Genomic DNA, 72,089 nt, shown 5'->3' with positions numbered 1-72,089 from the left:
AAGAAGAAATAGGAAGTAAAGGATCCGCCGAAGTGTCTGTTCCATAAGGAGAAGTGATCATTCAGCGACCAAATTAGTACTGTAAGTCAATCCAGGGAGGACGTTTATCACTTGAGTATAATCGATAGATGAACGGTATATGAACGGACATTTGGGATATACACCTTAGTGCTAAGAAGCTCCAGATACCTCCAAATAGACGAAGTGTACCGAAACAGACAGATATATGACGAGACAAGTCCTACGTAAGATTTATTTCTTTATATCAAGTCATAATAAATAAGGATTTGCACTATACTTTAAATTTGTGCTCTGCGATGTACACTAATTCACTACGACACGAAAACTCAACTCGAATGTTATTTACACATGAGGATTGAATGTCAAGACAATTTTGGGGATTACGACGATAGTCGAGCTGTTTTTCATTTTAATTTTCGACATCGACGTGATTTGTACAACTTAGAACATCTTGATACCTTGTGCAATATTTGAAACAGACAATTTTTAATTAATACTGAATATTTCAAAGTTGTAAAGAGATATTTCTTATGAATAGCAAAATTTATTGTTGTAGGTTGAGACCCTTTTAAACGTCTGAACGTCTGAAAGTAGAATATATTTATACAATACCTTCAAGGTAAGTAAAACTTTAGTTGAAAAATACATAGCAACATATGCACGGTAAGAATATTTTCATAACAGAGCAAAGTGGCTGTGCGGTTTGGATCACGTAGCTATCAGCTTGCTTTCGAGAGATAGTGGGTTCAAATCCCACTGGTGGCAGTCCTAAGGATGGTTTTCCGTGGTTTCCCATTTTAACACCAGGCAAATGCTCGAATTAAGGCCACGGTCGCTTCCTTCCCAGTCCTATTACTTTCCTATCCCATTGTCACCGTAAGACCTATCTGTGTTGGTGAGAATTAAAAGCAAATTGTTTATATATAGACATGTAATAGCCTTGTTTAGAATTTGTTTAGAAATTACGGATACTGAAGGCAACGTAAACTAGTTTAATGTATTTCAAATATTTAATTACAACGAAATGGTTACTGATATAAGTGTCTGTGAAACGGGAAAAACGCCTCTTTGTATTTCAAAAATAGAATACTATTTTGGTCTGAAAATTTTGGTCTTTGTAAAGGTTATTAGTACAAAATAGTAAGTTGACAAATGCTCCAGAATTTTTCTATAGAGAACATATATCTTTAATTTTATTTGTTTTCACTAACGAATAACCACGAAGTTAAATAAGTAATAATAATGAAGATGAGGAAAGTAATGGCACACTACCTCACTCCTCATCTTGCCTAGTACGCCTCTTTTTGGTACTGCCATTGGTTTTTGTGGTTTCCCTATAACTGCATAACCTTTGGTGATGCTATTTGAGGATCCAGCCAGCCTCTGGTCTGATGACGTAACAGACAGACAATGATGAAGAGTTCATAAATTTTAAAAAAATATCATATATAAAGTTTTCAGAAAGTCGTGCTTTAACGTACATCTGTAAATAGTAGAACAAGTTCCATTGTCCCTCGTTAATTCAAGATTTTTTATTTATTTATTTATTTATTTATTTATTTATTTATTTATTTATTCTTCTTCATTTCGAATCACTCATCTTTGGGGTACGTGAGATCAATCACTCCTTAGATGCTTGTGTTCTTTTCTTCTCCCAATATTTAATGTCTACCTTCGTACCGGAGTGTATCCAGCCAGACAGAAAATTACGAAGGTAAGTGCAGTTTACAGTTCTGGAGGCCGGTCATTTTAAAGTAATTGTAGGCCTGTTCCAATCACCGCTGCTAATGTGAAGGTATTTGAGCAAATCTTATGCGAATATATCTTTAAGGGCATTAAATGTTTTCTAAATATCTCGCAAAATGGCTCTATTCCCAGACGATCTACCGTAACGAATTTAATTGGCGATGGAATTCAGGTGGGTGTAACCGATACTGATTATAGTATGGCGTTTGGCACTGTACCTCACGGCATATTATGACGTAATTTAGCCTCCTGCGAATTTTATAAAGTCAAGTTGAAATTGTTCGTACCATACCTTCCAAAAGTCTGCAATATGTTTCCTACATGGGATATGACACTTGCAACATACTACATTCAAACTGGTGAACCACAAGTTTCAAACATTGGTCCTTTGTTATTTTTGTTGCTTATCAATGGACTTAGATCGTGCATAAATCATTGTAATATAATTTTTCCGAAAATGTCATTTCTAAATTAATTCCATCAGTGCAAGATTTTATGATATTAGAGGAATATCCTGATAGTATATTACAATAGAGTAAATCGTATACACTTCAATATTAAGAAATTCCCCTCTACTATATTTACTGGAAAGCAGCCTGAAGTCAACTTTGAATATCAAATTTCAAACTCACGTCTCCGTGTAGTGAATTCTATCAAGGATTTACGAGTAACTTTTGATTGAAAGTTAACTTTCGCTCTTCATATGAATGATATGGCTGGTGATGCATTCAAAATGTTAGGTTTTGTGAGGTGATGTCCCCAGAACTATCTCAAACAGCATTATGATACTGTTCAACTCATTTCTAAGAAGCAGACAGGACTATTTTGACAGTCGAAGTACAATGTAGCTATTGGAATAGTGCAGAATTACGTTTCTGAGATTTCTTCATTAAAAAATTCACAGGAATTTGCCTAAGGTATAACAACTATTTAAGTATGTTGACATCATTTCGTTGCAAGAGTCTAGCCAGCAGAAGAAAAGAGACAGCTCTCTTGATTAGCTATAAATGTTTCAGTAACCTTGTTCTTACCCCAGTTTATTCCAGAATGTAAATTACAAGTTCCTCTCTATTACCTGCTTCCTAAATTCACATTATTCCACTTAAAACGATGTAAAACTGAACATAAAAAGTATTCAAGTTTGCTAAATTACTTAAAAATGCACTATGGCTCTTGGGTTATGTGAAAAGAATTAAAATGCACATCCTGTTTCCAGTAATTCGACTCAGTCAGGAATGGAATTAATGAAGCCCAATCTAGCGGCGAGGATAGGAATTGTGCCGGCTGCCGCTAGGGAAATGATTAATGAATGGCATAAGGAATGAAAAGATATCGGAGAGTGTTGCTGGAATGAAAGATGACAGGGAAAACCAGAGTACCCGGAGAAAAATCTGTCGCGCCTCCGCTTTGTCCAGCACAAATCTCACATGGAGTGACAGAGATTTGAACCAGGGAACCCAGCGGTGAGAGGCCAGCGCGCTGCCGCCTGAGCCACGGAGGCTAATTCTTGGGTTATGTGTGGCATTGAAAACATTCTTGTATATCAATTACATTAAATCCTCATGCAAGTTTGGAAATTAAATTATAGATACACAGTATGTTCGATGAGGCTGTTTTTTATTGTAGGTTTCATCAATAATACCGGGAGATTGGCCGTGCGGTTAGGGGTGCGCTGCTGTGAGCTTGTGGGTTCGAACCTCACTGTCGGCAGCCCTGAAAATGGTTTTCCGTGCTTTGCCATTTTCACACCCGGCAAATGCTGGGACTGTAACTCAATTAAGGCCACGACCGCTTCCTTTCTGCTCCTAGCCCTTTCCTACCCCATCGTCATCATAATCAATCAATCAATCAATCAATCAATCAATCAATCAATACTGATCTGCACGAAGGTGCGGTGTGAGGTAAAGCGCGTTGTAAAAATAATAATAATAACCTGGCTTTTGTATATCCTAATGTCCAAACAAGACCAGCACTATACCGTCGGAGATATTCATCCCGTTATATAATACTGTTAAATTTTAAATCGATCATACATTGAAGATGTTCTCATAAAATAACGGCGAAAAAGTTATGCATAGGCTAGTGTGCATTTATTTACAAGACCGGTCCTATGAGGAACGTGTTCAATACAACGGGCTCTAACTTAACAATCTTAACTTCAAGAAATTAACCAGAATACTCTGTTTGCCTGTTATTTAGTTTAGCCTTAAGTAAGTCTGTCCGAGAAACTGGATATGTTTGCTGAGGTCAACATCCACTCTTGGGTGTATACAGACACCAAGGATGCTGTACTTCTTTTAACAACGGTCCGTTGTTTGGTGCTGATTAATGCGGACGTCCTGGTCCTTGGAAGTTGGTTATTTCAAGAACTGGCAACTGGAACATGTGTTGACCACTAAGTGAAATCTTCCGGCACGTATATGCTCCTATGTTTAGAGAATCTCCATTCCCTACCTCTTATGCATGATATTATTTCTTGAAACTGAATGCATATACAGGAAGTAAAATGTGAAAGCAGACAGACCATTATATTAATTTAATAATCGTGGTTTAAAACCTCGCCTTTCAGAGCTAATCTGTTAACATTAACAAATTGAATAATTCCACTCATTGAATACAGTGTATAATATAAACAAAATACTGAAACGTAAGGGCTCAAGTAGAAACAATAACACGAGATGAAATGCAATAGAAGGTGCAGAATAAACAAAATAACGCAACAACATACAGAACGCAAGAGCATATTTAAATATACGGCCATTTAACTGGCGTTTACCTCCAGTACAGTAAAATGTTTACAGTTCGTAAACGGGTGCTATTTATGATACATCATGGTTCTTAATTTGTCCGGCTCGTTGGTCGAGTACTGGCCTTCGGTTCAGAGGGCCCCGGGTTCGATTCCCGGCAGGGTCGGGGATTTTAATCACTTCTGATTAATTCTTCTGACTCGGGGACTGGGTGTATGTGTCAGTCCTAACACTCTCCTCATCATATCCAGACAACATACCACACTACCTGCCACCACAGAAACACGCAGTAGCGATTACATCCCTCTATATAGGGTTGACGTCAGGAAGGGCATCCGGCCATGAAACAGCGCCAAATCCACGTGAGTGACGCAGTTCCCACCCGCGACCCCTAGGGAAGGGGAAAAGCGGTAGTGAAATAAGAAGAAGAATTATGGTTCTTAATTTGATGACATTTTTGACCAAAAATCGAATTTTCAATTGTAACCTTAAACATCCTCCAATTCTCTTTGTTTCAAATCCTTTTATGAGTTGTTCCGTAATGACGATTTTAGAGGTGCATCCGGGAGATCGTGGGTTCGAGCCCCACAATCGGCAGTCCTGAAGATGGTTTTCCGTGGTTTCCCATTTTCACACCAGGCAAATACTGGGGCTGTACTTTAAATAAGGCCACGGCCGCTTCCTTCCAACTCCTAGGCCCTTCCTGTCCCATCGTCGCCATAAGACCTATCTGTGTCGGTGCGACGTAAAGCAACTAGCAACAACAACAACAACAACAACAACAACAATTTTAAAGGTCCAAATACCATATTTAAAGGGTAACGGGTCGGCGTATATAGAGCAAGTCCACAGCCTTTTCCCTCACGCTCTCAGACAAAATTACCTTCAAAGTTCTTTCGGACCACCATTTCAATAATACAGCTGGAGTATATTTACTTTTCAGGAGGCCTACGCTGTGCGCAAAAGGAGAAAAATATCTGAGGGAGTAATTTACTGTCCAGGGCAGTTTCGAAGCAAATGTGTTTCTTAAAACATTTTCGCTGTTATCTGTCTTCAAACATTTTCAGCTCTTTGCCATGCGTAAAATGCTTCTTGCGACAGAGTTCCTATAGGATTCACGTGAAATTCTTCAGGGAATGTTTGAAAATTACAGGAATTAAAAATTGTTCTGTATGTTAATATCAGTTGAATATTATCTTCATATTTTTATTTTTGCCTATTGAATGAATAATAAATTTTTTTAAAATATCTCCAGTAGTTTATACCTACTGCAAAACCCGGAGTTTGTTCTTAAAAATAAGAATTGTTTTGTGAATTCTGAAAATAATAGCCAAGAAAAATGAAAATTGCGCCGCAAGGACCATTTTCCATGCAACATATAAAAATAAATTGTCAATAACTGTGCAACCAGTTAACTAATCAACTCCAAATGCTGTGTCGTGCTACGTCTCATTAATGTGTGCTTGTGTTTAAGTTTGATTTTGGTAAGTGGTAAATTGTAGGCTAAAATTCCAGTCATGACTCTCCTTATCTGGTGTAACGCACACAATTCTACAAAATATAACAATTAGACACGGCCAAACTATCAGGGCATATTCCTTACACGTAGAAGAAGAAAATATGTCTGATTAAAATTAGTCCCGAAACATGCTTGAACTCATTTTCTGCAACTCTACATAGTACATTGATAATAGGAAACGCACAGGAATAGAAGATACAACATGAAAATGATATTTCATAAAAACATTGAAAATGCCCCTCCGTCAGTACTGATACACGTATCAATCCGACACATCACCGCTTCCGGGATTTTTGTTCTTTTTTTGCTAGTTGCTTTACGTCGCACCGACACAGACAGGTGTTATGGCGACGATGTGACGGGGAAGGGCTAGGAGTGGGAAAGAAGCGGCCGTGGCCTTAATTAAGGTACAGCCCCAGCATTTGCCTGGTGTGAAAATGGAAAACCACGGAAAACAGTCTTCAGGGCTGCCGACAGTTGGATTCGAACCTACTATCTCCCGAATACTGGATACTGGCCGCACATAAGCGACTGCAGCTATCGAGCTCGGTCTTCCGGGATTTAATACGTGTATCAATAGTAACTGCTTTGAACATTTCATGTAGGCCTAAGGAAGAGTTTCATGTGGTATGCTTGTACGGACTGCTCCTCTGTGTTCCTCAAGATAAATGTACTGTGTAGAGTTGTAGACGATGAGTTCTAACATGGGTATACACCGTTTCTGGACACATAACGTAATTACTTCTTGTACGTAGAGGAATATGTCCTGCAAGTTTGGGTGTACCTTATTGTTACACTCTGTATACAATTCACGATCATGGACACAGATTATAGAAATGCATCGTATTGTATCGTAGTCCGTTTACCCTCCTTTTCCCTCGGACTCAGCGAGGGATCCCACCTCTACCGCCTCAAGGGCACGGTCCTGGAGCTTCAGACTTTCGGTCGGGGGATACAACTGGGCAGGTGGACCAGTATCTCGCCCAGGCGGCCTCGCCTGCTATGCTGAACAGGGGCCTTGTGAGGGGATGGGAAGACTGGAAGGGATAGACAAGGAAGAGGGAAGGAAGCGGTCATGGCCTTAAGTCAGGTACCATCCCAGTATTTGCCTGGAGGAGAAGCGGGAAACGACGGAAAACCACTTCCAGGATGGCTGAGGAGCGAATCGAAGCCCCCTCTACTCAGTTGACCTCCCGAGGCTGAGTCGACCCCGTTCCAGCCCTCGTACCACTTTTCAAATTTCGTGGCAGAGCCGGGAATCGAACCCGGACCTCCGGGGGTGGCAGCTAATCACACTAACCACTACACCACAGAGGCGGACATAGAAATGCGTACTAGTTTGAATTTGCCATAGTTTCAATTTTAGGCCATTTTTAGCGATTCTTCTTCTTGTTTTGTTGAGGCTCCTTGGACGACGTGGTTCCTAACTCTGGTGAGCTTTCTTCTTGGCTCTGTATTCCTTGATCAAAAATCCTTTCTATCGTTTCCTGAGTCCACACCCACTCCTTATCTCTAACTTTTTTTTTTTTACAATTCTGCTTTACGTCTTACCGGCACAGATAATCTTATGGTGACGATGGGATAGGAAAGGCCTAGATGTGCGAAGGAAGCGGCCGTAACCATAATTAAGGTACAGCCCCAGAATTTGCCTTGTGTGGAAATGGAAAACCACAGAAAACCACTTCGAGGCCTGCCGACAGTAGGGTTGGAACCCACTATATCCCTGATACAAGCTCGCAGCTGCACGCCCGTAACTGCACGGCTGACTCGCCCAGCACTCGTCAGCATTCCGTCAAGTGGCCACGGCTCTGCCGTGGGTCTACGCCTCTGTATTAGGGAGACGGGACTGGGCTGGACCTCATGGCTGGCCCCAACCTTTGGCTGTCCTGAGAATGGTTTCCCGTGGTTTTCCATTCTGCTGCACTAAGGCGAATGTCGCCAGTTCCTCGTATAGGCCACGGGCGCCAGCCCCCTCACCTTCTGCGAGCATCTCCTCCACCGTAACAAATCTCCCGGCCTGGGAGACGGCGTCATCGTCTAAGAGGCCCGCCTCCCCTTTCAGGGAAGGAATGAAAACATTTTGGTAGTAGCATCAGCATTCTAAATGAGTCCCTGTTGAATATATCTCTGAGTTCAATTTTAACAAATTCTACGTCTTTTCGAACCAGTTTCTTACGTTTAACTTTTGTCCCCTTCCCTCTAGAAATGGCGTTGATGATTCTTATGCCTGGTTTCACCAATCTTCATCAAAATGTCTTGATGAACATCAAATATGGCGATCGATCAAGGCCTGACGATTCGTTAAAATGAGAAGCGTTTAACCAACGCAGATTGGCTTTATTTGAGCTTTCGTCAAATATGACGATTCATCAGAATGAATATTTAGGTTTCCATGACAAATTAATGTATGTTAGCCTTTCTGATTCGCTCGTAAAACAAAAGAGGATTAGGAAGCAATATAGGCCTAATTGAGTTCCCGCGAGTTATGTATTGTTTCTCTATTCAATTAACTCGTATCTGAAAGTTAGTTATTTAATATTGTTTTGATAACTACTAAGAAGAAATGGACAACAAAGAAACATTTAAAGAAGGGGAGAGAATTTCTCCAGAGAAGAGAAGCCATTAATGGTAAGAAGATGTAATAGAAAATAAGCGAACTGATGGTGTGACTGTAAAAGAGAAGGAAAGAGACAATTAACAGACATGTTTAATGCTAGAGATTTTGTTATAAAAGACCTACGAAGCAGCTGAAGTCATTTTATGACAATTTTAAGCGCAGGTAGAAACAACAGAAGGTCGAGGATAAGATCAACATGCATAAAACGGGAGGTGGAGCAGCTGAAACCTCATCATTAGGTGAAACCTCTTCCCATTTATTATCTATTATCTGTGAGCAAGTGGAGCCCATTCCTAATGAGTTTGACTGCAACGCTTTCTATATAGATCAAATAGATAACACCGGTCGCGAACGGTGCTGTGGAGATGAAACAAGTGCGACACATAACCTCTCTGCTATGTTGGAGATCACACCTCATGAAGAATCAGTGACGTCAGCTGGTTCTCCGATTCCTGTTTCTACCGAGCAAGTACTGATATCGCAGCTGACACCAGTGTCAACTACTTTAAGGAATCCGTGGTGTGCAAGGAATAGGCCTAATTTAAATAAAGTGAAAAAGACCGAAGCTGCCAGAGCCCGTGAGAAACTTTCCGAACTGTCTGAAGAAAGACGAAAACTATGTAACCTAGAGTTGAAGATCTTAAAAGAAAAACATGATTTAGAATTGCGCCTTCTTGAAATGCAGAAAGAAAATTAACACACGAAACAAGAAAATGAAAAACATCTGTATTGCAAGCAAAACTTGCCAAGTATTTGAACAAGTAATTATTTATTAATAATGTAGTATCGTTAGTATTAAACTATACTTTTTATTTTTCTCTCGTCCGATACAAGAGGTCGTTCTAAGTGCTAGAGAATAATACTTCTGCATCTTTGCATTATGTGACAAAATACTTATCACTGAAAGTGAACTAACACAAATTAGATTGATATAGACATAATTTAAATTGCCAGTAAATTGAAAGCAAATGAGTTAAACTGTAATAAAAATAACTTCATATCATTGTGTAAGAACATTTCATTAAAATGCTTGCGAATTTGTTTGTTTAACTGGACAACTTTCTTAGAGGAAGTGAGTTTTGACAATCCTTTCACGAACAGCAGCAGGCGCACCATCACGAGGAACATCTACGACGGGGACAGGTACCGCATCAAATATGAGATAATTTCTTTCTCTTGCAAATACTCACGAAGCTCTTGATCCTCAGGGGATCCTCCTCTCTAGTTTGTATTGCAATATTGTAAAGAACAGCAGTGGCTACTATGATGGTTAATTGAGTTATTACTTTTGTTCTTAATCCTAATGATAGCACAGGAAACCTCCTTTTCCACACCCCACACTGTCTCTCCACAGTGTTTCTTGTCTCCACATGAGCTTTGTTGCAGTTTTCTTGACCTTCAGTCCTTGTATTCAAAAAGAGAGTTAGAATACAGGGGGCTAAACGGTAACCATTATCACCCAATAAATGCCCTTCTGGTATTCTTCCTATTTCGAACATCATTCTGATTTCTGAGTTATCAAAAATGAAGCTGTCATGTACCGAGCCGGGCCATCGTGCTACTACATTTCTAATCAGTAGATTCGCGTCTGAAATTCTATGAACGTAAGTGGAAAAATATTGTTTTCCGTTGCGAAACATTTCCGCATTATGACCACCAGGAGACTGTATTGGTACATGAGTACAAACAATTGCCCCTATTACACCCGGAAAATTACATATCCCGTAAAATTCCTGGATAACAGCACGTACTTCATCTGCGCTAGGAAAACAAACATAATGATGTCTTAAATACGCGATTACTTCAGACACATTCTTGATATGTCTACTTATTGTAGCCTTAAAAACTCCATTTGTATCTCAAATTACTATTTGAAAAGAACCAGTAGCATAAAAACGTTGTGCCAGAAGCAATTGCTGGATAGGAGTGAGTGGTCTATTCCTATTAGTGGGATATTCAAGCCTTGCTTCAGTTTATTCTAATAATTTCAAAGTCACTTGTTTAGAAAGCCTGCACCTCATAATAAATTTCGAATCGGCCATCGTGTGGAAATGGTCATTTCGTTCCATAATTACTCTTTCAGGTCTAAGATTCTCCAACAGTTTTATATTATAATCTCAGCGTCGAAATTCTCTCCAATTTTGCACTACGAGCTTTAACATGTAAATGAGCACAATAATAATTGAGAAGAAAACCGGTTTTTCCCTTAGTGCTCTCACGTTCCCAAATAAAATTAAGAAAAAAAATAGAACGATAAATAATTAGGGAGTAGACACAGTACAATTTCAATGTCCACAATAAAACTATCGTATTTCTCCACGTTACAAGGCACTATTTAACAGTACTCCAAATGACGACTATTCTCACTTCACATCATGTATAACAAACCTGTTATCACGAAGCCATTGAACTGCACTTCATTTCATCGTACACTAGCACTGCTTGTATTGCCGATGCGCAATACCGAAGTAATAATCATCCTCCGTTGGAGCTATAGTCATAAAGTTTGCTGTTGAGATATGCAATATGCAACGGGCCTTTTCTTGACTTGTGGAGGTCTAGCTCACCTCGACTTAACGACAGCAATGTTGTTAGTTATTTTTTTCGCCTGATCATACTTCCTTGAATTTACTAAATGTCTGTGACCGTTTGTAAGTTTGACAGGACTAGATATGTCTAATTTGCAATGAATATTACCGTATGTTTACAGCATGGTAGCCATTTTAATTAACTTGAGGATCGTCAAGTGAGTTGACGAACGAAAAACCATTCTTCAAACTTAAGGAACGATTTGATGATCATCAGTGAAAATGGATGTTGGAGAAACGTAAAGAGTGGATTTGACGGACCATCAAATATTTGACGCTCGTCATCTCCCTTGACGAAGGTTGGTGAAACCGGGCATTAAGGTCAGTCCCTTGTTGTCCATTCTGACAATGTGATCGTAGAAGATAAGTCTTCACTTTCTCATGGCTGATGCTATGCTGTCTAAATGTTGGTAAATCTCGCCTGATTCTGTATTCACCTCCCTCTTTAACGAGGCCCATGATTTTTCTCAGGATCTTTAATTCCTTTCGTTCATAATTAATTTTCCTTTGTTATGCATTATCTTCATGTATTGATGATGAGTAATCAACATATCTCAGTATGATAGGAGATTTGAATGTATGTGTATGCTGTAACGGAGGTTTTAGTAATATTCAGTGCACTGTTCGAGGACAATGCAATGTAATTTTATGCACTCTTATACGGAATCGTTGGACATTTACATATATGATGAGTGACGAGGCATTTCTTCAACTCTGAAATAAGCTTGCATTGGCATGAGAAGGTATTAGTCGTAATATAACGAGAGCTCCAGATTTTATCGACAACTTACCTCATGGCTTCGACGACCAATTGGATACAAGAATATCAGGAATTTCAACCAATCAACAGCAGGCTATCGCCACCGTTTCCTGTCATCTCATTGAATTTATTGTATCTACGAGCACTTGTTTCCTTTTCTTAATAAAAATGCATCAGAATAGCATCCGGCTCCATGGCTAAATCGTTGGCATGCTCGAATTTCGTCCAGGGGTCACGGGTTCGATTCACGGCCGAGTTGGGGATTTAAACTTCCATTGATTGACTAAACTGACTGTGTGCGTGTGTGCGCGCGCAACCTTCAGAGTTAAAATGTATCATAGGGTGGGCACAGTTCTCACTGATGTGCCGGTTGACTCAAAACTTTAACTAGAAATCATGCATCAGGCCACTTCCGAAGTCACACGCCATTATTATTATTATTATTATTATTATTATTATTATTATTATTATTATTATTATTATTATTATTATTATTATTATTATGATTATTATTATTATTATTATTATTATTATGTCCGTCTCCGTAGCGTAACGGTTAGTGTTATTAGCTGCCGTCCTCTGAGGCCTGGGTTCGACTCCCGGTACTGCCAGAAATTTAAGACTGGCAGGAGGGCTGGTATGTGGTCCAAATGGTACATGCAGCTCACCCCCAATGGGGGTGTGCCTGAAAAGAGCTGCACCACCTCGGGATGAGGACACGAGTTTACTTACTTTACTTATTATTATTATTATTATTATTATTATTATTATTATTATTATTATTATTATTATTATTATTATTTTTATTATTATTATTATTATTATTTCCCTGGGTCACAAAGGACAAGAAGCGTGAGGGGTAAATGGCTGAACAAAGTACCGACGAAAGATCAAATCTTGAAAGATATATTTGTCAATCTATCTTCTTTACTTTTTAGAAAACAACACCACCAATATAGATTTAATAACAAGGAATGGGACTCAAACCCAATCATTCCACGTGTATCAAAATTACGCAGTAATAATGTTCTTGTTCTTTTACATCCCACTAGCTAAACTTTGACGATTTTTGGAGACGCTAAGGTGCCGGAATTTTGTCCCGCAGGAGTTCCTTTACGTGCCGGTAAATCTACCGACACGAGGCTGACGTATTTTAGAACATTCAAACATCAATAGCCTGAGCCAGGATCGAACCTGCCAAGTTGGGGTCAGAAGGCCAGCGCCTCAACAGTCTGAGCCACTCAGCCCGGTTCAAAATTATACATGTGGCCGCACATTGTACACCAGAAATGTATCAAAATAATATGCATTCCAACCAGACGTCAAAATAAAAAGTTAATAAAATATGTTGACGTTATATTCTCGATCCTCCATCTCTTTTCGGTTCGAATTGACCAACATTGTGAGGAAATGAGGCAACATTTACTTTGTTTCTGAACAGTGCAATTTAACGTAAGATCATAAATCAAACTGAAACGGATTTCCACGTTCCTCAACCAACACGAATGAAAGCATGTAGATCCACTCTCTATGTTCCATTCCTCCAAGGAGAGATTAAAGAGAACATACGAACGGGATGTTTTGATGCAGACCAATTGCTATGAAAATATTTCGCTTTCATTGGTGTTTTGAAATTAAATAAGGAAACCATGATGAATGTGTTCCTGTTATGTTTTGCTTATGCCAAATTAGTTCCCCGGAACTGTGTTTGCAGTAGAAGCTCCACAGCACGTCTCAGCCTGGAGGTCACGGTATCATGTGTGTTTTCTACAAACACTGCACAGTTGCTCTCCACGAATGTCGCCCTATTCTCGGAATCCACAATGGTATCAACACTAGCTCAGCCATTTCCTGTGTTTTATGCATTTCAGATTGAGCGTGTTAAATTTTTAACATGGTCCCCATGTTACGTGTGCCAAGGAAGTGTGTACGACTGACATTTAAGATTGTAAATACTGAGGTTGAATCACTTAGATTAACAAGAGCTTCCGGTGTTGTGTGCTCTAATGACTGATTATGCTGGAGGTTTGTTCTGCATATACGTAACTTGGATCATTAAATCGCTTGAAAACGGTTGAAATACTGACTTGGTTAACGACTACTTCTGCCACATTATACGTTGAACAGGGTCACCCACTTCCTCTAAAGAAAGTGCATGTCTTTTGATCGGTAGACCATGACTTAAGCAATCGTTTGCCATTCTTAACTGTGGACCGCACGAGAAATTACCGTCGCATTAAACTTGTAGAGGGAACTAAATTGGCCGAGATGAGTGGCTCAGACGGTTGAGGCGCTGGCCTTCTGACCCCAACTTGGCAGGTTCGATCCTGACTCAGTCCGGTGATATTTGACGGTGCTCAAGTACGTCAGCCTCGTGTCGGTAGATTTACTGGCACGTAAAATAAATCCCGCGGGAATAAATTCGGTCACCTCGGCGTCTCCGAAAGCCGTAAACATAGTTAGTGGGGCGTAAAGCCAATGACATTATTATTATTATTATTATTATTATTATTATTATTAATAATAATAATTTTAAATCGGATCTGTTCTACAGGAAAAATACTGTTCCCAGGCTCAAATAGTGTCTTACGAACCGAGCGAGTTAACCATGCGGTTAGGATCGCGTAGCTGTGAGCTTGCATTCGGAAGATGGTAGGTTCGAATCCCACCATCGAAAGCCTTGAAGGTTTTCCGTGGTTTTCCATTTTTAACCAGGGAAAATGCTGGGGCCGTATCTCTGCTAAGGCCACGGCCACCACTTTCCTTGCGTCGCCGAAGAACCTTCAATGTGTTGGTGAGAGTTTGAACCACTAGCCAAATATATATATAATCTTACAACGTGCAGCAGCAAATAATACTAGTACACCAAATTCAGTTCAAAAGTTGTGTTAAAACCGGCCAATAGTTACGATGTTGATGCTGCTGTTATAACAATATGACAGCGCAGTTTATTGGTATTCACGGCATACTGTATGACCAAGGTTTCTGCACCAGTTCACCGCTCTGTTGGTGGGTATTTAATAGCCTGTTATATAACATGACAAGCCCGTGTCAGACGACATCACACGTCGAAGAACTATAATGAGGGCAACAATCTGAAATCTCGTCATATCCCATGCCGTTGACCTTTTCCCATGTCCCATGTTTTATAAACAATAGTGACTGCAATGATCAGGTGGAAGTTTTTTATACAGAAATAATGAAAGGAATAATATATCACACTTCCTCTATTATTATTATTATTATTATTATTATTATTATTATTACTATTACTATTACTATTATTATTATTATTATTATTATTATTATTATTATTATTATTATTATTATTATTATTATTATTATTGCTGTACGGCTTCTGTGAAAATTGTCAGCGTAGTGGCCGTCAGTTGCGTGAGTCTTATATTCGATTCCAGTCTGGACAGAGGATTCTTGCCACGTCTAGATAATCTCAGACTCGGGGATTGGATGTTTGTATTTCTCTGAATACAAATCTGTTATTTTACACACAACACACCACACGACCAAAAATGTAGAAATTTGCATTGGTGTGTGAATACATCACTATGGGATGACTGCCCGAGGCGGTAAAGGCGTGATCGTTTCAACTAGAAGAACATGGGTTCGATTGCCGGTCAGGAAGTCAAAAAATTTTGGAAACGAAATTTTCACTTTCAGAGGTGCATATGGCCCTGAGGTTCACTCCGCCTGCACAAAACATGAGTACCAAGTTAAATAGCGGGGATAAAGGCGCCCAGACGTAGAGCTAACCAATTTTACCACACCAAGTGCTGTGGAAGCTTTTACCTTCCACCCCTCCAAGGACCTTCATGGGCTGTACGGAGATAAGTTGACTTGAACACATTCCTCCTGCTATAAAAGTAAGTTTTCTCCACTTCCATTTCCGATCTCAAGTAATCGTCCTAGTTAACTTCTTTACGGTTTTCTATAATTTCATTGTCCACAAAACTCTTATATATTCCAAAACGGGTCATGTCTTTATATCTCGGATAACTAGGTTTCAGAATGTGTTGTTGAACTCTTCAATATCACCTTCGATCCATAAGATATTTTCTAGCCTTAGACTACTCTTGTTAAAGTCTTCTGGGTTGAAAAGACGTCATCATTAGACTGTTCCTCAACACGGGCAGTGTTTCAAACAATAGATTCATTTCTATGAATTATTTTTGGTTTTGTAGTCAGCTGAGATTGTTTATAAGAGCTCCGCCATCTTCATTGCAAAATCTTCATCCGTTGGATCGCTGCAATTTGAGGGTTCAGTGTATATCTTACGGACATGAAGATTGCTGGCATAGGCCATCTGAATGGCCTTTTTTAAAGTGAGCCCAGGTGTGGAAATAAAGAAACACAACTTTATACAATATTTATCTCTCATACCTTAATAGCGTTACCATATGGTAACGGCTCTAATTCTCTTTTCACAGCCGAACTGGTGCACAGAACTCAGCACACAGTCCCAAAGCAGAAGATCTTAAAACCTTTGCTGAGGAACCCCAACTTATCCACACAATTTCTGAAGGATATTATTACGTGTTTTGAGCTTTTTGGACAGATTCATAAGATTTTGTTTGTAAGATAGTGTGCGATCAGGTGTAAAGCCCAAATATGTTGGATACCAGCTGTGCCGAAGTTCGCGATGGCAAAAACGTATGTGAAGTTTGATGCCAGCCTGGCGATTATTCAGGTGAAAACATAACACTTATGTTTTGTTCGGGTTAGGATTCAGTCGCCATTTCTTGAAGTACGTTTGAAGTAAATGTCGGTTTGCAGTAAGTGAATTACCCCAAATTACTTTATAAAAGTTTTTATTTGTTTCATGCTGGATGTGTAATCTAGAAACATGATCCTATTATGATGTGACAACATTTTACTGAAATACCAGTCATGCTTCCTCCTGAAATCAGGTCTCTTTGAAGCACTTCTTCTGTCACACTAAGGTCTTGATGTTGATTGGTTAGTGTTATATCATCAGCATAACAGAATTTTCGTGATGATGTTTCTGGGAGATGGGAGATATACAAATTGAACAGTAGGGAAGGGAGTACCGATCCTTGAGGTAATCCATTTTTAACTTGCTTTCTGTACTCATACTGTTTCCCATACACACACGAAATCTTTTGTCATTCAGCATATTATTTATAACCAGCACGATGGTCCTACAGGGTACAATTCGGAGAAACTTGTAAATTAATCCTTCTCTCCAGACTGTGTCAAAATCTGCTGTAGGATCAATGAATGCGGCTGAGGTCTTGAGTTGTTTCTGGAAACCTGCTTCAGTGTGAGATGTCAGTAAATCATACGTAATAATTTGGCTATTGTAAGGGCATCAATGAGAGACATAAAGTACATCCGCAGTAGAGATTCAAGAGAATATGGGCACCGTAAATTTACCGCAATTTCTCCGTTAAAAACCGGCACGCTTTAGAAGTCCACACTGAACTCCACGTGGAGTCTGTCATTTAAAAGGCAAGCATGCTATTGCACGAGAGTCGGCCAATGCCAAAGGCTGTATATGAGCCATGTGCTATGTGTAGATAGTCGAACCGGCGTATGGTTCTGTTTAGCATTTGAGTCACCGGTCTTTAATGAGGAAGTCCGAGAACTATTCCATAAGGAATGATTTACTTGCAGCAGGACTACGAAACCCTGAGCCTTTGGTGGGGCGTCCTCTACTACAACAGCCCCTTCTTGCACGTTGGCTGTGACGTTGGGTAAGGATCACCTGGCTCATCAATTGGAATTCCATCACTTTTCCAGACGCTGTCTTGCATACAGGTGTGTGTTTATTTTTTCGTTTAACCCGTTCATATCCCTACAATATTTTTCTCACAATCTTCTATTCCCTCCACTGTATATGGTGTAGTGCCTGTCACGGATAGAACAATTCGTTTAACAGCTGTGGCATGAAGAGAAAGAAATATAAACCTATCCCGTTTACTTACACAAACGTACGATCAACGCATCTATATTTCCAATAGTTGTAAAGAGAATATTCATTGTCATTAGTACGAATTACGGACTACAGAGCTAAAAGTGAACAAATCAATCGTAAGCTGCAGGTGAATAATTGTTTATCTGCCTCACTTAGCTCGCCCTCCTGCCGGGTAAGTACTGTACCAGAGGTTGTACGTAACGCGTACGCACGCATGACAAGAGTATATACCTCCGCAGTCATTAGGGGTCACTGATCAATACTTCTTCGTCCTGCCTTCTCCTTTGAACTCGCATTATCATTTAGTCACCGTTCTTCCGTGTCTCTGTCAAGTTTATCACCAGAGATGACACCAAAACTGTTCCTTAATTTACTCCACTTCTCCACTTATAACAATATTATTAATTAGAAACATTGCTGCAAGCCAGTTTAAGATAAGTGAAATATGGTCAATCAAAGTGTATATGATGGGGTTAATTGAAGCATTGCCCAAAGCAATTACAAATATTTCTTTCTGACATCTTTATCGCATTTTCTGAATATGGTTTTCCGTGGTTTCCCCATTTTCACACCAGGCAAATGCTGGGACTGTACCTTAATTAAGGCCACGGCCGCTTCCTTCCCATTCCCTTTTTCTTAAGTGTCTCTCGAGTTACTGAAATGTTCACACCTCATGTAATAAATCCAACGAAGCTAGCAGAGATTCTTCGATTATCTGTCACGTTATAGACTCAGCTCATCAACTGAAATTCATATTTACTACCTGGAAAACGTATTATTGCTGACTTACTTGAAACCTGAATGGGTAAAAATGTTAATGATTTAAGTGACCTTTTTTCATCGATTTCAAACCTGTAGGGAGTTTCAAAACAGTAAAAGTTTCAAGATGAAAGACTGTCCCTGCAAGCAAATGCTCGGTTGTATTTGATTGACAATTCTCTTAGAAATATTAGTGAATGTTCCTTGGAACCTAATCAGTGTGGTTCTGAAATAATTGAAGAAGATAATCCAGAGAAGGATTTATCTTGGTATGATGATTATATTCCCGAACGAGGTAAATAATTGTACTATTTTATACCCGTGTGGATATGCTTTCCATCAGAACAATTTTCGTTGTGTTCATTTTGGTATGTCTGTGTATAAACGAAAATCCATAAATACAGTGTACTGTAAGAGTGTGTACATACGTAATGCAAACATACATCCCCACAGTACAAAATGGTAAGGTTCATTTTACTTTACAGTTAACCATAGAAAAATGAACGCAACGAAAATGATTGTAGTCGACTGCATATCCATGCGTGACTGCGAGGCGTGACTTGTCTTCAGGAACATAATGGATTTAAATTCATTGTCAGATACAAGGTATTGCTTCTTAGGTGATAATATGCACTTGTGATAACATTCCAGTGTCAACGCGGTTTCTGATCAACACGACTTTTGACTTATTTCCTGTATCTCCTAAGTGGAGCATAGGGCATCAATGAACTTCAGCCACCGGACTCTGTTCTGCGCCATCGTCCTGATCTCTGTCCAGGTCTTCCCTCCTTTCTCCATCCCTTCTGCTATTACACTCCTCCTCCATGTGTTTCTTGGTCTGCCTCTTCTCCTGCTACCTTGTGGGTTCCATTCCAGGGCTTGTCTTGCTATGTTGTCCTTATCTCGCCGTAATGTATGCCCGATCCACTTTCATTTCCTACGATGCATCTCAATATCAATGGGTGTTTGATGGTTTTTTTTCCACAGTTCTTCATTGGAGATTACTTGTGGCCACCATATCCTCAGGATATTCCTCAAACTTCTGTTCACAAATGTTTGAAGTCTGCTAATCAGTTGTTTGTTAGTCTTCCATGTTTCACACCCATAGAGCAATACTGATTTGACATTTGTATTGAAGATGCGTAGTTTGATTAACACGGAGAGTTATTTTAATGGTTTAGTGTGTTAATGGATTATTACTTTCGCATTACTGATTCGTCAGTAACGAATGCAGGTATTTCAAGCCATATACACACAGACAAGAGATTATAGGGGAGATGCTTTCACGTTACAGTATAAAGGGCGGATTGCATTTTATCGAAAGAAATAGGGGCGGGTGACTCACCCGCTTTACACTTGCGAACAAAGTAATTACAACACCATGGATGAAGAAGTAGTTATTCGTGCAGATATTGGAAGTTTGGAAAAGTGTGAGCTTGGTAAGTAAAATATAACGGTTTCAGGTAGATCGGATTATTCATGCGACGCTTTTGTCCTGGTCGCAATGATCGTCGCAATCGTGCCGAGCGGTGTACCTTGGAAAGATATCATGCGGATCGTATTGTGGTGATACACACGGGATAAACCCAAGGCATTGCAGTCTGGGGCTTTAAAATCACCTTTATTGATGGTTGATAGCACAATGATTGCTGTACGGTAGGTGGACAGCGTTGTCAATCCAGAGGTTGTCTCTCTGATGGCGACCTTTAAAACTGTGATGTTACAGCAAGACCTACCTCATTCTGCAGGCATGTCCAGAAAAGCTCTCAAATCTATTACGCACTTTTCAGTGAATTGCCAAGTTCCTGAACCTAGGCACTATTGGAAGTGTGTGACAAATGATCGTTTGGCACCTTCACAATCATCCCGATCTGTGGACGAAATGAATCCCTTGGTACAGTAAGGATAGGCCTCAGTTCTGTAAGACGTGTTCCAGGGCGTGTTTGACAATATATTGCAGATCGGGGTGGACACATGCTCTACTGACATACACTCACATGCCCGCAGAGAGGCATCAGAAAGTGTTATATATGCCTCACACTTGTACACCAAGCACAGTTGGGTCGTTGTTAGTACACCCCCTTCATGGCTCTTTTCAAAAATTTACGACAATTTAATGTTTAGTGAAACTTTCCTGAACCGAGCTCGATAGCTGGCAGTCGCTTAAGTTCGGTCAGTATCCAGTAATCGGGGGATAATGGGTTCGATCCCCACCGTCGGCAGCCCTGAAGATGGTTTTGCGTGGTTTCCCATTTTCACACCAGGAAATTGCCTGGGCTGTACCTTAATTAAAGCCACGGCCGCTTCCTTCCAATTCCTAGGCTTTTCCTATCCCATCGTCGTCGTAAGACATATCTGTGTCGGTACGACGTAAAGCAAATAGCAAAAAACAAACTTTCCTGGAATAAATAGTTACAGGATTACTCTAAATTTCATCCGTTTTCAACGAGTTTAATTCAAACTCATTATTACAGTTTTAAAGTAGTAATATTTGTTCCTAAGAGCCTACTAATAAACATTTTATACAGATCAATTGAAACCCATCCAACCGGTATCCTTGAAATAGACATAATTAGTGTCTCTTCTTGTCCCTGTGAATATACAGCGGTTTCCAGGTTCACTTCTTTCCCTGTCGAACTCAGAAACGATAATAGAAACACAGACACACACACACACACCTGAACAGGTGAGATAGTCAAAAGATTGACAATATTTCTGAAACACAAAATTCCACGCAATGCACTACTTTGTTCTAAGCTTCCACGATAATGCAGGGTGTGGATAATCATTAACACGCTCGAGACGGTGATCCCTGGGAATGAAACAAAAAATAAATGTCCCCTTGAGCAAGTCCTACAATGCGTAATAAATGAATTGGAGGAGTTGCACCTGGCCCCAGCCAAACTAACGTCCTCCTCGTCCATTGTCCACTTCGTTAGCCGACGAGGCCACATTTTTCAGAGATGACATTATAAACTTGCACAACACACACACTTGGGCAGCTGAAAATTCCAATGGTACGGATATCGCTTATTATCAACAGAACGTTGGACGCTATGAGTGGTGTGGTATTATCCATGATCAAGTGATTGGAAGACACATGCTACCCCGTAAACGGAATAGACTCGCGTATTTGACCTGCATGAGGGACACGCTGTCTGTACTACTGTAACATGTGCCCTTAGCAGTTCACCACACCATGTTATGTGGTTCATGATGATGGGGATCCAGTGCACTCCACTTTGCATGTGCACCGGTTTTTGGGCAACAACTTCTCACTACGGTGAACTGGGCATCGGAGGTCGTATGGATTGGTCTGCCCGTTTCCTGACTTTCATCCACAGGTCATTTACCAGTGGGCACACCTGAAAAGTGAGGTGTGTAAACTACTCCGGTTAACTTCAGTGACCTGGAACAACGTGTCAACAATGCATGTGCAGCTGTACGACAGGGTCAGGTATCTCCAAGCGGCTTCAGCGGCTTCACTAGTCCATGTTGAGGCTGGTCGTAGTGGACACTTTAAACATCCCCTGTGATGTGATCAATATATGTCCTGTAACTCTACCACAGGTAAGTCAATAACAACACATTGTAGGAGATATGTTCATCTTTTGACCTCAGAAATCATCCCCCTATCTATGATACAATATTTTAAAATAATTCTAGAGAGGAGTTATTATTCCTGCGGTAGTCTGATTTCGTACACGAGGTCATTGGTCGGATAATATTCAATTAATATTGTTTAAAATATACAGAGAACAACAGAATAAACTATATGTGTCGGAGCAATATAGCGATCACTACTGTGTGAATTGCATATTCCTTCCGCTTCGTTTTCCCTGTGGCGGTATGATGGCATCCACGCTATGCCCTGTCTGCCGTAAGATGCGACTAAAATGGGTCGCATGTGCTCTTAATTTGTGTGCGTCGGTTGTCGACTACGGGGCATTTAGGTGAGTCCTGTAATTACTTTTACTTTATTGTTCTAGGCTCCGCACTTTCATCTATAGTAACCGATCTCCCTTGGTCAACTCTTCTTCTTTTCCGACCCTGATTGTCTTAGGATTGCGAGGCTTAGGGAGTCTTTAATTTTCACGCCTTTCGTGGCCCTTCCATTTTCTCTTCTTCTTATTCTTTTACCACATATGTGGCGTCGCGGGTGCGAAATGTGTCACACACATGGATTTGGTCCTGTTTACGGCCGGATGCCCTACCTGACGCCAACCCTATGGAGAGAAGTAACCACTATTGCATATTTCTGTGGTGGTTGGTAGTGTAGTATGTTGTCTGAATATGAATAGGAAAGTTCTAGAACAAACACAAACACGCAGTCACCGAGCCAGAAGTATTAATCAGGCGCAATTAAATTACCTGAACCGGCCGAGAATCGAAACCGGGACCTTCTGAAACGATGGCCTCAACATTGACCATTCAGCCAAGGAGTCGGACTCCATTTTCACTCTGATTAGTGTTTTTTTCCCTACTTGCTTTACGTCGCATCGACACAGATACGTCTTACGGCGACGATGGCACAGGGAAGGGCTAGGAGTGGGAAGGAAGCGACCGTGGCCTTAATTAAGGTAGAGCCCCAGCATTTGCCTGGTGTGAAAATGGGAAACCACGGAAAAACCATCTTCAGGGTTGACGACAGTGGGGTTCGAACCCACTAACTCCCGAATACTGGATACTGGCCGCACTTAAGCGACTGCAGCTATCGAGCTCGGTCTGATTTATGTTAATACAGGATGGTTACCCAGCTGTACTTCCTCTAAAGAAACGGCATTATGACCACCACCTTTCACGTCGTAAGGGAGTATACGTACTTCACCCTCAATCAGTATTGAGCTATTTTCCTAGTTGCTCTACTGGTAGGGTTCTCAATCTAGTTGATCAGTCGGCACCAGTTAAGCATTTTTCGTGTACGAAGTACAAAAATATTACAATACATATTATCACTAAATTGATATTCTATCCGCCCTACCGACAGGTCTTTCATAAAATTTCTTCATAAGATGTATCTAATTTAATATAGTTCGTGTCTTTTATTATAAGGGAACGTATAAGCTTACGTATAATTTGGTGTTAAACAAGAGATGGTTGGACCGTCGTCGACAGGCTATGGCATTCCCCAGTTCCAGTTAATGTTCCTCGGCTACACATGAGCTGTCAGGCAGACGGATAGGGTGGTGTTCGCAGGCTCGTCACATTGATTTAATGAGGCTTTTGTCCACTGTGGGTTAATGCTGACGCACTTGTGTCCGCAGCTACTGGCCGAATAGAGAATGTGATCACGTAAACACTCATGAGGAATAACTCTCGCTATGAAAATGTAGATTTTCTTTCATTTCCCATTTACCAAACGTGTGTGATAATAAGGTAATAAAACCCTAGATTCCAGATTGATCTAATATTAGTGCTCTGTTAATTCTGATTGGGTTTGTACATCCGCCATTCCACTTCTTCTCATTTACGTCAGTCTCAATCTGTTTTAAAATGTTGACCCGTTATAGCATTTCGATATCCACGATCCACTTACTTCAATGTTAAATTCGATTTTCAAAATATTTTTAGCAATATTCAGCCTTAGCAACACTTTCTCCTCGGTATCTTTACGGTATAAGTTCATTCTTCATAGACCAGAGAGCATTCTATCCAGTCATGGACCAATTGTCTGGACGTTAGGACGTTAAATGTCGCATTGTTTATAATCTTGCATCGATATGCTGGGACCGTACTTTAATTAAGCCTGCAGGCGCTTCCTTCTCACTCCTAGCACTTGTCGATTCAATCGTTGCCATAGCACCTCTCTGTGTTGGTGTGACGCAAAGCAAATTGCAAAACAAAAAATAATGCATAGATAAATAAACAAACAAACAAATGAAATAATTAAAATATTATTCTTCTCTTTGTACTTAATGAATCTGCGACAACAGTCAGAAGACCAATTTATTTTGGAGGTCTGTATGGTACTATTATTATCGTTTGACAAACATACATACATACGTACATACATATGTAAGTAAAAATATACCTATATAAGAATCCCTCATCGTGCTTAAATGCTAAGAGATCACTGAATTTTGTCTGGTATTGAGTGCGCTTCTCCCGTTTTATCGACCACTACTATTGCAGATTCAGCTGGTATTTACTTTCCTTCCATTTCCTTTTTTAGATGGTTTAAGCTCTTGTACGACCGCAATAATAGTTTGTCTTATCTCCTAGACAGCTGCTACTGGCATGTTCAGAGTAAAATATCTAGCATTTTTTCGTTTGATGTTCATCATTGAGGTACTCGGATGACATTTTATTTCCCCCTTCCAACTTTGACTATCCTCCTCCTAACTTTGTGTTTGTATGTATATTGATTTATCACTTCAAATTAAAGAGTAGCAAGAGTGGTCTGGGTATTATTATTATTATTATTATTATTATTATTATTATTATTATTATTATTATTATTATTATTATTATTATTATTATTATTATTATTATTATTATATACCGGGTTACCTGGGCGTGCGGTTAGGAGCGCGCAGCTGTGAGCTTGCATCCGGGAGATAGTAGGTTCGAATCACACTATCGGCAGCCCTGAAAATGGTTTTCCGTGGTTTCCCATTTTCACACCAGGCAAATGATGGGGCTGTACCTTAATTAAGGCCACGGCCGCTTCCTTCCTACTCCTAGGCCTTTCCTGTCCCATCGTCGCCATAACACCTATTTGTGTCGGTGCGACGTAAAGCAACTAGCAAAAAAATACTTCTGGACAGCCGAGCTGAGTAACTCATACGGTTTAGGAACGGGCTTTCTGAGACAAAATTGGCAGCTTCGATCCTGGCTCAGTCCAGTGGAACTGGAAAGTGCTTAAATACATAAGCGTCGTATTCATCGATTTACCGGCATCTAAATAAACTCCCGCCGGAAAAATTCCGGCACATCGGCGTCTTCTAAAATTGTAAAAGTAGTTATTGGGGCGTAGAACCAAAAATATTATAACAAAACTTATGGCCTATTTTTTAAATTATGGGGTAAAATTAGAATCTTACCGTTACGACGATATTGATTGTGTCCGTAAGAATTTGCAATTTATATCACGTTACCCTGGGGCAGTTGTAACAAGGCCGCTGCGTTCTTGTTTGCAATTATTTATATATTGCACGTTTTGTATTCTTACTATGTTAATAAAATAAATATATTCCTGGTGCATAATAACCTAAGGAAAATATTCTCTGGCTCCTAATATAAACTAAAAACATAAAAGAAACATCACTTCGTATAAGTATATTTACTACTGATTGTGGCATTACTATACTTTGGTAAGAAATGAGTAACCTAAGGAGACAAATTTGAGTCAGAACTGTTCAGATATAAACAGACTCGGTCATATGTTTTATAATCTGTTTTATATAAACTGTTGGTGGTCTGTGTATATACCCGGGTCTCAGAATAATTAATTTAACCCTTGTCTAGTCGCGCGAAAATTGTTACGTAACAAGTCGCGCACGGAGGCGACCTCCGGAGTTAAATATGCGTGTCATTTTCGTCCTTTGAGATGCTGTCTTGGCATTTTCGTTTGCAGTATTCTTCGGCATAATTAAAATGAATCCTTTTAAGTGCTTGTAGGTTATTTTAACACAGTTTGTTTGATCTAAAAGCAGAATACTGTAAACCTTAACCATGCCGAATGATTTTATGATATTAAATTCGTGAGACTCGCCATTACCTACAACGATCACATCATATGAAATATGAAATAATATTTTTCAAAAATAAGTTTAGAATAACAAAGCAACAAGGTCATCGACCTCCAAAATAAATAAAAATATGTACTAAAATATAAGGTAATGTACTTAATCGCACAGGGGGAAACGTCCAGGGGATGTCACTCGTCAAAACAGTGATCCCACCCTCGCCACAGGATGCACGATCCCGCCGAAATGCTGACAGGACGAGTTCAAATGAACAAGGAGAAAAGTATAGGGATGGGGAGACCCGCAGTTCAACAGGGAAGTTCAATACCGTGCAAAATGTAATCGGCCCGGAGGAAATCTCCATGAGCTACTAATTAAGGGTTAACTTATGGTTCCCTCACTCGATTATACAGTTTTCTAGTTCAAACCCCATCATCGGCATCCCTGAATGTGTATTTTTGTGATTTCTTCGCCATGTAAATATTGAGACCGTGCGGCGGTCGTTTCCTTCTCAGTCCTCTCCGTCTCATATTCTCTCGTCGCCAAACAAACTGTCTGAGTTGGGATGAGATTAAATCCGATAGGAACAAATGCAACTTATCTGCGGTGGATTCTTTGTAACTAATAAGCTTATTTACGTTTCTCCGTATGCCTATTATTCGTTCATTCTTTCTTCTCTTTACGGAAAAGATCTGTATGTCCGACTCCATGACTACATGCTGGCCATTGGTCACAGGGGTCCCGGATTCTATTCCCGGCAGGGTCGGGAATTTTAACCGTCATTGGTTAATTTCCCTAGCACGGGGGTTGGGTGTATGTGTTGTCTTCATCATCATTTCATCCTCATCATGACGCGCAGGACGCCTACGGGAGTCAAATCAAAAGACCAGCACCTGGCGAGCCGAACCCGTACTGGGATCTCCCGGCACTAAAAGCCATACGCCATTTCATTTTTTCATTATGCAACAATGAACTCTTCTGAATTGGAGGAAACGGAGAAATAATACAGTAATTACTGAAAATGCTAAGAACAAGAATTTTGTACGTAGAGTACTTGAAACATTTTAAAATCATTGATAATATCACATGCATAATACCTTAATTTTTACAGTGGCGTGGTCCACACCCATAGAGATCACCGTTGGCAGATAACTCTAAAAAATAAGAAAAAACTGCCGTGTAAATCCATTCAATTTTTGGATTGCCAGGTCGGCTGCTGCTGAGCCTACTTGGCATTTAGGTATTGAACAGTCATTCATTTATGACATTTACAATGGTGTTGCCTGATATGTTCTACACGTTTAATGTTCTAATATTACATGTTGTGTAATCCAGTAAAATTTGTCACTTAGTTAATGGTTACCTGTAGCAGTAAAGGTTACTGGGTCAAGTCCCTGTGCGAACAGGGGTAAATGAGAGTAATTCTTGTCGGTAATTTTATTAACACAGAAATGGAATTACACGAGTAATTTTACGTTGACTGGCGTTACTCAAGGTAAACATCATTTAGAGGTTTCAATAACGAAGTAGATTATGTCCCTAAGGATGTATTCACCAACGTCATCTTAGAATTACAAAAATCGGATAATGTCTTTATCTGAGATGACTCTCACGTCTGTATTCACCACAAAACACTTTCATCTCGGTTTACCAAAATTATTTTTTCGTTTCAATCTAAATTTGAACCTCAAATTTTTCATACTGACGCACGGAAAGCAATTGACTACGTGGTGCCTCCATTATTGAAATATAAACAAGTTTTCAATTACGGTGGGAGTTTAAAAAATAATTTATCATGAATTATCTCCTCTATTGACCAGAAAAAGCTCAATATGACCCTCCAAAAGAAGTAATTGTTCGCGAATTTCCTGGCAGAAATCATTAACATCATACAGCATAAGAAAAATTATAGCATAAACAACGTATATTTCACTCAAAAAATAAGACAATAATACTTATTTCTTCATTTAAATAAACATTCAATCGTGTACCATACAAGATATAAACTATAATTAAACATTCGTTTAGGCCTATCTATGTATTGGGAAGAGCCTCCGTGTCTCAGGCGGTAGCGCACTGGCCTCTTACCACTGGGTTCCGTGGTTCAAATCACGGTCACTCCATCTGAGATTTTTGCTGCACAAAGCGGAGGTGGGACAGGTTTTTCTCCGGGTACTCAGGCTTTCTTTGTCATCATTCATTCCAACAACACTTTCCAATATCATTTCATTTCATCTGCATCACATCAACCATTATCCCAGAGGAGTGCGACAGGCTTCGGCAGCTGGCATAATACCAATCCTCGCCGCTAGATGGGGCTTCATTCATTCCACCACTGACCCGGCCGAAGGACTGGAAACAGGCTGTAGATTTTCATTTTCAATGTGTTGGGTGTTCCAGGTTATGTTCGATCATGGATAACACTAATGAGTTGAGTGTCTAAGCTTTAGATAAGCTAAAATGTGTTTCAAAATTAGTGCCATCGTAATCCTCAAAAAATGTAGCGCATTCTTGTTATCCACCGAGAACATTTTATTGCATATTCTCGGTCATATTCCTTGTCGGTTTGATTTGATTTTTCCACTTAAATATTCAAGTCGTCTACGAGCTGTCATCTTGAAAGTATATAATCGTAGATTTCCTATTTTACTGGCTAACATTACTCCGGTAAAGTTTTAAAGCAAAGATTTAATACCCATTATCCGAGATAATGTTCTCGGTGAACACCACTATACCTGTTATCTCGCTTTTCTTCGCTTTAAACCTAGATAAAAGCTTTTACTGGCCTTGGTGAATACGGGATTAAGAGGCTGATTTGCACGGCAACTCCGTTTACACATTTTTATAAGCTTGGCTCGGTGACTAAAACAAGGAGAAAATAATGATGACATTAGGAAGGAAAGTGTAAAAGTAAAATATTAATTCCAATCGGCAACCGAATGTACAGGGTAGGCAAAATGGAACTGTCCCGGAATATATTTACAATTGACCCTCGTTAATCAACATCACAGAAGATACTCAAAATGTCCTCCATCTGAAGAAATGAAAAACGGAAGATCCGAAAGTCTTGACTCCACTTCCCTCAGATTCTTCTGGAGGCTATTACGCATACACAATAATAAAATTGTAAGAATACAGAGCGAGGTGATCCAACATGATCTGAAAAGTTGCGGGATATATTTTTTCTCTCTCTACAGGTCACGGAGATCTCAGGGAACCAAGTGAGTTAACATGGCCGCCTTTAATCCCGGTAATTAACCTAGTAAGTTATACGCATTTCCGTTGATCCTAGTGTAGTTGTCAGAATTTGGAACCAGGCATAAACAGACTCGATTTTAGTGGCTAGGACAAAGAAGCAGTGAACACCACTTCCTTCAACGTCTAGATCAGTAAAATGTTACTACAATGACATTTTTTAACTGGCTTTTACGTCCTACCGACACAGATAGATCTTACGCCAACGATGGGATAGGAAAGGCCTAGGAGTGGGAAGGAAGCGGCCGTGGCCTTAGTTAAGGTACAGCCTACTGAATTTTCAATAAAATTTGAAATCTGTTTTTCGTGCCTCACTTCTCAAGATTTGTTTTCATTGTTTTACGTCGCAAGGACGTTGGTAGGCCTTTTGGCGACGAGGAGGTAGTTAATGGTTAAGAGTAGAAAGGAAGCGCCAGTGACCTTATTTAAGGTACTTTTTCCTGGTGTGAAAATGGGAAACAACGGTAAACCATCTTCAGGGCTGCCGACAGCGCGGTTCGAACCCACTATCTTCTGGATGCAAGCTCACAGCTGCGCACTCCTAACCGCACGCCCAGGTAACCCGGTATATAATAATATTAATAATAATAATAATAATAATAATAATAATAATAATAATAATAATAATAATAATAATAATAATAATAAAGAGTACCCAGACCACTCTTGCTACTCTTTAATTTGAAGTGATAAATCAATATACATACAAACACAAACATTCAAAGAATTTATTTAGAGAGAAATGTCCTTAAACACAACGATGCATTTTGCATTTTACAGAAGAACGTAGAAATCATAAAACGCAAGTGACTGATGATATCAGTATCGTGCCTAATACTTTCGTTATGCACATTTAAATTTGTTTTAATAACAGAATATCTCTTATGAGGATAAATTTATTCGTGTTGAAAGGCACATATAATTGTGTTTGCAAAACTATTTATATAATAACTTAAAACTATACACTACAAAATTAAACTAGAATACAAGGACAAAATTTGTCCAACTGAATGGAAGAAGTAAAATATATAGGAGATTATCACAAAGAAGGCGATCTGTTGGTGATATGGCGATGAATGAATCACGAACACAATTGTTGTGGAACAAAGTGTTACATTATGTCTGCTTATATGGTCCAGAAATGAACACATTGAATGCAAACATCAATTTTAAATGGAATTAAAATACTGTTCTAAAATTAAATTAAGAAGTTCTAAATTAGATTTTAACTATTTCAAACCTTGATTATTTTCTACACGTAATGAAATTACAATTTGTCATTTATTCATCTCGGAGGACAACAAATGAGTGTTACTGTTTCTTTGGGATCCAGTGCCACTTGCAATCACGCCCAGTATTACCTGCAAAATGTAACAAATGAACCGGGCTGAGTAGCTCAGACGGTTGAGGCGCTGGCTTTCTGACCCCAACATGGCAGGTTCGATTCTGGCTCTAAGTCCGGTGGTAATTGAACGTGTTCAAATGCGCCAGGCTCGTGTCGGTAGATTTACTGGCACGTAAAAGAAATCCTGCGGGACTGAATGCCGGCACCTTGACGTCTCCGAAAACCGTAAAAGAAGTTAGTGCGACGTAAAGCCAATAACATTATTATGTAATAACGATATAATTGCCTTTTTCTTCTTATTCTCCTTCTTCTAAATATTTTTATTATATACTGTAGATACGATATATTACGACTGTTTGCTAACTTTAGATATTATACTACTTTATTCATAAAATCTAAATGAGTGTAAGAGATAACCTACTGAATTTTCAATCAAATTTGAAATCTACTTTTCGTACTTCACTTTTCAAGATTTTTTTCACTGTTTTACGTCACAACGACGCAGGTAGGCCTTTTGGCGACGATGAGATATTTAAAGACTAAGAAGGAATCGCCCGTGGCCTTATTTAAGGTACATTTGCCTGTTGCGAAAATGGGAAACCACAGGAAACCATCTTCAGGGTTGTCGACAGTGGGGTTCGAACCCACTATCTCCCAAATGCAAGCTCACAGCTGCCTACCCCTAACCGTACGGCCAACTCGCTCGTTTTTTCTAGTTTCAGTCACGTCCAGACCAATATCGTAAAGTAAGGGTACCAACATTATATTTTTAAAAATAGATAAGTTTATGAAAACGCACAATAAATTTCGAAACTCGTGAGAAAGAGTATGAAATAAACAAAAACTTGATAATGTATCTTACACTAGGTTTGACTGGTCTAATGAGTTAATGTTACCTTAACTATTAAGTCTTACGAGACCCTGGGGTGCCATAATTTCACCTTTGAAAGTATTTATTTGTTCTGCATATAGGTCTACATGTGGTTCTCTGTCTCAATGTAATCCTCTTAGATGCCATCAGACTGCACCACGATTCGTTCCTGTGACATTTAGTATAGATGGGTAGCTGGTGAGTACGAAGAGGGGTTTATTGGATGGGCATTGTGGATTAAGGAAGGTTATCCGGCTGAGATATAGCAGAATGCTCTTTGGATTTAGGATAACAAGAGCTACGCGTATTAGTGCTGGACTTGAGTAGTGAATAGCGGCAGTTGATCCGGATAGGTGGTATTGTGAGAGAGAACTGCCTCTGTTTACAGCGCTAATTGCATTGCGGGAGTGCCTCAGTTTCAGGAGTAGTGAATATGGTAATAGCTTCTTAATTTTTCATAACAACACATTCTTCGTGTTCGAATTGCTGCACTCCAAGAAGGCAATCGTTCTAACAGTAAGAAGAAAAGTCTGATACTTTCATTATCTAAATATGTGAACAGGTAAAATCAACAAATCGATTTTAGAAACATCACTATCAATGACAAAAATGGATTATTTTGATGTTAGGCCTATGGAAAAGGGATTGAGAAGACGATCGATTTTGAAAAATTGTTTTAATCGGTACGTATAATACAAATGATTGCAGTAGAATAGTAATTTATAATGGAATCACATATGCCATAAGTAACGAATGTGTTTATTTTCAATATAGACGTAGTGCCATAAATGAAATGAGAGTATTATTAAGCTATATCGTCGCTGCGGGAGCAATACCGCGTATCTGACAATGCTCTTCCTATCCATTACTGTCCTCAGAACTGGTCACGCCTTACAACGATATATGGATGAGCAGTCCATCAGAACAATTTTCGTTTTGTTTGTTCTCCTATGCAAGTGTGTGAAGGTATATTTATTTTAAATACAATATTCTGTAGGAATGCGTAAATATGTCATTCAAACAAATATTCCTACAGTGCGGTACGGTAAGGTTCCTTAGCGTACGTGCCTGTCATAAAGGCAAGCACCTCATGTGGACTCGCAGAATAAACCCAAATCCAGCCCTTAGTCCAAAAATAAAATCCTTGGACTGGGCGGGAATCGAACCCATCCACCTGGAGCCCTAGGTAAGAGACAGGCACCCTACCACTACAACACGGGGCTAGGCAATTATTATCTGCATGTGCTAGTCTATCCTAACGTAGTACAGAAGTCTTCAAAATAACGGACTCCGGATCGGTTTCGGACCACGATGTCTTTCTTCCAGGACCTGCACGGTTTATACGATGTCAAGAATAAGAAAGAATGGGAACACATTACGATTAACTCGGTAAATATATTTCAAAGAGTAATGCAAGATTTACACATCCCCTGGCATAGAGAAATGTTTGCTCCATCCCAATGTTTCAGAGATATGAGAGTGAACAGGTTTTCTATCTGCTCCTGAGTAGTTACTTGGTTTTCCTCTAGCCAGCAGCCTCTTCTCCATTTCACTTCGTAGTTAGCGTTATTTTTGAATTCGTGTGTGGACTAAGCAACAGCTAACTTACATCCCTGTACTCAAGATTTGAAGGAGCAAGGAATTCATTTTCCCAAACTTCCTTCGGTGTCTTGGAATGAAGGATAGCTGCGAAAAATTTCGGAATTTTTACACCAGAAGAGAGAATTTTATGATCGGTTTATTCAGTTCAACAAACTGAGGGACATTTCTCAGATTGTGAAAACACATTTCTCTGTCAATTGTTGAGGAGAACGATGTACCGTTGCAAATGAATTGTGAGGCTTCCACACAGAAGAATTACAGACAGAAATGTTAAGGCTGCAGGTGACTGAAGAAGGGGCAGGAAAAGTTGATGTATCGTTTTGGAACTATCTCGTTGGGATTGTTACCCTTACATGCGCAAGTTTTCGAAATATATGCTGTCAATGTTTGGGTTAACATACGTCAATGAAAATATGTTATCCAATCTGAATTTTGCGAAAACAAATTTGAGATCTAGAATTACTAATAACACTTGATGACTGCTTAACAATTGCTGGAACTTCGTGCATCCCAAACTTCGACAGATTTCAGAAAACAAGTCATGCCACTTCCCTCACAAACGAGATTGGGTGATTGAATTATACATTTCAGATGTACGTATGAACACTGAATTTAAAATGTCATTTATATAAAATTTTGTTTGCTTTTCAATATCTCGTATGTAAACACTCCACTGGTTGAAATTTTTCAAATGCTAGGAAATACACTGTTAATTGATACTAAGGTACACAGTATATACGGAGTAACCAAACACCGTACGCAAAACCAGCCCATAATTTATTTAACCAAATATTTGGACCCCAGAACCACCATTCCTTTGCAATATACCATCAATTCAGTCTCGGAGTAAAAATAGTTGAAGTCTCCTGATGTAGTGCATCATTAAATATAATTATATTATTAAGGGGTTACATTTTCTCATCTATATACACTGACTGACAGAGCAAATGCAACACCAAGAAGGAGTGGTCAGAACTTTATGCCAATTGCAGGGTAGACTGACGTCACTGAGGTATGCTCATGATGTGAAATGCGCCGCTGTGCTGCGCACGTAGCGAACGATAAATGGGACACGGCGTTGGCGAATGGCCCACTTCGTACCGTGATTTCTCAGCCGACAGTCATTGTAGAACGTGTTGTCGTGTGCCACAGGACACGTGTATAGCTAAGAATGCCAGGCCGCCGTCAACGGAGGCATTTCCAGCAGACAGACGACTTTACGAGGGGTATGGTGATCGGGCTGAGAAGGGCAGGTTGGTCGCTTCGTCAAATCGCAGCCGATACCCATAGGGATGTGTCCACGGTGCCAGCGCCTGTGGCGAAGATGGTTGGCCCAGGGACATGTGGCACGTGCGAGGGGTCCAGGCGCAGCCCGAGTGACGTCAGCACGCGAGGATCGGCGCATCCGCCGCCAAGCGGTGGCAGCCCCGCACGCCACGTCAACCGCCATTCTTCAGCATGTGCAAGACACCCTGGCTGTTCCAATATCGACCAGAACAATTTCCCGTCGATTGGTTGAAGGAGGCCTGCACTCCCGGCGTCCGCTCAGAAGACTACCATTGACTCCACAGCATAGACGTGCACGCCTGGCATGGTGCCGGGCTAGAGCGACTTGGATGAGGGAATGGCGGAACGTCGTGTTCTCCGATGAGTCACGCTTCTGTTCTGTCAGTGATAGTCACCGCAGACGAGTGTGGCGTCGGCGTGGAGAAAGGTCAAATCCGGCAGTAACTGTGGAGCGCCCTACCGCTAGACAACGCGGCATCATGGTTTGGGGCGCTATTGCGTATGATTCCACGTCACCTCTAGTACGTATTCAAGGCACGTTAAATACCCACCGCTACGTTCAGCATGTGCTGCGGCCGGTGGCAATCCCGTACCTTCAGGGGCTGCCCAATGCTCTGTTTCAGCAGGATAATGCCCGCCCACACACTGCTCGCATCTCCCAACAGGCTCTACGAGGTGTACAGATGCTTCCGTGGCCAGCGTACTCTCCGGATCTCTCACCAATCGAACACGTGTGGGATCTCATTGGACGCCGTTTGCAAACTCTGCCCCAGCCTCGTACGGACGACCAACTGTGGCGAATGGTTGGCAGAGAATGGAGAACCATCCCTCAGGACACCATCCGCACTCTTATTAACTCTGTACCTCGACGTGTTTCTGCGTGCATCGCCGCTCGCGGTGGTCCTACATCCTACTGAGTCGATGCCGTGCGCATTGTGTAACCTGCATATCGGTTTGAAATAAACATCAATTATTCGTTCGTGCCGTCTCTGTTTTTTCCCCAACTTTCATCCCTTTCGAACCACTCCTTCTTGGTGTTGCATTTGCTCTGTCAGTCAGTGTACATAAAATGAAATATTTGTCTAGACATTGCTTAGAATTTAAAAAGAATGGTATTTCTGTATCGGTCGTGTCCACAGTAATGAGGAAATGCACTTTTTACTCTTTCATAATGTCTGTCTGTCTGTCTGTCTGTCTGTCTGTCTGTCTGTCTGTCTGTCTGTCTGTCTGTCTGTCTGTATGTACGCTCATCACGAGAAAACGGCTGAAGAGAATTTAATTAAGATCGGTATGTAAAGTCGGGGAATGAGCCACTACAATCGGGGCTATAAATCCTTTTATTCACACTATGTGAAATAGTAATTTAGGGGAACTCCTAAAATTTAATTCTCAATTATTTTTTATTGGTGGCCCTATCAATAAATACTACATAACTAAAGTTATATATAATTAAAATTCCGATAATTTATGTCTTATAAATTTTTACCGTACCGGCTATGGTAACAGATATTCATATACATTTTGTATTGTCGTTGCTAAGTCCATATCAACGCCGAGCCACGAGAAAATGGGGAAACAGAATTTTATGAAACTCGGTATACCGTATAGAGTCGCGGAATAATAAAATACAGTCTAATATATAAACAATTTTATTCATCCTGGATGAAATGGTAGTTGAGGGGAAGGTGCCTAAATTTTTAATTCTTAAATACCTATGTTATTGTTCCTCTCGAAAAGTACTAGATAACAACAGTTATATGGAATACACTTTCCGACCATTTATGTTTTATTCAGTTTTACCGTACGACTACGGTATGAGTGATATTTCAGAGTCGGAAGAAAACTAAATGTGAAGGCCTACAATATTGAAAACTCATAAAATTGATAAAAAAACATTGCATTGATCAATGTTTGTTGTGGCATTCCTTGTCTCTTATGCTGCCACTCCTCTCCGATAGATGGGATTACTGCTGCATACCGAGTATAACAACCTACCTGAATATGAGCGGGGAATAGCTGAGGAGTTAGATAACTTTCTTCTTTAGCATGCCATTCCTCGGGTTCATACATTTTCTGTTACTGCTGGTACGTAACAGACCGGTTCATCATAGTATTCTAGCTATTCGATCCCTACTCCGACGCACTGATTGGAACGATAAGTAAGCACATTTAACGGAATAATGGTAAAGGTTACAATTATTAAAAGAGCCGTTCCTTAAAAAAACTTCCTCCTCTTCACTTCTACTAAATTCTAATTCATTTTATTCAAATTAGCAGCGAAGAAGGGGGTTCTCCTCTGGCTTGGAAGAAATAATTATCTCCAAGTTAGATAGCTTTTACCTCCGCCAGTGTAGTGAATTGAGAATTTTCTACTCATCGGGTACTCATAGGAAACAAACGAGTTTGGACTGTTCGATCGGCAGCGTAGTACTGTTCGTTAAAAGTGAGAAAATTAGTTGTTTTCATTTGATCATTTCATATTTAGCATTGTTTCAATCGCAACATTCCTCCTGGCGTCATTGTAATGACATATGTTGACTGCCGTTGGGAAAAACCACTAAGACAGTCCTTCTGAATACCAGCGTCAGGTGGAGAGTGAGTGTCTACCATTATAATGAAAACTCCCAAAGTTAATTGTGACTGATGGTAGGCAAGAGGGACTACCATTACAACGAAAATTTCCTAACCTAGTCTTCACATAAGAAAATATGTTTGGTGACTACTCTGTCGCGTTTCTAAGGTAACGTTAAGAGCTATGCAATTTAATAAAATCTTACCCCAACATGTACGCTACCTAATCTAAAATTCTGTGTACAATGTAGAATTCCGTAGCGAAGCAAGGGTACATCAGCTAGTAGTGGTATAAAGTTATTACGCGTGATACCAGTGGAGGTAACCCGACATAACTTCAATTTCCACATTAGTGACCTCGAACCTGTTTGAACAGCGGAGTTTGAGAATGTTTAAATGCGGCAACTCCGTGACGATGGCGTCTGACATACTACACATATCTATTATTATTATTATTACTATTATTATTATTATTATTATTATTATTATTATTATTATTATTATTATTATTATTATTATTATTATTATTATTATTATTATTATTAATTATCTGCATACAGTGGAATCAATATTTACCGTAAAGTATGTTATGGCAGAAACCCAAGCATCGTACTAAAATAAAACACCACAGTGATTATCATGATACTCTTCCTATTTTGGCAGAGAGTAAATTTGTTATTTTATTACATACATACATACATACATACATACATACATACATACATACATACATACATACATACATACATACTTTATCATTATAGACTGTTATGCCTTTCAGCGTTCAGTCTGCAAGCCACTGTGAATTTAATAAACGTCGCCACAATCCTCTATTTGCAACTAATGCTGTGGCCTCATTTAGTTCTATACCTCTTATCTTTAAATCGTTAGAAACCGAGTCTAACCATCGTCGTCTTGGTCTACCTGTACGTCTCTTACCCTCCATAAGAGTCCATTATTCTCCTTGGTAACCTATCCTCCTCCATTCGCCTAACATGTCCCCATCACCGAAGCCGGTTTATGCATACAGCTTCATCCATCGAGTTCATTCGTAAATTAGCCTTTATCTCCTCATTCCGAGTACCCTCCTGCCATTGTTCCCACCTGTTTGTACCAGCGATCATTCTCGCTACTTTCATGCCTGTTACTTCTAACTTATGAATAAGATATCTTGAGTCCATCCAGCTTTCGCTCGCATAAAGCAATGTTGGTCTGAAAATAGACCGATATAAAGATAGTTTCGTCTGGGAGCTGACTTCCTTCTTACAGAATACTGTTGATCGCAACTGCGGGCTCACTGCATTAGCTTTACTACACCTTGATTCAATCTCACTTACTATATTACCATCCTGGGAAAACACACAATCTAAATACTTGAAATTATCTACCTGTTCTAGCTTTGTATCACCAATCTGACATTCAATTCTGTTGAATTTCTTACGTACTGACATCAATTTAGTCTTCGAAAGGCTAATTTTCATACCATACTCATTGCACCTATTTTCATGTTACAAGATATTAGACTGCAGGCTTTCGGCACAATCTGCCATTACGACCAAGTCGTCAACATAGGCCAGACTTCTTATACATTTCCACCTAACTGAATCCCTCCCTGCCATTTTATACCTTTCAGCATATGGATCCATGTAAACTACAAACAGCAAATGTCAAAGATTACAACTTTGTCTAACCCATGTAAGTACCCTGAACCAAGAACTCATTCTACCGTCAATTCTCACTGAAGCCCAATTGTCAACATAAATGCCTTTGATTGATTTTAATAACCTACCCTTAATTGCATAGTCCCCCATTATGGCAAACATCTTTTCTCTTGGTACCATGTCATATGCTTTCTCTAGATCTATGAAACATAAACACAACTGCCTATTAATCTCGTAGCATTTTTCAATTACCTGGCGCATACTGAAAATCTGATCCTGACAGCCTCTCTGTGGTCTGAAACCACACTGGTTTTCATCCAACTTCCTCTCAACGATTGACCGCACCCTCCCTTCCAAGATGCCAGTAAATACTTTGCCTGGTATACTAATAAATGAGATACCTTGATAGTTGTTGCAATCCTTCCTGTTCCCTTGCTTACAGATTGGTGCCATTACTGCTTTTATTCCAATATGAAGGTACCTTACCAACACTCCATGCTAATCTTGCTACTCTATGAAGCCATTTCATCCCTGCCTTCCCACTATACTACACCATTTCAGGTCTAATTTCATCTACTCCTGCTGATTTATGACAATGGAGTTTATTTACCATCCTTTCCACTTCCTCAAGTGTAAAGTGTTATTTTATTAATAAGGTATATTTTTCAAGAGCGATTATTTATGTTTAAACATTAGTTTTTTTTACGAACACGAAGGAATTAGTTTCATGTAACGTATTATTGTGGTTGTAAAAAGAATTCTTCTAAGTTAAAAACTGTGTAATTTTCGACTGCCATGTCAGCGACTTTAATGTGAAATTTGTGAGAAAATGTCCTTTATTTTTTAGATATTTTGACTAGAAATATTGACTAGAAAAATGCACGTAATAATTCATTACTGACTATTTAATAAATATAAAATAATTTCTTTATATACTGACCAAACGTAAATATTTTCTTATTATATGTATCTATGATTTATCTATGTTTTATCCGTATTGACGTTCAGGGGAATGCGGTTATACACTAACAAGGATATGTTCGATCATTAAGTATTTAAGGGACCGTTATCAAATTAAAATTAAATTTCTTGGCGTATATATTATCACAAGATATAAAACGCACATTAAAATATATTATGTCTACATAGAAGATACTTAAAATACCAGATGTGAAATTCAAATAAAAGTTTTGGTAAAGTGACCAATTGTAACAAGTTCTGTTGGAATGGAAATCTGAAGTGTATCACTCTGTTCACATTTATTCCTTGTATGTGCCCATTTGTTGGCAAAGCCTACCAGTTTACATAAAGTTAAAAATATCTATTCTTAAGAATATTTTTAAATGTCTGCCGAAGTTACGTAGTTAATTAGAAGTCATCAGCGGTTATAATAGAGAAGCATATAATATATGGGTACCAACCCGTGAACAGGCTTCTTAAAAAGTATAAGTGGAAGGTCAGTCGGTGGATTAGGCTAAAGAGTATCCTGCTGGCCGGTATCAATGTAGGGAAATATTTACATGGCCTTCGTCCGTATTTCCCCACTTATCGAAGTGTTGACAGTCTGAAGAGAGGAGGACCTGATATGCATCTACTGTATTTGTTATAGCATATTACTGGTTCCATCTGTCTTTTGACTGATCTCTTACTTTTCGCGATTTTTATCCGCACAGCATGATAAAATGTAATTTAAATGGTAGCTCTTCCACTATAATTTTTATTTTGTCCGAGGCTGCTATTCACCTTATTTTTAATATTATTATTATTATTATTATTATTATTATTATTATTATTATTATTATTATTATTATTATTATTATTATTAATTTAACAATTAAACAATTTTAGCCGTATATCACACAGTAAGTGTGGAGAAATTTACAAATATTTAAAACTTTCCTTCTCAAAGAAAATATTAAATATTCAAAATTTAGTGTAAAATTTCGGTAGTGATTTATCAGAATAAAATGTTTAAACATGCATAGTATTATTGGTTTTAATTATGGAGTCGTATTTGGATTCGGAATGTAATGAATAATGTGCGATTGAACACAGAAGTCCAAAGTCGATTGCTTCGAACAATGGAAAGTTAAATTCTCACAGTGTGGGGTGACCGATAATGAGGCATGTGTACTACGGTAACGAGCAAGTAGCGGCGTAGAGTCCCGGAGAGAACGACCCAGCGACAATCGATAGTACGGCGGCCAGGGGCTAGGGTGTGGCTACCCACACCGCGTGATGTGGTTATCCTTACACACTTGTAGGGTACCTTCAACACTCCGTCAATAGCTGAACCGGAAACATTTCCTTGGGTATTGGATTTCAAACAACTGGCAGGAAATTCTGCCCCGGTATTTAGCTGTAACTCTGAGAAATTTCTTTTGATTGTTCTGAGGTTTAGACAACAAATTAATGTCGTTAAATAACATAAACATAATAATCAATCGTTATAATCATAATTCTAGCGAATTATTTTCGTCTTTATCAATATAATACAGAAAACATCACGTATATACTACGCAGTGAATATCATATTGTTCGTAACATCTTAGGATGTTTTTATATCCTTTATCTGTAATTTTCTAATCATATTATTTGTATATATTTTTCTTTGACCGCGTAGCAGCCTTGATAATTTCCAGGGAGCTAATAAAATAAATATACAATGTATGATTCAAGAATCACAGTAATATTCATGTGAATATTTGATATTTGCTACACTGACTGGCAACAAGCTATATTTAAGAAATCCACAACTATTCAATTACCAACGTATCACGGTAAAAGCAGGCAGACAAGTTTTAGTTTTATGATGGTAATTATTGTTTACAAGGAAAATACCTCCTCATAAAGATTAATCATTGAAAAATTCAATGAAGCGACCCTTTCAATAATGAAAATGTCGCCAAATAATGGAAATGACCACAAAGGGCGTGAAACTGGAAGCCTTCCTAGGACTTACAAACATAATACCAGTTAGACTCTAGTAGAAATTCGTGGTTGGCAAGCCGTGCTTTTAACTTGAAACTCTCTGTGTACGTGGGGGTTACGCTTCCAGTCACCCGTCATGTCAGATAGCACAGAATGTATGTATTCTACAGTCGCACTCACAGAGGGTATGGTTATATTTATAGGCCTACATGACTGTTTATATCATGATCATAGTTACTAGACCTGTATTTTTGTATTTAGGCCGAACAACAGGGAAGTACATTATTTCTGAAATTTGGCATGCGCTGGTCAAATTTCACCCACGGCCGTATTGTTGAGAAACTAGTGGATACGCTACACGCCTATTACGCCCATTTATTTACTACATATATTCTCTCTTTACCCCCTTCTGCTTGTCCTCTGAAAAGTCATGTTAGTCTCTTTCCCCCCACCGATATATTGATTTGTGTCATTCTCAACATGAGGTGATGATTTCATAAAAGTGGCCCAGTAGTAGTACTTCGTGTCTGACCCTGCCCAATGTTCTAAGCCAATATCATATATAGGTACAGTGATGATATCGTTGTTGATTTTTATAAGAAAACTTGTAATGATGATGAAATTTATAATCAGGAAGATGAAGAGAAGGTGTGCACAGAAATGTTATTTTAATTCTAGAACTCTCTACATCATTTCTTCAATAATTTAATTCTTCGTTCTGTGTGATTGTGTTAATTAAATGCCAGGGTTACTTTTCATATAACTTCTTCATTAACACTGGAGTTTGATGTGAGATTTGTCTGCCTTTATTAGGCTACACGTTCTACATTCCCGTACATCCCCCTCAACTTTATATACCTTGATGATTTTGTTTCGTTTTTAATCCCGGCCACTAACAAGAATTCGCTTTTTGGTACAATAACGCCCGTAAAAACAATAAGTCCCAACCACCTCACTGCAGTGTATTTCATTCTTTTCGTTATCGTTAAGATAACGAACAAGCTCATGGGGTTTATTGTCAGTTTTCATACGTCTTCCCGAATGCATTCATGTTTATCGGCTCTAAACTTACTTACGACTAATTTTTTTGCAGTCTTGAGATTGATCAGTTGCCACAAAATAGGTTCCGGTCATATAACTATTTAATATATTCTCTTTATGATTAATCGTTGCATGGAAATCTCAAAATATTTGTTTTGAAAAGGAATTTTTTACCTTCGTGTTGGCCGCTTGTCTTTTGTGAAACTCTGGGTTACCGTTGTCTTTAACTTTGAATGACGTATTTGTGACCTGCCTTCACCTCCAATTTCTGTGTAAAATTAACGTATTTCTCTATTCCTTGCAGATTTGGGTGTTAGATATTTTTTCTACATATAATTGGTCATTTTACGGTAGCACCGTATATAAAAAGCTTAAAGATGATTTTTATTTTGTGTTCATATTTTAGCGGCATGTAAGCCTCCCTGGCTCAGGCGGCAGCGCGTCGGCCTCTCACCGCTTCAAATTCCGGTCATTCCATGTGAGACTTTTGCTGGACAAAGCAGACGCGGGACAGGTTTTTCTCCGGGTAATCCTGTTTTCCCCGTCATATTTCATTCCAGCAACACTCTCCGTTATCATTTCATTTCATCCCTCAGTAATTAATCATTGCAACAGGCCTCGGCAGCCGGCACAGTTCCTGTTCTCGCCGTAAAATGGGGCTTCATTCATTCCACCCCTGACCCGATCAATGAATGGAAAACAGGTTGTAGGTTTTCATCATTTTAGCGGCATGTAGTATAACTGTACTTACAACGATGCGTAGTATCTACAGTTGAAGGAAAGGAGTTATTTTACCCGCATATTTTAATCTCTTTTCCATGAAGCTGTTTTGGTTTGACGAATGCAATATTTAAACTCTAAGGTGCACTTTACATCCTCTGTTAATGAGTGGTACCACCTATTATAACTTTTAAGTTTTTCAGTCTGCCGATACACTAATTATAACACTTAGAACACTATATCGTATCTGCAAAAAAAACCACGTAATAATAAATGGCGCAAAGGGATTATTGCTGTTTGAAGCGTATCAGCAGTGAATAGTTGCTTGTAAGAGGAATATGCTGGTTTGCTTTCCAAAATTTCTTCGTTTCCTTGCTCTTAAGAAGCTGTAAGTTACATGTAGGCAATCAATAATTCATGGATATTATTTTGTTTCTTAATGTCTACATAGTTATATTGTGCCTAATATTGTTTTTTAATTTCCTATTGCTGCTAGGGATTCACTAAGATTGAGCCCGATTTGAGGCTCATGATAGTAAATACAGAAAATATTCAAAATATACACTTGTTAAATTTCCTTGTTACTAGAGGTTTTGGGAAACCTACGATAAAGCTTAAATTACTTGTAGATAATTGGCATTTAATAGGCTATGAACCTTCCTGTTTCTTCGAACTGGGTCACGACTGTATGGTACGCACTAGGATGCAGAAGGATCTAAAGAACTGCTTATCTAAATTGACTCAGAAGTATTTGATTTCTACTCTGTTTACTATATTGATACATGTAACATGATTACTTCGGAGTGTCACATGAAACGGTGAACTTTTAAAAAAAACTTGCATTTGGTAGGTTGTATCTTGACTCAGTCCGGTGATACTTAAAGAGGCTCAAATATGTCAGCTGCATGTGGGTAGATTTACTGGCACGTAAAATAACATCTCCAGAAACCGCAAAAGTAGTTAGTGGGACATAAAGCCAATTATTATTATTATTATTATTATTATTATTATTATTATTATTATTATTATTATTATTATTATTATTATTATTATTATTATTGTTAACTCGTATTAACAAATGATGTCCGCCTCTGTGGTGTAGTGGTTAGCGTGATTAGCTGCCACCCCTGGAGGCCCGGGTTCGATTCCCGGCTCTGCCACGAAATTTGGAAAGTGGTACGAGGGCTGCAACGGGGTCCACTCAGCCTCGGGAGGTCAACTGAGTAGAGGTGGGTTCGAATCCCACCTCAGCCATCCTCGAAGTGGTTTTCCGTGGTTTCCCACTTCTCCTCCAGGCGAATGCTGGGATGGTACCTAACTTAAGGCCACGGCTGCTTCCTTCCCTCTTCCTTGCCTATCCCTTCCAATCTTCCCATCCCTCCACAAGGCCCCTGTTCAGCATAGCAAGTGAGGCCGCCTGGGCGAGGTACTGGTCATACTCCCCAGTTGTATCCCCCGACCAAGAGTCTGAAGCTCCAGGACACTGCCCTTGAGGCGGTAGAGGTGGAATCCCTCGCTAAGTCCGAGGAAAAAACCGAACCTGGAGGGTAAGCAGATGATGATGATGATGAATTTGGAAATTATTACCTCATCAATATCCTCACTGTGAATTGTCCCAGCAGATTGTCAGTATTCAGCAGGCATATTAAGAAAGGACGGGGTATGTAAAGAATATACCTGGGTTTTCAGATGAACTTCATTGACAACACCATGACATAATGAATCTTACCGTACCTCACTCTGGGAATGTATGTTTTCATGACAAATTAACACACTTGTAAAGTATCATGTATTTAAGGTTTCTTTTCGTTTACACACCAGCATAGTAAAATGAACCCAACGAAAATTGTTCTGATGGACTGCATATCTATGTGTGGCTGGGAGGCATGACCGGTCTTCAGGAAAATAATGGGTAGGAAGAACATGGTCAGATGCGTGGTATTAGAACTAAGCCACCACCGAGCTCGATAGCTGCAGTCGCTTAAATGCGGCCAGTATCCAGTAATCGGGAGATAGTGGGTTCGAGCCCCAATGTCGGCAGCCCTGAAGATGGTTTTCCATGGTTTCCCATTTTCACACCAGGCAAATGCCGGGGCTGTACCTTAATTAAGGCCACGGCCGCTTCCTTCCACTTCCTAGTCCTTTCCTATCCCACCGTCGCCAAAGACCTATCTGTGTCGGTGCGACGTAAAACAAATAGCAGAACTAAGCCACCAAAATGTTTTATTTTGAGTGGGACGGTCAACGCTCTCCAAGCTGCACGTGTTCTTCAGCCAGTTTTACGGAAAAACGCTTCTAAACTCCACCGCTTTCTATTTCTGAATCATCTTCGTTTACATAAATATGTGCATACAAATACTTTGTTGTTGAGAGAGCATGCACGCTACGTTATGCAAATGTGGACGCAAGCCACAGGGTTACCCACTGTCTTTCAACACCACGCATCGCTATGTGCTTCTTTATACCCCTCAGTAATAGTAATAGTAAGAATTAATAATGAAAATCCTCATCCCATTTCCAGTCATTCCACCAGGTCAGGAATAGAATGAATTAAGCCCGCATCTAGCGGCAAAGATATGAAATTTGTCGGCTGCTGAAGCCTGCCGCACTCATCTGGGGCAGTGATTAATGAGTAACAGAAGAAAAGAAATTAAATAACTTGAAATTAAATGGAATAAAAGATGACAGGGAAAATCGGAGTAGCCGGAGAAAAATCTGTTCCGCCTCCACTTTGTCCAGCACAAAACTCAAATGAAGTGACCGGGTTTTGATCCACGGAACCCAGAGCTGAGAGGCCGACGCGCTACCACCTGAGCCACGGAGAATCTTCAAAGATATAACTGATAATAATAATAATAATAATAATAATAATAATAATAATAATAATAATAATAATAATAATAATAATAATAATAATAATAATAATAATGCATCCATGCATGCATACATACCTCCTTAAACATGAGCAATTTTCAGTCTAAAGATACGTCGCTGTGTAGATATTTTCTCATCATCATCATCATCATCTGTTTACCCTCCAGGTTCGGTTTTCCCTCGGACTTAGCGAGGGATCCCACCTCTACCGCCTCAAGGGCAGTGTCCTGGAGCTTCAGACTCTTGGTCGGGGGATACAACTGGGGAGTATGACCAGTACCTCGCCCAGGCGGCCTCACCTGCTATGCTGAACAGGGGCCTTGTGGAGGGATGGGAGGATTGGAAGGGATAGGCAAGGAAGAGGGAAGGAAGCGGCCGTGGCCTTAAGTTAGGAACCATCCCGGCATTCGGCTGGAGGAGAAGTGGGAAACCACGGAAAACCACTTCCAGGATGGCTGAGGTGGGAATCGAACCCACCTCTACTCAGTTGATCTCCCGAGGCTGAGTGGACCCCGTTCCAGCCCTCGTACCACTTTTCAAATTTCGTGACAGAGCCGGGAATCGAACCCGGGCCTCCGGGGGTGGCAGCTAATCACGCTAACCACTACACCACAAAGGCGGACGTAGATATTTTCTACAGAATAAAAATAATAATAGTAATGAAAAATGAAATGTCGTATGGCTTTCAGTGCCGGGATATCCCAGGAAGGGTTCGGCTCGCCAGGTGCAGGTCTTTCTATTTGACCCCCGTAGGCGACTTGCGCGTCGTGATGAGGATGAAATAATGATGAAGACAACACATACACCCAGCCCCCGTGCCAGAGAAATTAACCAATTAAGGTTAAAATCCCCGACGCGGCCGGGAATCGAACCCGGGGCCCTCTGAACCGAAGGCCAGTACGCTGACCGTTCAGCCAACGAGTCGAACATAATAGTAATAGTAATAATTAATGTTCTTCCGCTGAAGGGGAAGGCGGGCCTCTTAAATGGTGTCACCGTCCCTGAGGCAGGAGGTTTTTGTCGGAGAAGGAGACGTGCCGAGAAAGTGAGAGTGTTGGCGGCCGTGGCCTATACTAGGAACTGTCCCAGCATTCGCCTTGGTGCAGAAGAGCGGAAAACCACGAAAAACCATTCTCAGAACAACCGACTGTATGGACCAGCCCCTCTCCGTCTCCCGAATACAGAGGCTTAGAGCCACGGTAGAGCCGTGGCCACGCCTCCTCTGCTCGGTTGACCAGTCGGAGTGCAGAGCTGTCGAATCACGGACCAGCCGAAGACCACTCTGCAACCGCCGACCAGCATACTATTAAATCTAGTAAGAGCCATATCTCATTCTAGAGCACTGGAGCACCGCTGAGCCGAGATTTCATTTTATGACGTTCAGAAATAAATTACGTGTAAACCCTGCTAGAATATAAATGACGGTTTGACCTTGCCCGACATATTACAGCAATTTTGTGTACATACAGTGTAAACTGATACAGACTACCCCGTACTATGCAAAACCGAACAAGAGGTTTTGAGTGAGGCTCATCTTAAACACACTGTGCCATTTTATATAGATTGGAGTCCACGTATCTGATCATATTTATGAGATCTACGCACTATATCCACTCCTCAATATATGCATCCTATTAATAAAAGACTATTTAATGAGACGTCGCTGGAGAATTATGTATCTGATTGATTGGAGAACCCTTTTACATTCAGAGACCATGGCGGTGTAGTATACTGAAGATAAGGTAGGCTACGACTAATCACACACTTGCCAAATCACCACAGTTCTGTACAGTCTGGTCACATGAACATTAACTTTACAATTGTATGTATCTTAAAAACTTTTCAGTCTATCAACGACACAAGTTCAGTGTAAAATATAACATTATAATATACCTGTAAAAACATACACTCTATCAAACAAGAAATGACATGTTTGAATTTTTTGTTTTTGCAGGTATGCCATCATATATTGAAATTGTGTGACTGTCAGGATGGAAATATTTTAAGTTACATTTAACTTTTAAGTTACACTGGGGTGTAAAATATGGCACTTAAATAGTATACATCTAAAGTGATAGCTTACGCTTTCCAATTACTATTGTAAGAGCGTTCATGAAAAGGAAAATGAACCTTAAATGCATTATACTGCGGAAGTGCGTAAATACGTCATGTAAACGTACATTTCCACATTGCGCTACAGCAAGGTTCCTTTACACGTTAGCATAGGTAAATGAACATGACGAATATTTGTCTGCAGAACGCATATCTGTGTGTAGGTTGGAGGCGTGACCAGTCATAAGGAGAATAATAGACGGAAAGAACATTGTGGGGTATGACAGTTTGCTCACTCAGCGACGATATCTGTATCTCTTCGCTAAATGGGATGGAGTTTTCAGCTTTCATTGCCCCCAGAACCTAATCTAGTGCTATTTCTGTTGTAAACTGTATGCGCTCCAGAGAGTGAAGTGCCTCAGAATTGGCGATTATTTTATTCGATTTTTAGGATCTTGACGGACAACCTCTACATGCTCTGTTGCGGGGTAGCAGTAAATATATATCTCCTTGACAAGCAATACACCCTTACTAGCATCATAATCAGTCTGAAAAGCGAGTACCTGACGTTATAGTTGGTCCTTTATTTAAAGTTGCATATCCTTGTTAATTGTACTTTTATATAAGTTCCTATAAGTATCTATGAACCACATCCCTCTCCTCAATATATGCATCCTATTAATACAATACTAGTTAATGACACGTATAATTTATCAATAATAAATGGAATTTACAGACATTTCTCAAAAATTAATTATTTGATCGTGACATAATTAATTAATAATAAATGTAATTTGTATGTTATGGTGGTTTATCATGGTCCTCAAACTAAAATGACAAGTAGCAAGATTTAGCGTGTTTTGTTATCGACTATATTTATTAGGCTACTATTTTCACTTATTTGCAAGTTCACTCGCGTTTGACTTTTCCACTGCATACAGTTCGTACTCACGAAGTTGCACGAACACAGAGCTCATGCATTGTAGTCTTCCACCGACCCACCACGAACTTTCGGCCTTCATTGTCACAATCAAATTCTAATTTTTACAGATTAATGAGAAACCTGACACTGTTCGATTATAATGTTGAACACATTTCATAGAAGACAAAGTAGGGCCACCATACCACGAAAGACGCAAAATTAAGCAATTTCCTCAATTGTGCCGAATGTTGTAGGACTAAAGGGGCCCGAAAAGGTCTCAAATCGCGTCAAACTAAGAAAACAAATTTCGACAGTAACTTCCGGCTCGATAGCCGCAGTCGCTTAAGTGCGGCCGGTATCCAGTAATCGGGAGATTGTGGGTTCAAGCCCCACTGTCGGCAGCCCTGAAGATGGTTTTCCGTGGTTTCCCATTTTCACACCAGGCAAATGCCGGCGCCGTGCCTTACTTAAGGCCACGGCCGCTTCCTTCCAATTCCTAGGCCTTTCCTATCCCATCGTCGCCGTAAGACATATCTGTGTCGGTGCGACGTAAAGCAAATAGCAAAAAAATAAATAATAACTTCCGGCCTAAATGCAGTTTCGGAAGAACAGTCTAAAATCGCTTGTTTCTTTGCTCGTATCCTTTCTGATTCAAATGCTAGCCAAATTAACTTATATAATTATTTCTGTGATATTTTCCTTGGTTCAATAACCTCAGGCCTTTTTGGTTTTTGGAAAAGTCTACTCCGAATATGGTTATAGGAGCTTAAGAGAAACTCTGCATTGACTTACATTAGCGCTCGTAATGGTAGGAAAATGTAAACTGCTAATATAATTAACCGTATAGCGAAGATTAACAAAAGGATTGCTAAACAACATATTCTCATTTTTGTTAAATTGTAATTACACAGAATTTGTAGCCCCTAGTATGTTTTCAAAATTGAGTTGCTTGTCCGCAGTTTGTTTTAAATTCTCAATGCCAGATTGAATGCCACATTTTTAAATTCGCATAATTTCTTCCTTATGTTTGTCAGTAATCTGCGGAGTCCGAATTTTTAGGCAGTAAGAGGTCAGAATGAACTACTGTAGTGTCTACCCTTCATAACGATCGTGTTATGAGTGTTGCCTAAACTTCAGGGGTACGGCCCATCAGAACCATTACTCTTGCTGCATAACGGAAAAAACGGGTTGGACGACACTTCCTAATAACCAAATTAGTTTACATTCTAACTTATTACTGACTAAAATCCCGAGTCTAGTCATTTGTGATCGTCCTTTGTATTTTAAATTAATCTTCACCGAAAATAAATTTTCACATACATACATTGCATTGTCAGTGAAATTGTCCATTTATTTCGGTATGTAGAACATGCAGAAATCAAAGCATGACACATTATAAAATTTCGCTTTATATCAGCCTTACTTTGAATAGCAATTACTGCCATGAAACATTGCAGGCACTGCCTTAATATCAACATGAACGGGAAAACGATATCATTCAAACGATTAAATGTTCGACAATATCACATCGCAGCAACTGTAGCCGCGGGCCGTGGGTTTTGCACAGCTCTTATACACCGATAGTACGGATATTGAAACTTGAATTGTCATCCCCTTTTGTGTGTGCATATACGTGCAAATTGCCTGAAAACCTACGTGAGAAACAATGAAATGGCGTATGGCTTTTTAGTGCCGGGAGTGTCCGAGGACAAGTTCCGTTCACCAGGTGCAGGTATTTTTTATTGACGCCCCCGTAGGCGACCTGGGCGTCGTGATGAGGATTAAATGAAGATGATACATACACGCTGTCCCCGTTCCGGCGGAATCGAACCCGGCACCCCTGTCACCAAAGACCAGCACGCTAACCGTTTAACCATACAGCCGGACACAACCTACGCTATTTTTTAAGTTTGAAGAAGAATGTGTTCCTTTTAGCCGGAAATGACACACATCGGTGTGGTCGGTCCTTTCCTGCTCCACCATTTAATTATGCACAATGTATGATCTCATGTCAGGAGAAAGCTTTGTACCAGAACATCTCACGATCCTGAAACTACTGACACAGCTATGAATCGAACCCAGGTTGTTCTTAGCAGAGTGCGATACTGTAATACTTAGAGAGAAAAAGTACTCACTAAATTCCTGTACTGACACTCTAATTTAGTTGCAATCCGTAACATACTCAATCGCTATAGATATTGGAGCAATAGAGGATCATTCCAGCTATTTTAGCTAGAAGAATATCTCGCAGATCAAATACAAATATTGACAGCTAATAGTCTTCCCATCTACAATATCATTTGATTCTATTTGTTTGATGTGTTTATTTTATTGTCCATTCCGCTTGAATGCTCCGTGAATAGTGTGCTCAGCAGTAAATATTGATTTGACGCCATCCATGAAACAGCCAGGGTGAACCATTATGACCATGAGATACCACCAGTAGATTCGATAGTTCGATATATCACCGGAGATTCCTAAACTTCCTGCTGTCGCGGGTCATATCCTCCGTTGGTTTTTCCTATCTCCCGCTGTTCCAAGACTACCATTGATTTTTACAGCACCAGTCTCTCATGCTTTGTTATTTGATTTAAAACATTTCTTCTAGTTTTTGTCGCGTCCGGTTGAATGGCCAAAACGGTTAGCGTGCTGGCCTTTGGTCACAGGGGTCCCGGGCTCGATTCCCGGCAGGGTCGGAAATTTTAGCAATCATTGGTTAATTTCGCTGGCACGGGGACTGGGTGTATGTGTCATCTTCATTATCATTTCACACTCATCACGACGCTCAGGTCGCCTACAGGAGTCAAATCCAAAGACCTGCATCTGGCGAGCCGAATATGTCTTCGGACACTCCCGGCACTAAAAGCCATACGCCATTTCATTTCAGTTGTTGTCGCATGAAAGTCTGTTTCAAATGAGGTCCTTCAGTTATTGATTTAGAAATTATACAGCAGAGAACTTTGAGAAGATGTCTTTCAACCCCAATTGACATTTAGTTGAAAATAATTTCATTGAACTAACTTTACAAATTTAGTATGGCCAAATACAACTTACACACTAAGTAGCTAAGTGTATAAGAATACAATACAAATTAAACGTATTCACTGTCAGGAATCAAATTCAAGGAGCACTATAAATATGATAAATACACTGACTGACAGAGCAAATGCAACACCAAGAAGGAGTGGTTCGAAAGGGATGAAAGTTGGGGAAAAAAACAGAGACGGCACGGATGAATAATTGATGTTTATTTCAAACCGATATGCAGGTTACACAATGCGCACGGCATCGACTCAGTAGGATGTAGGACCACCGCGAGCGGCGATGCACACAGAAACACGTCGAGGTACAGAGTCAATAAGAGTGCGGATGGTGTCCTGAGGGATGGTTCTCCATTCTCTGTCAACCATTTGCCACAGTTGGTCGTCCGTACGAGGCTGGGGCAGAGTTTGCAAACGGCGTCCAATGAGATCCCACACGTGTTCGATTGGTGAGAGATCCGGAGAGTACGCTGGCCACGGAAGCATCTGTACACCTCGTAGAGCCTGTTGGGAGATGCGAGCAGTGTGTGGGCGGGCATTATCCTGCTGAAACAGAGCATTGGGCAGCCCCTGAAGGTACGGGAGTGCCACCGGCCGCAGCACATGCTGCACGTAACGGTGGGCATTTAACGTGCCTTGAATACGCACTAGAGGTGACGTGGAATCATACGCAATAGCGCCCCAAACCATGATGCCGCGTTGTCTAGCGGTAAGGCGCTCCACAGTTACTGCCGGATTTGACCTTTCTCCACGCCGACTCCACACTCGTCTGCGGTGACTATCACTGACAGAACAGAAGCCTGACTCATCGGAGAACACGACGTTCCGCCATTCCCTCATCCAAGTCGCTCTAGCCCGGCACCATGCCAGGCGTGCACGTCTATGCTGTGGAGTCAATGGTAGTCTTCTGAGCGGACGCCGGGAGTGCAGGCCTCCTTCAACCAATCGACGGGAAATTGTTCTGGTCGATATTGGAACAGCTAGGGTGTCTTGCACATGCTGAAGAATGGCGGTTGACGTGGCGTACGGGGCTGCCACCGCTTGGCGGCGGATGCGCCGATCCTCGCGTGCTGACGTCACTCGGGCTGCGCCTGGACCCCTCGCACGTGCCACATGTCCCTGCGCCAACCATCTTCGCCACAGGCGCTGCACCGTGGACACATCCCTATGGGTATCGGCTGCGATTTGACGAAGCGACCAACCTGCCCTTCTCAGCCCGATCATCATACCCCTCGTAAAGTCGTCTGTCTGCTGGAAATGCCTCCGTTGACGGCGGCCTGGCATTTTTACCTATACACGTGTCCTGTGGCACACGACAACACGTTCTACAATGACTGTCGGCTGAGAAATCACGGTACGAAGTGGGCCATTCGCCAACGCCGCGTCCCATTTATCGTTCGCTACGTGCGCAGCACAGCGGCGCATTTCACATCATGAGCATACCTCAGTGGCTTCAGTCTACCCTGCAATTGGCATAAAGTTCTGACCACTCCTTCTTGGTGTTGCATTTGCTCTGTCAGTCAGTGTATGATTATATGATAATAAATATGATGATGATAAATATGATAACGTAAACTATATCCAATATGTATACATTACACGAAAGCTTTCGATTCAATTAGTCGGAAATTAATAATGGAAAAACTACAGCAGTTGGTAGGCGGAGAGAACTATCTGTTGCGAATTATTCAAAACATGCTGCACGACAGCAGCATACTCACCAGTGACGGTATCAATATATCACGTCCAATTCAACAAACAAATGGGGTACTCCAAGGAGGTCCACTGAGCCCTCTGCTCTTCATTGCAGCAACAGCTGACGTAGTTGAAGCAATAACATAAGATAAGGTAAGTCTATATATCTATGCACATTACCTTCGATCAACTAGTGCACTGGACAAAGGAAAATGAGCTACAAATTAACGAAAAGAAGACAGTGTCCATGTGCTTCAGAAAAGGGGGACCACACGCCACCTTCTTTTACCAAGAAAAAAAGACTAGCAGCAGTGTCACACTTCAAATATCTTGGCTTGACCTTACAAACTCGTGGCATCTTATTCAGAAACACATAGAAAACAAAACAAACACGGCTATCAAGGCGATTAATGGCATAAAACTCATCAATAGACTATCAATTGGAACAGCAATGAAATTATTCAAAATTAAAATCACTCCTATCATAACATATGGACTAGAATTAATATGGATACACTGCACACAGAGAAATCTGGAACAAATTGAGAAAGTGAAAGCTACTTTTCTGAAGAAATTATTACGTCTTTCCAAATTAGCACCATCTCGGCTCGCATAAGAGCTTTCCAGGGAGTCTTTCTTCATTGAGGACCTACGACTGCAGCTACTATTGCTAGCAACTCCTACATATAAAGGCCTCATAGAAGTGCTTTGGAAAAAGAAATATGAAATACCAATATGGTCAGATTTCTACGCCACAGACGCTATGATCTACAGTGATTGGCAACAAGGGAACTATGAGCTGAGACATTTAGTGACACGCTATGCTGTTCATGGCTTCCACTTGAAGGTGTGCATGACCAACGTCTCCTGTGTTTGTGCTTTGTGCAGCAGAAGTTGTGATCGATATCACGCAATGATATGCAGTGAAAGGAAGACAGTGTTCATTAAAATTCTTTGCAGTGAGGGACAGTAACTATCCTAATAACTATTGTTAAATATTGTATTCCTGCACATTGTGGGCTTTCCCTCTTTATTATGATAAATATGATTTATAAAAATTACAATTCACTGTTATTTCACTCATCATCTCAGACGGAAAGACATTACCAGACACCCGAGCAGGAGTAAATGCTACATGGCTGAAGTGGCGTCGGATCACCGGTGTGCTACGTGAAAAGAAAACTCTCAATCGCATGAAAGGAAAAGTCTACAGATCCACGGTGCGATCTGTTGCATTCCACGGGTCAGAATGCTGGCCTAAAACTAAGAAACATGAGCAGGTTCAACATGGTATAGATATGAAAATGTTACTTTGGTCTTACAAGACTGGACCATGTCAGAAATGGCGATGTCCGAAGGTGACTGTGACTGGCATCTATCCCAGAGAAGATGTGAGAAGGTGATGTATGGCCATGTCGTCCGAAGCCCTGCAGACTCAGTGATATATACAGCCCTCGCATATGATCTTGGAGGTTCTCGATCCCGAGATCGTCCCAAGAAGCGATGTTTTGTGTGCATCAAGGAAGACATGTGTCTTGCAGACATCACTGAAACTGACGCCCTTGACCGAAGGGAGTGGAGAATGGCATGTTTAAAAGCGGGCCCTGCAACAATGCTGGACTAAACGCTAGGAAAGAAGAAGAAGAATACAATTAACTCTTAGCACATAGCCTATTAGGAATTTCACGACACTAACTTTGTGGAATAAACTATTGAACGTTTGGAGCCTCTCCACAACACAAATGATCATTACACACCACCCTCTCTTATTAAGTATGTGTATCAGTTAGCATTCTTGTAAATACAGTAGGAAGAGTATAATTTGTGTAAAATTCATTAATACTGTCATGTTGTAATTTGCGCACAGCCCTTAATGGTGCTCGGTGCATTTGATTAGCTGGGGCTGTACCTTAATAAAGACCACGTCCACTTGCTTCCCTTGCTTGCGTCACCGCAAACATTCCACGAATTAGTGCGAAGTTAAACCACTAGCAATATATTATATAGTCCATATATATAACAATCCTATGAAATGCAATGAAATGAAATGAAATGAAATGGCGTATGGCTTTTAGTGCCGGGAGTATCCGAGGAAACGTTCGGCTCGCCAGATATAGGTCTTTTGATTTGATGCCCGTAGGCGACCTGCGCTTCGTAATGAGGATTAAATGATGATGAAGACGACACATACATCCAGCCCTCGTGCCAGTGGAATTAACCATTTATGGTTAAAATTCCCGACACTGCAAGGAATCAAACCCGGGACCCTGTGGCCAAAGGCCAGCACGATAACCATTTAGCCACGGAGCCGAACATAAAAATCCTATGAATTATGTAAATAATTGAAATCTACTGATTTGATATGTTGTTGAGTGATTGAGTGTAACAATACTTTCCGGTTGTATATGACCCAATATGTTGTTAATTTCCTTTCACACCTGTGTAATTATTTCCTTCCTCTTTAATCAGTCTCACCCCAGACTTCGGAATAAATATTCATATGTACCGAACGACAGTACAACATTCGGACAGTGACTGCAGTTTATTTTTCTGAATTAAATTGGAAATCATTTATTTGACGTTGTTCCTTAAATTTTGTAAATTTACGTAGTTAGTGTTTCGTATGGCTTTTGTTGACCAGCTTACGCGTTCATGGTGACCCGATTTAACACCCATGACGTCACTTGGTGGGTATATTATTGCGATTAATATTGTAAAACTTCGGCTGCAAACAGGGGAAACTTCGTGTAGCAACAAAAACTATCACACCGGCAATGTTAGCATAAGTACGAGAGAACATATGAGAAGAGTGAAGGACAGGGCCCCAGAATTTCTTAACTTTCGAGCGTTACTTGGTGAGCACGGTGCCTTTAGCCGAGTCCTGGCATTTCTTCTACGTACTTACGACAGGCTCTTGACTTATCATTTCTGACCTCCCTTTGCCAACTCTGGTGCTTTTCCGACCCCAAAGGTATTACGTTCCGTCGCACAGCTGTGAGCTTCCATTCGGGGGTTAGTGGGTGCGAACTCCATTGTCGGCAGCCCTGAAGATGTTTTTCTGTGATCTATCTTCACACCAGGCAAATGCTGAGGCTGTACCTTAATTAAGGCCGCAGTCGCTTCCTTCCCAATCCTAGCCCTTTCCTGTCCTATCGCCACCATACGACCTATCTGTGTCGGTGCGACGTGAAGCAGATTTCTCGAACATCCTTCTGTGTTTTATGCGCCTTGTGGCACTTCCCTTTGTTTCACCGATACTTTAATATTTCGAGGCGTAAAACACTGTTGACGAAATATATGGCACTTAGGACATTTCTCGAACATCATCTCGATGGCCACTAACAATACTTTTCAGAATTCTGAACATCACTGCTATCGAAAATCATCTATAAAGCAAAGGATCTCAACTCTGAACCTACATTCCGCCGAAATTTCTTGGAAATGCTGACACTGGATCTCGAAAAGAAACATTCGGCATTGAGAAGTAAAATAATACCGGGCTGAGTGGCTCAGACGGTTGTGGCGCTGGCCTTCTAACCCCAACATGGCAGGTTCGATCCTGCTTCAGTCCGCTGGTATTTGAAGGTGCTGAAATACGTCAGCCTCCTGCCGGTAGATTTATTGGCACGTAAAGAAGCTCGCGGGAAAAAATTTCGACACTTTGGCGTCTACAAAAACCGTAAAAGTAGTTATTGGGAAGTAAAGCTAATAACATTATTATTAGTAAAATACTGACTCGCCCAACTCATCACCGAAGTCGCATTCATTGGCGTTCTGGGAAACATGAGGAAGAAAAGTACAGTTCTCGGTAGGTATCAAACAGGAAAATGCGAAGACAGTAGGAAAGAAAGAAAGAAACACACCATATTATATCATGTGCGAGAAACTAATTTATATTGAATATGTGAAGTCAGATGCCTTTGCTGGCAGGTCCTAGTGTTTACAGTGCACTATGTCTTCTGGTATGGGCTAGAGCAATTTTGTTACTTTCATTGATATGTCTCTGTCTTATCCTTTACTTTGACAATGTGAAAGTGACTGAGGTATGAGCGATGCTAATAATGCCATTCCTTATGCAGCCAGTCCCTGCTATGAATGATGTGAAAATGTTGCTCATAGGGTCGGTTGGTGCATGCATTTCAGTGGGCTTGGCAGACTGATTGTAATAGCAACTTCTGGCTCGGAAAGGAAAGCAACAGGAAACTTCCTCACCCCTCATTTCCCTAGTACGCCTCTTCAGTGATGTCTAGGCCATCTATGACAGCTGATGGCAGAGCTGTTGAGGATCCAACCAGCCTTAGGGCTGAAGACTGAATATACATACTTACATACATACATACATACATACATACATACATACATACATACATACATACATGTGAAGTCTCTGTCCGCAGACGGCATGAAACAAGTAAACAAGTAAGAGGAAGTAATGGTCCTGGAGTGAAATTTGTTCAAGTCTGGTCTTCACCTATACAGTTCTTACCCTCTGCTCTTTTCTCTATACCCAATGTGTGTTTATCGTATGTAACTCTTTTGATATAGAAAATGTGTGATTAATATTTTTCAAAAACTGAGTGATATCAATGAATGTTTAAGCATACTGACAGCATTAATATTTAAATATACATTCTCATTATCACAAGTTGTACAATACTATCATTACTGCGAAATTATTACAATTGACTTAGTACATACGTTTATCATAATTTACTGTACATGGTTTGTAATCATTACAATTTAGAATTAAGGAGGATTTTTGCTTGTGGGTAATTTTCACCCATCGCGCGTCCTTGCGTCTCGACGGAGAGCGCACGTCCTACCGGGTTCATTGTTATTTTTCGAACATAACACTTCCCAGTCACTTATCTCAAATTTCCTTGTATGTTTGAGAACTTTATAAGTTATAAATACCCGTGTTAGTTTTATTCACCTAAAGTGGGTGATTGTTCTGTGAATGTTAAACGTTTTGCAAGCTTCAGAAATAATTACCTCGTAAGTACTTCGTAATTTCCTGTGGAACACAACAAACCTTATTCCTTGAAGCGCATTTCAATTCTCCAATTAAACGACGAAGAGCCTACTTTCTAATTAATTTAAATGGTCTTATGCCGCAGTTTCTTAGAACTGTAACTTGAGCTCCCTGCTATAATCCGGCCTACGTCGAGATGATGGGGTCAACACACCCGAGGAGCCTCATAAAAGGACAGAGCACATATACATATATATTCACATCGTAAAATGCTCTCTGCCTGGAAAGTCAAGACATGGCCAACAAGTTCTATCCTTATGTACTAGGCGTTGACAAAACGAACTCCAAGGCCTCCGTATAGAGAAGGAACAAACAAAGCATGACATGATGGATCGTTCGGAAGAAAGCTGATATTAATAAGCCGGGATCTCGAACATCAAAGACTTTAAAGCTGCTGGAACACAATTACGTAATGAATTTTCGTAAGAAAATCTGAGCTAATATTTTACTTTGTATGTGACTGAGTATTAAGATAGGAAACATATATCAGAGAGTTTGTCAGTGAGATGAAAGCTAATTACTCCCATTACCAATTTCAGTAAGTTACACTTTTCACTGAAAGAGTTCTCTCAAATGTTAGGGCCAGTTACGCATTCACTGGCATGTAAAGTATAACGTAATAATTGTGTATTTAAAACGAACCGAGTCATGTATAGGTTGTTATTAGCCTGGCTTGCCAGGTGGCAATGCTCTGTAGATATTAGAGTATTAGGAGGTCAGCGTGACGACATTCCCTGCCGCAATGCTTTATTGTTGAGGCCGATTATCTAGTTTTAAGTCCCTTTAAACAACAACCAAAATCATCATCAAGCTTTATGTTTACGACCAGGTTCGTTGCCTCTGAAACCAAATTCCTCCTCATTCCCCTTCTATTTCTTTTCCCAATATCTTCATCCTTCGGAGAATCATAGCTCTGTCTTTTCCATTCTGGTTAATGTTGAGCGAGAGAGAGAGAGAGAGAGAGAGAGAGAGAGAGAGAGAGAGAGAGAGACTGACTGCTCGCTCCACCTCAGCCACCAACAACCACCACCTTTGTTTCTCATTGCTAAATGAACTCTGTTTTAGCCTTCAGTTCAGAATTAAAGTACTCGAAGAGGCCGGGTATTAAACCTCCGTGCTATTCCAACAGAGTGTTGTTAATAATGCTTAAATAGACATGATATTTAAAGGCTTTTGGGCTTATGCCGTGTCGAGAAAATAAGGTGAAATTCTTAACGTTTCGCAGAGAACTGTGCTCTGAGTCATCAGAAGAAATCCCGACTGACCACGAGAAAGGCTTCTTAAACAATGACACTTTGAAATTTGGACGTTATAATAGAAATTGGAAGTGGTATGTTCATTCGCCACCAGATGGCCCCAGGACGTGGCACAACGCTAGCGTTTGAAGCGGAAGCTGACCGAACCATCACAATCAGACTAAGTAGTTCAGATAACGTGTTTGCGCAACATATGACATTGACAGGTGTGAGACATAGACACAAGCCCGGAATGAAACATCTGGCGACGACGAACGTACGAATTTGGAAAACACCGAGACGATATAACAGTGAAGGGTTATGGGAGGGAACTACCTACGTAAATTCCTAATGGCTGGCAACCAGGTATTACTTAATTGATATCTTCTTTCCTTCCTCAGCGTTTGTCCCGCTGTGTGGTGGGGTCATGACCTTGTTTCTCCACTTGGCATGATCATATTCCTGGCCGGGGTGTAGACCAACGGTCTTTACGTCATTATGAAGGGTATCGATCCTTCGTTGCTTTGATCTTCCTGTTCATCGTTTTCCCGCAATCTTCCTGGTCAAAACTTTTTTGCGACATATGTGCTATCTGCTTGAAGCACGCGTCCGTACCATCACAGTCGGCTTTCCATCATCTTGTCTGTAACTGGTGCAGTCCCACATTTGCTACGGATGTCATCATTGGTGATATGATCGTGGAATATCAGGTCCGATATCCAGCTAAGCGTTCTGGATTCCATAACGAGAAATCGATGTTCGACTTCCTTCTTTATAGGCCAACACTCTGCACCATACACTGCAATTGGACGGATGGCAGGCCTATATATTTTTGACTTTAAACGCTCAGGAGTTTTCTTGTCACAGAGTATACCAGTCATAGACCGCCAATTCATCCATCCATTACTGGCGCGCTTGGCTGTTTCGCTACTAACGGTCCCATTGGCAGCGATGGTTGAGTCAAGTTATTTAAAGGCCTTTATTTTCTGTAGGCGGATGCAGTTGAGTCAACTCAGCTTCAGTGCGCCTCCAGTTGATTCAGTGCCACATGCAACGCAATGGCATCAACGAATGCACCTGATGGACGGCCAATTTGCTCTTCACCATTCGACTATTTTGTAAATTCAAGACACCATTTCCACATTTGTTTGATAAATCTTTTCCTTCGTAACCTACCACAATCCTCAGTAAATGTTGACACGTTTCGTGATTTGTTTCTACTAAAGACCGATCACTGCGCACACCTCCTTCCATGCCTACTAGTTCAGCTCCTTCAATATTTTGCGGCTGCCACAGCCCACACGTTCCTTTTCATAGGCTTGTGCATCTCCACACCATCTATACGTGGGCCACAAACTACTAATAATGTTATTTTGCTTTACGTTCCACTAACTACTATTACGGTTTCAGGAGACGCCGAAGTACTGGAATATAGCCCCGCAGGAGTTCTCTTACGTACAAGTAAATGTACTGACACTAGGCTGGCGTATTTGAGCACCTTCAAATACCACTGGACTGAGGCAGGAACGAACCTGCTAAGTTGGGGTCAGAAGACTAGCGCCTCAACCGTTTGAGCCACTCAGCCCGGCGGTCAACAAACTAGTGCGTACTTAAGTTACATGGAGCTGCTCTACTCGTTTGTTCCTGAACAATAACAATGGAAAAATATGATCACGGGAATAGAACCAGCTTGTGGGTGGTTAGGCCGTGTGCATTTGTAAAGTTTCGCCCAGACGTGCCATTTGGGGCTCATCAGGTGGATTGACACGCCCCTCTAGGACTCTGCTTAGCAGTGGCAGACCAAGCGCATGGTCCCACCGTGTTAGCAAATGGGGATTGCGACCGTGAAAGCCATTTTTGATAATGGAAAAATACTTTGTGAGTTACAGTCGTACATCCAAGCCCGAATTCTTAAAATTTCTTCGTGCGAAAGGGTATTGGTAAACCCACCCTTCAAGACTGCTCGTAGTGTGTTATATCTATCAAATATTTTAGTCAATTTTGGCCAACTATAGACAACGAAAATGACTCCTTGTAATTTCTTCAGTTTTTTTTTTTTGGGCACCACTTCTCCTCCGTTCTCTTACTTGCAGCTTCTTCCATTTCATCTATCCTATGGTGTTTCTTCTTGGTCACTGTTTCTGGCTCCTGGAATCCTTCCCACCCCCCATCCCCCGAACCCAATATCTGTACCTACCATGTTTCTGAATGTGGTTCTGTCGTGGATATCTCGTCTTATATGTTCATTTTTTGCAGGTCCTCCTTGGTGTTAATAAACCATTTCTCATCTTAGCTCTCTTTTCTATTAGACACACTGAAACATTTTAGTGAGCCTGTCGTTGCTCGTCCTTCAAATTTGTCCGAAGAATTTATTCCTTGGTTTCCGTATGACGAATGATAACCTGATGCATGTATTTTACAGCTCTTTGTTGCTCGTAATCGGTGTCAGAGCATTTTCTGGGTCCGAGGATTTTCTAAGAATCTTTCTTTCTGTCTTCTCAATGTGTTCGATGTTCTTTACAGTCGTTAATTCTAGGCATTCTGAATTATATAAGCAAACTGTTTAGATCACTGTCTGATGGTGTATTTAGTATTAATTTAGATCACTTTTTTTTTTTTTGCACGTGTTCTTAATAATATGGAATGGAAGTTCAATTTTCTTGGCTCTCGCACGGTTTGCATCTTTGTCAAGTGCGTTGGATTGTAAGATCTCACCTAAGTACTTGAATCTAGCAGCTTTACCTTCTCTCTTTATTGGCATACTGGACTTCTTCAATGTTTAATTTTTATTATTATTATTATTTATAAACATTTCATATATAGAAAGTACTTAAGAATTTTATGAGTAGGATGATTAAAACTTTATCTGTAATAATAATAATAATAATAATAATAATAATAATAATAATAATAATAATAATAATAATAATAATAAAGTCTAAACATTTCATTGGTGTTTGTGAACCTAATATCAAAAGTGTAGGAAGATATTTGACCAACAGAGTTTGAATGAAGAAGCTCAAGGAGAGGGGATTGGTGTAAATAGGTGTAAGGAATACCAAACTCATCTGAGGCTCCTTGGTTGCCACTCTATACTCACAATCTCGGACTGATAAAACACGTTCGGGAGATAGTGGGTTCAAGCCAAACTGTAGCCCTTTCCTCTCTCATCGTTGCGAGGTAGAGCAAATTGTAATAATATATATAAACATTTACAAAAGGGATTGAACAAAAGAGTTAAGAAAGTTTCGGGGTCTCAAACTCTTTACTCTTTTCCTGTCAATTTTTCCATCTTCCCGTAGAGTCGTGGGTGAGAATTGTGTCGCACATATTGCCTGAATTATGGCTTGATGCCCTGCATGACTCTAACCCTATGTGAAGATTTGTTTATGTGTAAAGAAGAGACGGAAGAATTAATAACACGCAGTTGTATCGCCGACCCGACCGGAAATCAAACCAGGGTCCCTCTGAACTGAATGCTTTGGCGCTGACCATTTAGCAAAGTTGCCGTAGCTTTTGTTTACTCGGCATATTGTAAAATAAATACTGTTTATTTTTACTATATCCAGTTCAATTCTAGTTTAACAAGTCCATATATTATCATTTTTTAACAGCAATATTATACTCGTAAATGTTTATTAATTGGTGAAACATGAATAATTAGGAGGGAAGCAATGTACACAACGCTATGCAAATTTACAGTGGTCCGTGTATTTAAAAGAGAGACATTTAAGCTGATATTTGTTATATATCAATGGATGAAGTTATCTACTAAACATTTGGTTTTATATTTAACGATAAAGGATGTTTCAATTATTTATTACTGTTCACTCTTAATTTTTTCAACATATATGAGACACTATTTTGAGCCGTCATAACTTAATTCTCTCAGGTACAAAACTTGCATTTTACATTTATTAATCAGTGCACTCTACTGAATTCTTGATATCTTCCCATTCCCAAATTGGTATTCGAAATAAATGAGTAATTTTTAAGCTGTCAGAATACATGTTAGCGATCAAAAATACAGGCTGTAACTAATGTTCCAAGCGAGTTGTCCCTGTGCTACGGGTCCCATAGCTTCAATCTTCCATTCAGGATATAGTGGCTTCGAATCCCAACCTCTACAGTGATTCGGTGATAACCCTTTGCGGTCCTTCGATGTACATGTTTGAACAAATTTGTGTACCGTACAAGTTGCAATGATTTCAAGGTGAAATACGCTGCAGAATTCTTCGGTGCGTAGTTTTAAAACAGTCCGGGATTCTTTCTCTTCCTGGTATTTTTCCCCAATCAATTTTGATCGGCACTTGTTGATGATTTGCGCCATTTTTACGGACTGATGACCTTCCTGACTCCAATCCTCTGTAGATGAATGTTTTCTCTATTGCGTACTTCTATGGCTGTTCGTATTGTGGTGTGTTGCGCGTGTTTATGAAGGTAATTGTTTATGACGTAAAACAAACACCCAGTTCCCTAAACAGTGGATCTGACTTAACGTAATTAAAATCCTAGGCCCGATCCCGGAGCCCTATGCCCAGAAGACCTACACGCTGACCATATAGCAGAGAATGCAGGCAGGTAGGCTCTGGATTATTTTTCTGCGAAATTGTGGCCCATGTTTGTACGAGTAACGTCAGTAGAATACACAGTTCGAACTGGCGGTGTTTCTCCGTATTGTATGTCCGGCTCCATGGCTAAATGGTTAGCGTGCTGGCCTTTGGACACAGGGGTCCCGGGTTCGATTCCCGGCAGGGTCGGGAATTTTAACCATAATTGGTTAATTCCGCTGGTCCGGGGGCTGGGTGTATGTGTCGTCTTCATCATCATTTCATCCTCATCACGACGCGCAGGTCACCTACGGGTGTCAAATCAAACGACCTGCATCTGGCGAGCCGAACTTGCCCTTGGACACTCCCGGCACTAAAAGCCATACGCCATTTCTTTCTTTCCGTATTGTATGAACATTTGTGCATTAAAGGTTTTTGCTACAGATATATTTTGAATGCTCATTTTCTAAAATATTTTATTAATTGCTGTTTTCTCTAAGAAGTCAGGTACGCATTTATGTAGCTCGCCAATTAGCCGAGGGAATACGCTATGAAGTGAAGGTGCTCAACGAGTTCGCAAACTTCCCGTATCTATTATTTCATACCGGGCAGTTTGAGTTGTGTTTCCATCATTGCAGCACTTCACATTCTTTGTTTCTCCGAAAATTTCCAAATCAAGGGGTATGCTTTTCGACTGGACTTCTGCGAGAACTAACATGATAATGCCATCGCTTTAGGTCAAGGTATTAATTCATAGTTTACTTGGTGCTGTGAATCGAAACAATCAGTAACAAGAGCTAAAAGATGCAATTTCTTCGTGAGATTATTACGTTGCATTTTCTAGTAGATTCTGTTTGCTGAGTTGCACCTTCAGTAACTGCCATATAATTTTAACCTTTTAGGTTCCGGTAATAGTTTTTCTTCATGCTATCTATTTGACCAATCACTAAGAAGCACCATTTTTTTTGGATCGCATATTGTCTCCAGTTCGTTGCTCATAATCCCACCACGTGCCATTGATTGTTAAACTGTGAAGTACCGAGCTCGATAGCTTCAGTCGCTTAAGTGCGGCCAGTATCCAGTATTCGGGAGATAGTAGGTTCGAACCCCACTGTCGGCAGCCCTGAAAATAGTTTTTCGTGGTTTCCCATTTTCACACCAGGCAAATGCTGGGGCTGGACCTTAATTAAAGCCACGGCCGCTTCCTTCCCACTCCTAGCCCTTTCCTGTCCCATCGTCGCCGTAGGACATATCTGTGTCGGTGCGACGTAAAACAAAGCAAGAAGAAGAAACTGTAAAGTCTATATCGAATGATACCATCATTATCCGATTCAAATCCCGTTGGGGGAAAAATTCACCATAAGAATGTTGGCTGAAAGTGTAGGAGAGGTGGAGTCAAAAACTTACGAGGGCTGTAAATAATGTAGAGGTGACGTAGTCCAGACACTCACAAGAGATCGGGCATGCGCAAATAGGATATGAAAATGGTTAGGTGGCGCTGTGGTTGATGTGCATTGAGCATTTGAGGAGCATCCATTTGGGACTGTTGTTGCTGTGTGGCGTTGGAGTGTAGAGTATCGATTTCGCAGCTCTAAAGTATGTTTTCAAAAGGCGATCAGCTTTCATGGATTAAAATCGATGTTGTCTGTGGCAAAAATGCATCATAATGTAATCGAGGATTACGTGTAGCCTTTGGTGAAAATGCAGTACCGTATAGGATGGTTGCATGATGAGTCAAACCGTTTCGTGCGGGTCGGAATGAGACTGTGGATTTGTATCGCACAAGTCGGCCGTCCACTGCTCAATATGAGACTGACATCGTCGGTGTTCTCGTTTCCATTCATAATCCATGGACTGTCCGGGAATTATCACAAAACGGTGTGACACAAACTGACGAGATGTCGCCCCTTTGGGTTCCACATCAGCTCACCGACGGACAAGAATGGCATCGGTGTGCACTGGCTGCCGTCCACCTGGACGGACACCGCAACGAAAGAGACGCATTTCTGCAGCGTAATGTCGCCATTGATGAGACGTGGGTACGGCCCGACGAGCCTGAATTTAATAATAGTAATGTTATTTGTTTTACATCCCACTAACTACTCTCTTACGGTTTTCGGAGACGCCGAGGTGCCGGAATTTAGTCCCGCCGGAGTTCTTTTACGTGACAGTAAATCTACCGACACGAGGCTGACGTATTTGAGCACCTTCAAATACCACCGGACTGAGCCAGGATCGAACCTGCCAAGTTGGGGTCAGAAGGCCAGCGCCTTAACCGTCTGAGCCATTCAGCCCGGCGGAGCCTGAATTAAAGCGTCAAGCGAATGAATGGTGTCACCCAGGTTAGAATAATAACAGTAAGTTATTCATTAAATTGACCACCTAATCAATACAATAAGTCATTGTCTTCGATGATTTACATTGATCTATTAACTAAAGATAGTACATGTTTCGCCTAGTATGAAGGCATCATCAGCCATTGTCTTAACCTCGGAATAAAAATAAGCACTTAAAAATATATAATAAGATGAAATTGATTTAAAAAAGTCTTGAAGAGAGTTAAACTAAAATTAACATTAAAAATAACGATGTTGGTTTAAAAACATTTTTACAATGTGAAGAATTACAAAGGTGAAAATATTAAAATTATTGACATTCAAAGGTTGCTATTACAAGTAAAATGGACAAAGCAACAGACTGTGATGAACAAGTAGTAAGATTGCTACAATAATAATAATAATAATAATAATAATAATAATAATAATAATAATAATAATAATAATAATAATAATAATAATAATAATAATGTCACCCAGGTTCACCACGTCTAAATAAATGTGGACAGGAACCCAGTCGGGTGAAGCTTATGGTGATTGTGACATACGTCTACGTGGGTGTTATTCTTACGCACGCTGTACCTGAGGGACAACAGTGACTACTACTGCCGGCTTCTGGGGTGAAGTCTCCGTCCGACTATGCGGCGCAAAACGTTCACATTTATTCCGAGACGATCGCCCTATCGTGCTGCATGAGAACGCACTTTGTCATATCGCAAACAATTATTGCAACGGTGGCACTGGGAGGTCTTGGAACACCCTCCGTACTCACCAGACATGAGTCCTTGTGACTTCAACCTGTTTCTGAAATTGAAGGAACCCCTCCGAAGCCGCCGACTTCCTGATGTGGCATCTCTACTTCGCGCGTTAGGGCGCTCCGTCGCTGCCATCGAGAGAGAACGCCTTGCTAATGACCCCCGACACTTGGCGAAAGGTGGTCGACTACATTGAAGGAATGTAATGCAATTGTACTTGTTAGTTCTTTAAATATTGTGTTCTATCAATATGGCCACTAATTTATTTTCAGCCCTCGCATATTCAATTCCAAACCTCTCCTCAGTGCTCATATAGGACAGTAGGCTACTGATGGTGATTCCCCCCGTCGTCGTTGGAACGTTAAACATACAGCACACTCTCTGGCTTAATTTGACTGGAGTAGGCTATGTATCGACACTAGGTTTCACCCACTCCATACCTCATGATCATCATAATCAACATCATACAACCAAATTTGTAGGACGCCCATGGGAGTCAAATAGAATACCAATTCCGTGCGAGTCAAATATATCCCCGGACACTCCCGATATATAAATACCTTGTTCATTATCGACGAGCATCGTCGAAAAATTGATTTGTAAGTTGCCGAATTTTTATTTTATTCTTAATCTGTTTATTCTCCACGGTGGTTATTACCTCGGACTCAGCGAGGAATCCCACCTCTCCCGCCTCGAGGGCAGTGTCCTAGAGCTTCAGATTCTGGGTCTGGGGATACAACTGGGGAGGATGACCAGTACTACGCCCAGGTGCTTTCACCTGCTATGCTGAAGAGGGGATGGGAAGATTGGAAGGGATAGACAAGGAAGAGGGAAGGAAGCGGCCGTGGCCTTATGTTAGGTACAATCCCGGTAGGAAACCACTTCCACGATGGCTGAGGTAGGAATCGAAACCACCTCTACTCAGTTGACCTCTCGAGGCTGAGTGGACCGAGTTCCAGCCCTCGTACCAGTTTTCAAATTTCGTGGCAGAGGCGGAAATCGTACCCGGGCCTCCGAGGGTGGCAGCTAATCACACTGACACAGAGGCGTACATTATGGAAGTTAATTTACGAAGTTGTAGATTCTCGTGAAGTGTTTGTTCGAACGTCGTCTTCTAGTAAACTGTACAATTCAGAGCCCGATATAAACCGGGTAGGTGAAAGAAAAGTGGCCCGGAAATATTTACGATAGGACTCACAAGGGATTGGATTGAAATGCAAAAAAATATATCAGCGTAAAAGATATATCATAAGAGCTGATGAAACATATCACCTTTAGTTTCCAATGGCGTTTTAAACTGTGTGGAATTGACTGATTTGACGCCACGTACCCTCGCATTAAAAGGAGGTGCTCTTGTAACTTTATCAGGGACTTGAAATGCTTTTCAATGCGTCTTAAATGGAGCGCCATTAATTTGTACAAAATGTGTGTGGCAGCTGTCTGTACATGAAAATTATTACTTTTGAAAGAATAGTTCAAAGATACCTGATTTCAAAAATGAATTTAATATAATTTCCTACATTGTTCAAAAACGACGATTTCCTAACTTGTTTGATGATTAATAAAGCACTAGGGTAAACTTTACGTCGTGTTGATATTTCCACCTCAACCAGTATTTACTTACGGCCATTTAATTCCGTGATATTTTCTGTGCGTTCCTGTAATAAACTGAAACTGCAACTAACACCCGAAGATTATAACTAATATAAACATAGTAAGTAGTATAATTGGGTGGTTCTGCCGCCTCCTCCTCCGCCCGCCCCCTCCTCCTCCTCCTCCTCCCGCGGGAAATATGAATTTTGGCGGGAGATTTGAATTTTGGCGCGAGATTTGAATTGGTATACAAAGCCACGTGCTTTTTGACAGACAACAACGCATCGCTAACCTCACTGCTGCCATCTTGACGGGCCTAAACCTCACTAGTGCCAACTTAACCTAACTAGCATGAGGTAAACAAAGCCACGTGTTTTTTGACAGCCACGTGCTTTTTGACAGACAACAACGCATCGCTAACCTCAGTACTGCCATCTTGACAGGCCTAAATCTCAGTAGTGCCAACTTAACCTAACTAGCGGGAGGTAAACAAAGCCACGTGCTTTTTGACAGCCACGTGCTTTTTGACAGATTTGTAAACAAAGCCACGTGCTTTTTGACAGCCACGTGCTTTTTGACAGTCAACAACGCATCGCTAACCTCAGTACTGCTATCTTGACAGGCCTAAACCTTAGTAGTACCAACTTAACCTAACTAGCGCGTGGTAAACAAAGCCACGTGCTTTTTGACAGCTGTCATCCACCATCTTTAAGCACTGTGCTGCCCTCTTTCGTCACCTGTCATCGGCAGTGCTTCCATCTTGACGGGCCTAAACCTTAGTGCTACCAACTGCACCTCACTAGCGTGAGATAAACAAAGCCACGTGCTTTTTTGACAGCTGTCATCCGCCATCTTTAATCACAGTGCTGCCCTCTTCTACGCAGTAGCTGTAAATTCGTCACCTGTCATCCGCAGTGCTGCCATCTTGGCGGGCCTAAACCTTAGTGCTACCAACTTAATCTCACTAGCGCGAGATAAACAAACCCATGTGCTTTTCTGACAGCTGTCATCCACCATCTTTAATCAACAGAACACCATGCTGCCCTCTATATTTTTGAAATGTGGTGGCGGATAATTTGAAAAATGCTTTTTGATAGCGGCCATCTTTGAGCACCGTGCTGCACTCTATGTAGTAGCGGCAATTTGAAAACTTCTAAGTGCCCCTGTTTGATCTATAGAGCACAGCGCTGTCCTCTTTAGCTACTTACCTTTGAAATGTGGTGGCGGATAATTTGAAAAATGCTTTTTGACAGCAGCCATCTTTGAACACCGTGCTGCCCTCTTTAGCTAGATACCTGCCGTGGCAGGCAATTCCACATGACAGCAGCCATCTTTAATCAAGAGAGCACCGTGCTGCCCTCTATGTGGTGGCGGCAATTTGAAAAATTCTACATGCTCTTGTTTGGAAACAAACCCACGCGCTTTTTTGACAGCCGTCATCCGCCATCTTTAATCAACAGAGCACAGTGCTGCCCTCTTTAGCTTGAAATGTGGTGGCGGCAAATTCCACGTGCTCTTGTTTGGAAACAAAGCCACGTGCTTTTTGACAGCTGTCATCCACCATCTTTAATCAATAGAGCATTGTGCTGCCCTCTTTAGCTAGATACCTTTGAAATGTGGTGGCGGCAAATTCTACGTACTCTTGTTTGGAAACAAAGCCACGAGCTTTTTGACAGCTGTCATCCACCATCTTTAATCAATAAAGCACTGTGCTGCGGGCAATTTCGTCAGCTGTCATCCGCCATCTTTAATCCACAGAGCACAGTGCTGCTCTCTGTAGTAGCGGGTAATTTGAAAAGTTCTGTTAGCTGTCATCCGCCATCTTTGAGCACCGTGCTGCCATCTTTAGCTAGATACCTTTGAAATGTGGTGGCGGAAAATTCCCACGTGCTCTTGTTTGGAAACAAACTCGCGTGCTTTTTGACAGCTGTCACCCGCCATCTTACATCGCAAACCTCAGTGCTACACTCTATGTGGTGGCGGATAATTTAAAAAGAAAAATTCTACAGCAGCCATCTCTCGACGCTAATTGCATAAGATGGTGGCTATACATGACTCCTTAAAGGTGCTTATGCAAGATGGCCGCTATACATAGACGCCCTTGGGATGCTTGCGTAAGATGGCGGTTATACAAGGCTCCTTATGAGACACCCTAGGGATGCTTGTGCAAGATGGCGGTTGCTCTTATGAGGTGGCTTAAGGGTCCTTGCACAAGATGACTAGAGACGCCCTAAGGATGCTTGCGCAAGATGGCGGACGCAAGATGGCGGCTATACACGACTCCTTATGAGACGCCTTAAGGGTGCTTGCGCAAGATGGCTG

The sequence above is a fragment of the Anabrus simplex genome, chromosome 5 (genome assembly GCF_040414725.1).
Source record: "Anabrus simplex isolate iqAnaSimp1 chromosome 5, ASM4041472v1, whole genome shotgun sequence".
Classification (NCBI taxonomy): domain Eukaryota; kingdom Metazoa; phylum Arthropoda; class Insecta; order Orthoptera; family Tettigoniidae; genus Anabrus; species Anabrus simplex.
Note: the sequence above shows the minus strand (reverse complement) of the source record.